Below are 72089 nucleotides of genomic sequence, written 5' to 3' on the forward strand. Positions count from 1 at the left end.
GTCTTCGCGTTCAGAGAAGCAAATTATTACACTTTATATCGTCGGGCACCGTATCTTCGTGTGTGAATTAGATGTTCGAGGGTCAAACCTTTCGAGAACATTACCACCTTCTGTGAGAGACGATCAGCTAAGTAAATACTCCTTCTATCCTGCAATTCCATGAGTAAAACCCGGTATTCCAGGGGTGAAGCCGCCTAACAGTATTGCCAAAAGACACCTTAATTCACGGTTCGATATTAAAGTTGATCGTCAAACCGTTTGATACCATAACCAATTGCAACAAACACAAACATTTTACGGAAGGCCTTACATTCCGAGGACCTGACCCGCTGTGTCGAGCATAACATCACGTCATGTTCAGAGAAAGAAATTAGTATTCATTTCAGTTACGGCACGTTAATTTCATGTGGAATCAGACGATAGATGGTCAAACCGTTCGAGAACGTTTCCGCCTCCTTTGAGAGTCGAGCGGATAAGTCAATAGCTCCACCTATCCTATGATTCCGAGACTCTAACCAGGTAATCCGAGGGTAAATGCGCTGATGAGTATTGGCAATAGATAACTAAATTCGCGGAATGAATATTAAAATATAGCGTCACACCGGGCGGGAACGTAACCAATTGCTATGAAGTCAAACGTTTTACCAAATGCCTTACCTTCCGAGATGGTATCCCGCCATACCGAGGGTATAGCTACGTGATTAGGGAAACGTATTGGTATACAATCAAGTGACGTCACCTTAATTTCATGTATGAATTAAAAGCTCGCGGGTCAAACCGTCTGAAAATGATGCCACCTTCTGTGGGAGACGAGCGGCTATGTCATTTGTTTCACGTATCCTCCGATTTAAAGAGGCATAGCAGACATTCCGGGAGTAAAGCCGTTGAACATTATTCTCAATAGACATAAATTACCGGTATGAATATTAAATTTGAGCGTCAAACCGTTTTTGAACGTTATCAATTGTTATAATGTCAAATGCTTTTCCCAAGGCGGTACCTTCCGCGAAACTCACCTGCTTCATCGAGAGTATATCTTTCTGTTTGAGGCATCATATTAATAAATATTTTAGTGATGTGGAGCTTACTTTCACTATGAATATGAAGATCGAAGGTCAAACCCTTCGAGATAGTTACCACCTTGTTTGAGATTCGAGCGGCTTGTTCAGCAGCTTCACCTATCCAGTGATTCGGAGAGTCAAACCGTTCATTCTTGGTGTATATCCGCAGAACCGTATTGGCAATAGACAGCTTATTTCACGGTATGCATATTAAAGCAGAGCATCAAACCGTTGTAGAGCTTTACCTATTCGTAGAGAGTCTAAACTTTTACCGAATACATTATGCTCCGAGATCCTGACCCATTGCATCGGATGTATAACATCTATTTCAGAGGAACAAATTAATTTACATTTTAGAGGCAGTCACCTTAATTCCATTTATTAATTAGGAAATCGAGTGTAAAAGCTTTCTAGATCGTTAGCACCTTATTTGAGAATGGAACGCCGTAGTTATTAGATACTCCTTTCCTGTGGTTCCGATCAACAAACCTGGCATTCCGAGAGTCAGTAAACGGTACAGTATTAACAATGGACACCTTACCTCACGGTTTGAATATTAAAGTACACAGTGAACCCCTCGGAGAGCATTACCAATTGGTATAAAGTCCTTTTTTCCAGAATAGTTTCCCTACCTAGAACTTAGCACACTGTATAGCGGGTATTACTTCGTTTTCACAGAAACCAATTAGTCTACATTTGAGTGCCGCGCAACTTAGTTTCATGTACGAATAGGGATACCGAGATTCAAACAGCAAGAGAACGTTTTCACCTTCTTTGAGGGTCGAACGGATAAGTCAGCAGCTACACCCATCCTGCCTTTCCCATAGTTAAACAATGGATTCCGTGATTAAATCCGATGGACAGTATTGGCAGAAGACACTTTACATCACGACATGAATATTGAGAATCAGAGTCTAACCGTCAGAGGATATTACGAATTCGTATATTAGTCATTCTTCTACCAAACACTTTACCTTCCGAGAACTAAACACCCTGCAGCGACTGAGCTCCTTATTTTTCTCGTTTTCAAATTAGCAGACATTTCAGCAGACGGATACATTATTTTCATCCATATATAGGAATATATATAAACCGTGCGAGAACGTAACCAGCTCTTATAAGAGTGGCACTGCTACGTCAATACCGCCAACTATCCTGTGATATCGAGAATCAAACCAGTTATTTCGGGACTATATCAGCTGGTTAGTATTGGCAATAGACAAAGTAATTCGCGGAATGAGCATTAAAGAAGAGAGTCATACTGTCGGAGATCATTATCAATTGGTGTAGCGTCACCCTTTTTACCGAAGTCCCTACCTTCCGAGAACATAACCCGCTGTATACATTGTATAACTTCGTGATCAAAGAAAGAAATTAGTATCCATTTCAGTGACGGGCCCATAAATTTCTTGTATCAAATAGAAGGATGGTTGTCAAATGGATAGGGATCGTGTCCTTTCGTTGAGAGTCGATCGGCTCAGTCAGGAGCTCACCTATCCTGATATTCCGGGAGTCGAACTTGGCAGATCAGGATTAAATCCGCTGAAAAGCATTGTAAATAGAAATATTAATTCACGGTTCAAGTATTAAAGTCGCACGTCTAATCTTTGTAGAACGTTATTTATTCGCATAGCGTCAAATTTTTTACCGAAGGCCATACCTTCCGAGAAGCCCAACCCGCCGCAGCAAGTGTCTTGCTCAGTGTTCAAGGTAGCGAATTAGTATCATTTACTCCGGGCATACATGGTTTGACTCTTAGAATATTGGAATACGTCAAGCTATGGACTTTGGCGTTCGTCTCTCCACGAATGTGGTAACTTTCTCGAACGGTTAGACACTCGATCTTCTATTTCATACGTGCAGTTAAGGTGCTCGACACAAACGAATACTAATTTCTTTTTCGGAACACGAAGCTATACCCCCCCCCCCCCATACAGCCGGTTTGCTTTTCGAAGGGTAAGGTCTTCGGCAAAACGATTGACTTTATCGCAATTGATATCGTTCTGGAACGGTTTGACGCTCTATTTTAATGTTCAAACCGTCAGTTACGGTCGTCTACTAACAATACTTTCAGTGTGTTTACTTTACGGTCGTCTACTAACAATACTTTCAGTGTGCTTACTCCTGGCATTCTGGGCTTGACTCTCGGTACCACAATGGTAGGTAAAGCTATTGACTCAAACGTACGATTCTCAAAGAAGTTGGTAACGATCTCGAAGTGTTTGACACACGATCTTCTAATTCATATTTGAAAATATTGTGTGCTTCTGCTATAATAAATACTCGTATGTGTCCTTGAACCGTAAGCATGATACTCGTTATAGCGGGTTAGTTTCTAGGAAGGTCATGTATTCGGTAAAAGAATGACTCTATACCAATTGGTAATGTCCTCCGATGGATTGACGTTCTACTTTATTATTCATATCGTGAATTACGGTGTCTGTCACCAATATTTTCCAGCGGATTGACTTCCGGAATACCTATCCGTGTCACAGGATAGGAGAAGCTATTGTCTTAGCGTTTCGACACTTAAAAGAGGTGGTAACTTTCTCTAATGGTTTGACTCTCGATTTTGATATTTATACATGAAAATGCAGTGTCTGTCTGATTACATGTCAACTAATTTGTATCTGTGAGTATAACGGGACACACGCTACTGCGGGTTAGGTTGTCGGAAGATAAGGTACTCGGTAAAAAGTATGACTGAATATGAATTTTTATTTTTCCACCACGGTTTGACTCTCTACTTTTCTATTTATACTGTCCATTATGATGTCCTTTTTCACTGCTGTGCAGGGCGTTTATTCCCAGAATACTTGGCATGTCCCTCGGAATCACAGGATAGGTGAAGTTATTGACTTCGCCGTTTTACCCACGAAGAGGGTGCTAACGTTCTCTAACGTTTCGATCCTCGATCATCTTATTCATAATGAAATTAAGGTTCCCGTCGCTAAAATGTTTACTAATGTGATTCCCTGAACACAAGGCTTATAGATACGGCGGGATAGCTTCTCCGACGGCAAGGCATTTGGTATAACTTTTGACTCTATTTCATGTGGTAAAGCTTTCAAACGGTTTCATGCTCTACTTCAATATTCAATAGTATTGCCGATAATATACAGCGGATTAACTCCTGATATACCAGGTGATTCTCTTGGATTCACAAGGATAGGTGGAGCTATTGTCTTAGCCGCTCGACTCTCAAAGAAGTTTGAATGCCTCTCGAAATATTTGACGATCGATTTTTCTATTGATACATGAAAATAAGGCATCCGTCTGCTAAAATTTCGACTAATTTTTTCCGCGAGCACTAAGAATTACACTCGCTAAAGCGCGTTATGTTCTGCGACGGTCATGTAATCGGATAAATAAAGACTCTAAACCAATTGTTAATGACTTCCGACGGATTGTCCTTCTACTGTTACATTCGTACAGTTAATTAATGTGTATATTAGCAATACTGTGCAACGGGACACACTCCTGTCATATTAGGCTTGACTCCCGGAATCGCGGGATAGGCGAAGCCTTTTACTTAGGCGGTCGGCTCCCAAAAAAGGGGCGAAACATTGTCGAACGATAAAATACTGGATTTTCTTATTTGTACTTGAATTTATGGTGCCCGTCGCTAAAATTAATACTAATTTCTTTCCCTGAACACGAAGATATACTCCTGATACGGCGGGGTATCTTCTCCAATGGATGGGCTATATGTAAAGTGTTCGACTGTATATCAATACGTAACGTCCTACACCGGTTTCTCGGTCTGCTCTAATATTCAAGCCGCGATTAATGGTGTCTCTTGCCAATACTGCAAATCGGTTTGCCTCCAGGAACACCTGCTCTGATTCTCCGAATCACAGGATACCTGAAGCTACTGACGTAGCCGTTCGTTTCTCACAGAAGGTGCCATCGTTCTCGAACGGAATAACACTCCACCTTCTAATTCATACACGAAGTTAAAGTCACCGTCATTGAAATGAATACTAATTTCTATCTCTGAATTCGATCTTATATTCTCGCTGAAGCTGGTGAGATTCGCGGAAGGTAAGACCTTGATTAAAACGTATCCGAATCACAGGATAGGTGAAGATATTAACGCAGCCGTTCGTGTCTCACAGAAGGTGGCAATGTTCTCGTGCGGTTTGACTCTCAGTCTTTTAATCCATGCATGAAATTAATGTGATCATCACTAAAATGAAGACTAATTTCTGTCCCTAAACACGAAGATAAACTATCGTCACGGAGGTTTAGCTTCGCCGAAAGGATGGACATCGACAAAGTGTCTGACATTATACGAATCGGCAGTGCTCTCAAACGGCTTTACGCTCGACATTAGTATTCAAGGATTGAATTAAGGTGTATATTGGCAATACTGTTCAGCGACTATACTCCAAGAATAACGGGTGTGACTCTGCGACTCACTGGATAGGTGAAGCTATTGACGTAGCGGTCCGTCTCTCACAAAGGGTGACAACGTTCTTGAGCGGTCTGTCGTACGATATTCTAATTTATACATGAATTTAAAGTGCCCGTCACTGAAGTGAATAGTAATTTAACACTCAGAACCCGAAGATACACTCTCGATGAAGCCGGTGAGGTTGTCAAAAGTTAACCCCATCCGTAAACGTCTGACTTTATACCAATCGGTAACGTTCTAAAACCGTTTGACCCTCTATTTTAATATACAAACCGCAAATTAAGGTAATTAGTGCCAAAGCTGTTCAGCGGACATACTCCCTGAGTACCTGGTTTGACTCTACGAACCACTGGATAGGTGAAGCTAGTGACTTAGCATATCGTCTCTCATAGACGGTGGCAACGATCTCGACCGTTTGATCCTCGATCTTCTAATTCGTACATGAAGATAAGGTGCCCGTCCCTCATATGAAGACTTATGCCTTTCTCTGAACACGAAGTAATACACTCGATGAAGCCGGTGAGATTCGCGGAAGATAACGCCTTCGGTAAATGTTTGACTTTATACCAATTGGTATCGCTCTGAGACGGTTTGGCGGTCTTCTTTAATATCAAAACCAAGAATTGCGGTGTTTAATGTCAATAAAGTTCAGCTGAATAACTTCCGCGGTATCTGGTTTGTCATTCGGAATCACAGGAGAGGTGAAGACTACAGATTTCGAGGCTATAGACTTAGCCGTTCAATTTTCAAGGAAGCTGGTAACGTACGCAGCCGGTATGACCCTAGATGTACAACATGATGCATGAAATTATGGTTTGTGATAATAGGACGTATAACAATTTGTCTCTCTGAACATAGAGTTATACATTCAATATAGAATGATAGGGCTTCGGAGTGTATGGTCTTCGATATAACGTTTCATATTATACCAATTGTTAGCGCTATCAAACGGCTTGTCGCGCTACCTTAATATTCAAACCGAGAATTAAGATGTTTACTGCCAATACTGTTCAGCGGATTTGCTCGCGCACTACCCGGTTTTACTCACGGAATCACAGGATGGGAGTAGCAATTGACTTAGCCGTTCGACTCTCAGAGAAGGTGGTAATGTTCTCGATCGGCTTGATTCTCCATTTTGCTACTCATACATGGAAATAGCGTGTCCGTCTGCTATAATGTCGACTAATTTGCGTTTGTGAACATTAAGCAAGGCACCCGATAGAGCTGGTTAGGTTCTCCTAAGGTTAGTATTCGGTAAATGGAATGACCTTATTCGAATTGGTAGTGTACTCCGACAGTTTGATTCCCAACATTTGTATTCAAACCGTGAATTTAGGTGTCAATAGCCAATATTTGTTCGGCGGATTTACTACCTTGTTACAGAATCTAATTCTCGGAATAACAGGATAGCTCAAGCTATTGACCTACGCTTTCGAATATCAAGTAGTGCGGTAACGTTCTCGAAATGCTTGACACGCGATCTCCTAATTCATACATGAAGTCAAGGTTTCCGTACCTGAAATGAATACTATCTTCTTGTTCTGGGGACGAAGTGTACTCCAGACGAAGCCACTGAGGATCGCGGAAGGTAGGGCTATCGGAAAAACGTTTGACTTTATATCAATCGGTAACGCAATCAAAAGGTCTGACGCTCTACTTTAATGTTCAATGCGTTGACTAAGGTGTTTTCTTCCAATACTATTAAGCGGATTTTCACCAGGAATACCTGGTTTCACTCTCGGAATCGCTGGATAGGTGAAGCTATTGGCGTATCCGATTTCCTCTTACAGGAGGTGACAACGTTCTCGAGAGGATTGACCCTCGACCTTCTAATTCATATATGAAATTAAGGTGCGCGTCACTAAAATGTATTGTAATTCCTTTCTCTGCACTCGAAGTTATACTCTCAATGGTGCCGGTGAGATTCGGGGAAGTTAGCACATTCGGTAGGATGTTTGACTTTATACGAATTTGTAGCGGTTTTAATCGGTTTGATGCTCCACTGTAATATCCAAACCGTGAATTATGGCGACCATTGCCTACAATATACGGCTGATATATTCCCGGAATACCTGTTTTGACTCTAGGAATCGCAGGATAGGTAAAGCTATTGACTCAGCAGTTCGAATCTCCAAGAGGATACTAACGATCTTGAACGGTTTGACACCTGACCTTCTAATTCATACATGAACTTAAGGTGCCTGTCACTAAAATATATGCTAATGTGTATCACTGATCACCATGTTATACTCTCGATGCAGCAGGTTATATTCTAGAAGGGAAAGGTCAACGGTAAAACTTTTGACATTATACCAATGCGTAACGTGCAACCACAGTTTGACTGTGTATCTTAATATTTACACCGTGAAATATGGTGCCTAATGACCATGCTAAACAACAGAATTACTCTCCGAATACCTCATTTAGCTCCCTGAATCAGAGCATAGGTGAAGCTGTTGACATAGCCGTTCGATTCTCAATGTAGGTGGTAACGTTCTCCAAATGTTTAGCACTGGATCTGCGAACTCACACATGAAACTTAGGGTGCCGTCACTAAGATATATAATACTATGCTTCCTTGAACACGAAGCTATACTCTCGATACGGCGGGATAGGTTATCGCAAGGTAAGGCTTTGTATAAAAAGTTTGACCGTATTGCAATAAGCGTTCTGCAATGGCTATCTCTGTTCCTTAATATTTTTATTGTGAAGTAGCGGGTCGAATTCCAATACTCTACAGTGGGATAAGTCGCGGAATACGTGGTCTGCCTCTGGGAATCGCAGGATAGGTGAAGCTATAGGCGTATCTGAGCGACTCTCAAAGAAGATGGGTACGTTCTAGAACGGTTTGAACCTCGGTCTTCTACGCCATTCATGAAATTAAAGCGCCCATCTCTAAAATGTATACTAATGTGTTTCTCTAAACAGGAAGTTATACTCTAGATATAGCAGGTTAGCTTATCGGAAGATAAGGCCTTCGTAAAGAGGTTTAGTTCATTCCCATATGTATCGATCTAGAACGGTTTGACACTCTACTTTAATATCCAAACTGTGAATTAAGGTAACAAGTACCAATACTGTTCTACGAATTTACTCCAGGAATACCAGGCTTGACTCTCGGAATCACAACTACATGTAAAGTTACTGACTCAGCCGTTCGACTGTCAAAGTAGGTGGTATCGATCTAGAACGGTTTTACTCTCAACCTTCTAATTCATATTTGAAAATATGGTGTGCTACGGATATAATGTCTACTCATTTGTTTCCGTGAGCACGAAGCATGACACAGGGTACAGCGTGTTAAGTTCTAGGCAGGGTATTTCTTCGGTAATAAGAATGACTCTATACCAATTGGAAATATTCTCCGACGGTTTGACCTTAAACTTTAATATACATAGCGAGAATTAATTGAAATTATCTACTGTTGACAAATATTATTGTGTAGAGTTTGCTGCATTGAAATTTTTGACTAGTATTGTGGTGAGCTAATTTTATTGCATGTATAATATGAAAATTTGTTCTATTGAAATTTTCTACTGCTGACAAATTTTATTGTGTATAATTTGCTCTATTGCTATTATCAACTAGTATTGTGGTGAGTTAATTTTATTGCAAATGTAATATGAAAATTTGTTCGATTGAAATTTTCTACTGTTGACAAATATTACTGTGTCAAATTCGATCTATTGATATTTTCCACTAGTATTGTGGCGAGCTAATTTTATTGAATATTTAATACGAAAATTTGTACCATTGAAATTTCATACTATTGACAAATTTTATTGTGTAAAATTTGCTCTATTGATATCTTCGACTAGTACTGTGGTGGGCTAATTTTATTGCATATATAATATGAAAACGTGTTCCACTGAAAATTTCTACTGTTGACAAATTTTATTAAACTTAATATATAAATAAGCAAATGGTTGAGCTTATAGATTGATAATCTATCGACGTATAATAAAATAATATTTTATATGAAATTTCTTTAACAATTAATTTTATACTATTCAGGTAGTATAAATAATTAATTTTATACTATTATAGTCAAGTAGTATAAATTAATTTATTATAAACAATTAATTTTATACTATTTTCGTAGTATAAATAATTAATTTTGTACTATTTTATTCGAGTAGTAGAAATTAATTTATTATAAACAATTAATTTTATATTATTTTTGTCGAGTAGTATAAATTAATTTATTATAAATAATTAATTAAAATAAAAAAAATCAATAAATTAATTTATTATAAATAATTAATTTTACACTACTTTAATGGTATAAATAATTTTATAGTATTTTAGTCGAGTAGTGTAACTAACTAATTTTATATTATTTTAGTTGAGAAGAAAATAATTATAATTAAATTATAATATTAGTTTATTAAATAACTATAATATGAAATATAATTTATTTACTATTTATATGTTTATTAATTATGTTATAATAATTAATTTTAATCTACAAATATTAAATAATTATTTATTAAACATAGTTTGTTAATTATTTTATTTATTTAAGGATACAATATCTATAAGTAAAAGAAATTTTTTAAATATTAATGGGTTTATTAACTATTTAATTTATTTAGGGATGCAAAACCTATAAATATTAAATTAATATAATTTTAATATTAATGTTAAATTAAATATTAATATTAAATCAATATGACTTGGATATTTATAGGTTTATTAATTATTTAACTTATTTACGAATATAAAATCTATAAATATTACAATTTATTTTAATATTTTATAGTTGTATTAAAATTATTTATAGGTTTATTAATCACTTTATAATAATTTATTTAAGGATATAAGTATTAAAAATTTTTCAACATTAATAGATTTATTAATTATTTAATCTTTTTAGTGATAGAAAACCAATAAATATTAAATGAGTATAGTTTATTAATACTTATAGGTATATTAGTTATTTAATTAAATTAAGAATATAAAATCTGTAAATTATAATTTATTTTAATATTTTATAGTTTTACTAATATTATTCTTTTATAGGTATATTAATTATTTTTTGTTACAATTTATTTCAGGACCTAAATCTTAAAAATTTATTAATACTAGTGGCTATTAAATTATTTATAGTAATTTCTTTATAATTTATAAATATTAATATCTATGACTTATTTAATTATTAATTTAATTTAATCATTATTAATAAAATTTATTATAAGTACAATAATTATGATAAAATTTTAGTTTAAAAATAAAATATTTTTTTACATAAAAAAGAATAAAATGAAATTTATAATTTTGAATAGGCTTTTACTTATAATTTATAATATAAAATTTGCAATTTTAAGTTAAAGTTAAGTTTTAAATTGAAATTTCAATAAATTTTTAAAAAGATATATAAAAATTTCATTATTGTTTTAATAATTAGTTAAACTAATGAATTTTATTTTTAATTTATATTGAATATAAACGTAATATAAAAAAATTTAATATTCAAAATAAAGATCTATTTTAGTATTTAATTTCTATAACAATTTATGAAAATAGGATTTGAAAATTAATTTTGAGAAAGATAAATTTAGAGCCAGCAATAGCGGTTAATCTATTTTTATAAATTAATTAAACCAATTGAAATTGTTTATTTTATATTTGTCAATTAATGAAATAAATAAGTTTAAGATGAAATTATTAAATTATATTTAAAATTAATTTTTAATTAAGTAGATCTTAAAAATTTTATTAAAAGCCTGGATTAGGTACCATTTTACAAAAAATAATTAATTATTTAATAGTTAAATATAAATCATTAAAATTAAATAATATTCCAGTCTCTTTATTTATTTAGGAAAACTTGTTTATCAATTTGATAATCCACGATATGATGTACTTAAATATTTTCTTTATGTATTGTTATTCCTAGATTTATTGTAAATAATAAGTTCTAAATTTATCAAAATTTGATATAATATAAATGCAAATCAGAATATAGGAAATTTAAGACAAAATGAGTTATAATAATATTTAATTTTGAATAATTTAAATGTAATATTAATTTGAAGGAGTATTTTACAGTAAATATAAATAATTATATGTACTGAATATAATAAAAAAGATGTACAAATTGCCCGTGAATTTCATTATAAATGGAATACATCGTAACATAGAAAAAGTACTGGGAAGTGTCTTTAGTTCCTCAAATTTTAAAATTAATAATGATTAATTTTTGTAATTAATATTAATTTTTATAAATTAAATTTTTATAAAATAAATATTTTACATTTAAAATTATTTAATTTACAAATTATTTTTTAATTTATAAATAGATTAATAACAATTAAAATTACCATTAATATTAAATGTTTAAGTATTTATTTAGAATTGATTAGATTTAAATATAAAGTAAGCAAAGGAATTGAAATTTAATTTATATAATATAAAATAAAATTTCTTTTGTACCTTTTGTATCAGGGTTAATTAATTTAATTTAATTATATTTAATTATCACGTAAGTAAATGAGCTAAATATAAATAACTTTTTGTAGAATAAAAATTATAAATTTATATTTAGAAATTAAATGTTATTCGAATTTATTGATATCTAGTTTTTAAAAAATTGAATTTAATTTAGATATAATTTTTTTTTTTAATTATATAATTAATATATGATTAAAATTTTTATTCTACAAATTTTTGGGATAAACTATAAATTTATAAATTATAATTTAAATTTATTATTTTTTATTTTTATTAATTTGAAAATAATTATTATTATAAAATATATAATAATTTAATATTAAAATTATAAAATTTTAATAATTTAATATAGTAATTTCAAAAAAAGATTTTAAATTATTAAAAATATATTATAATGATTAAATTAGTAATTATTCATCGATATAAATTTAATTAATTAATAATATTTATCATTAAGGAGTTACGCAAATTTATATTACTATATTACATTAAATAAATTTATATTATATATATTCACATGTTTATCAAAAACATGTCTATTAGAATTTAATTTAAAATCAAATCTGCTGATTGAATTTTTAAATATATGCAGTATATTGACTGTACCAAGGTAGCATAATCATTTGTCTTTTAATTAAAGAATGGAATAAAAGATTGAATGAAATATATACTGTCTCAATTATAATTGATTAATATATATTTTTAGTTAAAATGCTAAAATTAAATTATGGGACGATAAGACACTATGGAATTTTATACTAATTTAATAATAATTCATAATATATTTAATTAATACTATTAAATTAATGATTAATTGGGAGGATTTGTAAATTTATTAAACTTTATATAATAATATTTATTAATCTTTGATTTATGGAAATATTTAAATTAGATATAATAATACTAATTAATAGTATAACTCGCCTTGTGGTTAACAGCGTAATATCCTTTTATAGAACAAATTAATAAAGATGATTGCGACCTCGATTTTGAATTAAGATAAATTTTAAATGCAGAAATTTAAAAGTTAAGTCTTTTCTACTTTTGAAACCTTACATGATTTGAGTTCAGATCGACGTAAGTCAGATCGCTTTCTATCTATAACAATTTGATTAATTAATTGTACGAAAGGACTTTCATATAATTTTATTGTATATAATAAATATTTAAAAATTAAAATTAATATACACGATGTAGCGAGTGTCACGCTCATTGTTGGAGGAAGCGAAATAGTACACACTTTAGCAGACGAACTCCACATTTTTGTGTATAAATATCAACATCGAGAGTCAAATCGCTCGAGAACGTTACCACCATCATTGAGCGTCGCACAGCTAAGTCAATAGCTTCACATATCCTGTGATTCCGAAAGTCAAGCCAGATATTCCGGGAGTGAATGCGGTGTACAGAATTGGAAATAGACACCTCAGTTCACGGTTTGAATACTAAAGCAGTCCGTCAAGCCGATGTATAACATTACTTATAGCTGTAGGGACAAACTTGTTACAGAATGCCGTTCCCTCTGAAAAAATACACAGCTGTATCGAGAGTAAAATACCGTGTTAAGAGATACGAACTAGTAAACATTTTTGTGTTGCGCACCTTAATTTCATGCAGGAATTAAAAGGTCGAGAGTCAGACTCTCGAGAACGTTAACATTTTCTGCGAGAGACGATCGGCTAAGTCTATAGCTTCACCTGCCTGTGATTCGAAGAGGCAAACCAGGTAACACAGAAGTACATCCTCTGAACGGTACGGGCAGTATGCAACTTAATTCATGGTTTGAATATTAAAGCAGGCAATCAAACCGCTGTAGATTATTACCGATTGGAGTAGAGTCAAACACTTTACCGATGGCCTTACCTACCGAGAAGCTAACCCACTATATTGAGGGTATTACTTCGTTTTCCGTGAAGCAAGGTAGTATACATTTTTGTGACGTACACCATAATTACATGTATATATTAGAAGAATGAAGGCCAAACCCATTGAGAACGTTACCACCTTCTTAGAGAGACGAACGCTAATTCAATAGCTACACCTGTACTGTGATTCCGAGGGTCAGACCAGGTATTCCAAGAGTCAATCCACAGTGCGATATAGTCAATGTACACGATAGTTCACGGTATGCATATTAAAGTAGGGCGTCAAACCTTTGTGGAACGTTACCTATTGATATTGTGTCTAACCTATACCGAAGGCCTTAATTTCCTAAATCCTTGTCCATTGTATAGAGTGTCATGCTTCCGGTTCATGGAAACAAATTAGCAGACCTTAAGCATACGGACACCTTACTTTTATATGTGAATATCAAAATCGAGAGTCAAACCGCTCCAGAACGTAACCGCCTTCTGTGAGATTCGAACGGCCATGTCAATAGCTTTTCCTATCCAGTGGTTCGGAGAGTCAAACCAGGTATTCCTGGAGTAAAATAGTTGATCAATATAAGTAATAAACACCTTCACTCGCGGTTTCAATGTGAAAGCAGTCCGCCGAGCCGCTGCAGGTCGTTACCTATACGTGTACGGTTAAACAATTCACTGAATACCATACCCACCTCAAATCTGACCAGCAGTACTGAGAGAATGACACCGTGATCAGAGGTACGAGCTGCATATATGTGAGAGACGAGCACCTTAATTTCATACTTGAATTGACATATCGAGAGTCAAACCGTTCGAGAATGTTATTACCCTCTTTGAAAATCGAACGGCTAAGTCAATAGCTTCATGCACCCTGTGACTCCAAAAGTTAAACCAGATATTCCGAGAGTAAGTGGGCTGTACAGTATTGGTAAAAAATACCCTAATTCGAAGATTGAATAATAAAATAGAGCGTCATAACTGTGTCAGAACATAACAATTGCTATAAAGTCATTCGTTTTACCGAATGCCATACCGACTGAGATGCTGTCCCGCCGTATCGAGAGTACAGCTTGGAGTTTCGGGAAGCAAATTACTATTCACTTTAGTGGCGATCAACTTAATTTCATCTACCAATAAGAATATCACGAGTCAAGCCGGGGAAAACGTTATATCCTTTCCTGAGTGTCGTGCATCAAATTCAAAAGCTTTACTAATCCAGTGATTCGGAGAGTCAATCTAGTTATCGCGGGAATCAGTCCGCTGGAAACTATTGGCAACAGATGATACATGAATCCGCGGTATGTATAGTAAAATTGAGAATCAATCCCACGGAGAACATTACCAAATGGTGTAAAGTCCTTCGTTTTCCGAATACCTTACCTTCTGTGAACCTAACCCGCTGTATCGAGTGTATATCAGCGTGATCAGAGAAACATATTTGTATAAATTTTAATGACGGGCGCATCATTTACATATATGAATAGAAAAACCAAGAGCAAAGTCTTTCGAGAACGTTACCGCCTTCTTTAAGTGTCGAACGGCTAAGTTAACAGCTCCACGTATCCTGTGATTCCAAGAGTCAAACCAGGTAGTCCGCATCTATACGCGCCGTGCAGTATTGGCATTTGGCACGCAACTTCACGGTTTAAATGATAAAGTACAAAGTCGCAAGTTTCTGCAACGTTACATATTACTATATAGTCAAACTTTTTACTGAAGGCCTTACTTTTCCAGAAGCTACCACGCTGTATCGATAGTATAACTTCGTGTTCCGAGGAAGAAGTTAGTATTAACTTTTACGGCCTGCACCTTAACTTCATGTATGAATTAGAGGATCGAGGGTCAAGCAGTGTGAGAACGTTACCATCTTCTGTGAGAGACGACCGGCTAAGTCAATAGATTCACCTGTCCTGTGATTCCGAGAGCAAATCCAGGATGTCAGGGTGTAAATTTGCTGAAACGTATTGCCGATGGACACATTAATACACGGTATGAATGTTAATGTAGAGCGTCAAACTGTTGAAGAACGTTACCGATTGGTATAAAGTCAAACGTTTTGCCGAAAGCCTTACCGTCCGAGAACCATACCTGCAACATCTAGAGAATAGCTTCGTTATCAGAGGTACAAATTCGTATACAGTTTAGTGACGGGCACCTGTAGGGACTAGGCAGATGGGGAAAGCGAAGGCTTATTGGGTTTTTCCTTTCCGTCGTGACGTCGAGGTCTTCAGGTCAATGGGGACCTGGTTTATGTCTTTACAACCAGGGCCTCATGACCCGCGGACGCGCGGACCACCTCGACGTCGAATTGGGAAGGAAAAGCCAGTAGAGTTCGTTCGCGCCTGCTGACCGGATCGGTTCCTATCCCGCGCACTCAAAATAAAGATCTAACCCAGGAATCACGGCGAGTTTATTCAAACCTCACATTTCCCTCCACCTTCACACCTATACATCATGTCTGAATTAGAAGATCGTGGGTTTAACCTCTCGATAACGTTACCACCTTCTGTGAGAGATGAACGGCTAAGTCAGTAGCTTGACATATCGTGCGATTCCGAGAGTCAAACCAGATTTTCCGGGAAAAATTCCGCTGAACGGTATTGGTAATAGTGCCACTCATGCACGGTTTGTGTATTATAGCAGGCCTTCGAGCACTAGTAGAACGTTACCTACAGGGGTAAAGCCAAACTACATACAGAATGCCTTTTGCGCCGATGAGCTAACTTGCTGCACCGGGAGAATAACAACGTGTTCAGACTTACGAACTAGTATACATTTTCTGACAATCTCCTTAATTTCATGTTTGAATTAGAAGATCGAGTGTCAAACCGGTCGAGAGTGTTTCAACCTTTTGTGGGAGACGAACGGCTAAGTCAATAGCTTCACCTATCCAGCTATTCGGAGAGTCAAACCTGGTATTCCGGGAGTAAATCCGCTGAACAGTATTGGCACTAAACATACTAATTTACGATATGAATATTAAAGTACGGAGTCAAACCAACGGAGAACATTATCAATTCGTATGAAGTCATTCTTCCTACCCAATACCTTACCTTCCTAGAACACAACCCGCTGTTGCGAGTGTCTTACGTAGTGCTCACGGAAACAAATGAGTAGACACATTAGCAGACGCACACTTTAATCGCATGTATCTATAGGAATATGGAGGGTCAGATCATTCGAGATCGTTACCACATCTTTTGACAGTCGCATGGCTATGGCAACAGCGTCACCTTTCCTGTGAATTCGAGGGACAAACTATGTATTCCGGGAGACAATCCGCTGAACAGTATTGGCAATAGACACCTTAACTCGCGGTATGAATATTAGAGAAGAGAGTCAATCCGTCGGAGGACAATGGCAATTCGTATTGTGTCATTCTTTGTACTGTTTACCATACCTTCCGAGAACTTAATGCGCTGTAGCCAATGACTTGCTTATAGCTCAGGGAACAAATTAGTTGTCATACTATCAGAGGGAAACCATACTTTCATTAATGATCATCATAATAGAGAGCCAAACCGTTCGAGAACGTCCTCATTTTCTTTGAATGTCGCACATTTAAGTCACTTGCTTCACCTACCTTGCTATTCCGATAAGCAGACCAGGTATTCCAAGAGTAAATTCGCAGTGGAGCGTTGGCAATAAACTCCTCAATTCACTGTTTGAATATTAAAGTACAGAGCCATTCCGCTGGAGAACGTTACCAATTGGAATAACGTCATACTCCTTACCAGACAACTTACCATCCGAGAAGATAAACCGCTGTATCGAGGTTATACCTTCTGGTTCACTGAATCAATCTACTAGACGCTTTAGCAGACAGTCATTACAGCCTTAATTTCATGTATGAACTAGAAGATCGAATGTCAAATCGTTAGAGATCGTTTCCACCTTCTTTGAGAGTCGAACGGCTGAGTCAAAATCGTCACCTACCCTGTCATTCCGAGAATCAAACCAGGAACTCTGGGATCCTATCCGCTGCAAAGTATTGGTAATGGACGCCTTTACTCACGGTGTGTATATTAAAGTAGAGCTTGAGCCGTTCGTGAACGTTGCCAAGTTTGATAAATTCAAAAGTTTTACTGACAGCGGTAACTTCCGCGAACTTCGCCCGCTTCATCGAGAGTATAACCTCGTGCTTATAGGATCAAATTAGTACACATTCTAGTGACGTGGACCTTAATTTCATTTTGAGTAAGAAGAGTAAGGGTCAAACCATTCGAGAAAGATACCACGATCATTGAGATTGAAACGGTTATGATAGCAGCTTCATACATCCTGTGGTTTAGAAAGTCAAACGAGATGTTCTGGGAGTAAGCTCGCTGCACAGCATTGGCGATAGATACCTTAATTCGAGGAGTGAATATTGATATTGATCGGTACACCATGTGGGAACGTAACAGTTGATACAAAGTCAAACATTTTACCCGATGCCTTACTGTCCTAGAAGACAACCAGCCGTATCGATAGTATAGCTTCATGTTTAAGGACGCCAAATAGTATACAATTTAGTGCAGCACCTTAAATTCATTTAAAAATTAGAATATAGAGATACGAAGCCTTCGAGGATGTAACCACCTTGTGTCAGAGTGGAACAGCTACGTCAATAGCTTCACCCATCCCGTGATTACGAGAGTCTACCAGGTATTCCGGGAGTAAATTCGCTGAAAATTATTTGCAATAGATACCCTAAGTCGCGGTTTGAACGTTGAAGTAGAGCGTCAATTCGTTTCACATCGTTAAGAATTGCTGCAAAGTCAAACGTTTTACCGAAGGCGTTACCCCCGAAAAACTCACCCGATAGATCTAGAGTATAACATCGAGTTCAGTGGGACGAATTAGTATACAATTTATTGACGAGCTCCTTCGCTTCATATACGAATCAGAAGATTCATGGCGAAACCGCTCCAGCACGATGCCGCCTTCTGTAAGAGTTGAACGTCTAAGTCAGTAGCATCACATATCCTCTTATTCCGATAGTTAAACTAGGAATTCCAGCATTAAGACCGCTGAACTGTATTCGCAATAACATTGGCAATGTACAGAGACAAACCGACGTAGAAGGTTACATATTCGCAGAGACTTTATACCGGGGGCCATAGCTTCCGCGAACCTCACCCGCTGTATCGATAGTTTATCTAGATGTTCAGGGAACTAAATTAGTATACATCCTAGTGCCGAGCACTATAACTTCATGAATGATTTAGGAGATCGGGGGTCAAACAGTTTGCGTACGTTATCAACCTCTTTGAGAGTCGAATGAGTGTCTCGCTTGATGCTCATGGAAACAAATTAGTAGACATTTTAGTGGACGGACACCACATTTATGTGTATAAGTATCACCATCGGGAGTCAAATCTTTCGGAAACGTTTCCACCTGCTCTGTGCGACTCACAGGTGAGTCAGTAACTTCACATATCCTGTCCTTCCGAGAGTCATCGCAGGTATGCCCTGAGTAAATCTGCAGAACAGTATTGGCAATAGACACCTTCATACAATGAATGAATACTATTGCAGACCGTCAAACCGTTATAGAACGTTACCTATTGGTATAGAATCCAACGGTGTACGGATAGCCCTACCTTCTGAGAAGCTCACCCGCCGTATCCATAGTATATCATTGTGAACAGAGAAAGAACGTAGACAACATTTCAGTGTCGGGCATCTTATCATCATGCATGAATTAGATGGTCGACGGTCAATCCGTCTGGGAACGTTACCAACCTCTTTGAGAGTCGAACGGCTATGTCAACAGCGTCACTTACACTCTGATTCCGAGAGCCATCCAAGATAATCCTGCAATAAATCCGCTGAACAGTATTAGCAATGGAAACCTTATTTCACGGCTCGAATATTAAAGCAGACCGTCAAATCATTGCCGTACTTTACATATTGGTATAGAGTTAAACACTTTGAAAATAGCCTTACCTTCAGAGAAGCTAACCCGCCGCTTATAGGGTATATTTTCTTGTTCAGAGAAGCAAACTAGTAAACCTTTTAGTGTCGGGCACCTTAATTTCATTGATTAATTGGATGGTCTCGAGGCAAACTCTTCCAGGACGTTACTACCTTCTCTGAGGTTCGCACAGCTAAGCCCACAGCTTCATCTATCCTGTGACTCCAACAGTCAAACCTGGAATTTCAGCAGTAAACCCGTTGTACAGTATCGGCATTAAAAACCCTACTTCCCGGTGTAAATATTAAAGTACAGCGTAACACATATGTACAAAGTTACCTATTGGTATACAGTCTAACTTTTCACTGTCGGCCGTTCCTTCCGAGAAGCTACCCCGCTGTATCGGGTGTATAACTTCGTGGCCAGAGAAGCAAAATAGTACAAATTCTGGCGGCGGGCAACAAAATTTCATGCATGAATCAGCAGATCGAGAGGAAAACAATTCCAAAACGTTAACGCCTTCCTTGAGAGCCGTGCAAGTACGTCAATAGCATCACGTGTTGTGATTGCGAGCGTCAAACCAGGTAATCCGTAAGCAAATCCGCTGAATAATATTGGAAATAGATACCGTAATTCATGGTCTGAATATTACAGTAGAGCGTCAAACCATTTGAGAACGTTACCCATTGTTATGAAGTCAAAAGCTTTACCGAAGGCCATACCCTCCGAAGAAACTGACCCGCTGTATCGGGACTATTACTTCGTGTATGGCGAAGAAAATTCATCTACATTTTAGTGACGGGCCCCCTTATTTCATTTAGGAATTAGAAGATCGAGGGTTGAACCGTTCGGGGTCGTTACCTCATTCTATGTGAGACGAATAGCTAAGTCAATAGCTACACTTGTGATTCCGAGAGTCATATTAGGTAATACGGGAGTAAATGCTCTGAACAATATTGGAAATAGATACCGTAATTCACGGTCTGAATATTACAGTAGAGCGTCAAACCGTTTGAGAGCGTTACCAATTTGTGTAAAGTCAAACACATTACAGACGGCCATTCCCTCGGAGATGCGAACTCGCCGTTTCGAGACTATAACTTTGGGTTCAGAGAAAGACAGTAGTCTTCATTTTAGTAACGGGGACCGCAAATTCATTATGAATAAGAAGATCGTGGGTCAAACCGTTCGAGAAAGTTAGCACCTTGGTTAATATTCGAACGGTTAACACAATCGCTTAAGTAATCCTGTGATTCCGAAAGTTAAACTAGATGTTCCTGAAGTAATTGCGCTGTACCGTATTGGCTATGGACTCCTCAATTCGCGGATGAGTATTAAAATAGAGCGTAACGCCGTGTGAGAACGTTACTAATTGTGATAAAGTCAAACGATTTACCGAATGGCTTACCTTCCGAGAAGCTATCCCGCTGTATGGAGAGCATAACTTCGTGTCCAGAGATAGAAATTAGTCTTCATTTTTGTGACGGGGACCGCAAATTCATTATGAATAAGAAGATCGAGGGTCAAACTGATGGAAAAAGTTAGCACCTTCGTTAAGATTCTAGCGGCTAACACAATCGCTTCACCAATCCTGTGATTCCGAAAGTCAACCGAGATATTCCGGGAGTGAATGCGCTGTACAGTATTGGCAATAGATTCCTAAATTCGCGGAGTGAATACTAAAATATAGCGTCAAACAGCGTGAGAACGTTACTAATTGCTATCAAGTCAATCGTGTTACCGAATGCCTTACCGTCCGAGAAGCTAGCACGCAGTATCGAGGGTATACCTACATGTTTAGGGACACACAATAGTATACGATTTAGTGACGACACCTTGAATTCATGCATGACTGGGAAGTTCGAGTGTCAAACTGTTCAAGAACGATACCACCTTCTATGAGAGTCGAACGGCTAAGCCAATAGCTACACGTAAGCTGTGATTGCAATGTTCAAACCACCTATGCCGGCAGTAAATCCGAAGAAAAGTATTTTCAATTGAAACCTTACTTCACAGTATGAATGCTAAAGCAGATCGTCAAGCCGTTGAATAACGTTACCCACTCGAATAGCAACAAACCAGTTACCGAAAGCTTTCCCTTCCGAGAAGCTAGCCCGCCGTATCGAGAGTATAACGTCGTGTCGAGGGAAACACATGTGTATGCATCATAGTGTAGTGCACCTGACTTTCATGTACGAATTACTGGGTCGAGAGTCAAACCGTTGCAGAACGTTACCACCTTTTTTGCGGGTCGCACAGCTAAGTCAATAGCTTCCCCCAACCTGTGATTGCGAGACTCAAATCAACTCTTCAGGGAGCAAATAGGCTGAACATTATTGGTAATAGACACCTTAATTCGCGGTTTGTATGTTGAAGAAGAGCGCCAAACCGTTTGAGAACGTTACCACCTTCTGTGATAGTCGAACGGATAGGTCAATAGCTTCATCCATCCTGCGATTTCTAGAGCTAAGCTAGGAATTCAGGGAGTTAATCTGCCGAACAGTATTGGCAATAGATACATTAATACGCAGTTTGAATACTATCGCAGACCGTTAAACTGTTATAGAACATCACCAAGTGGTATAGAATCAAGCACTTTACTGATGGCCCTACATTCTGAGGAGCTAACCCGCCGTATTGGGAGTATAACTTCGTGTTCACAGGATGAAATTAGTAAATATTTTAGTACCGTGGACCTTTATTTCGTGAATGAAATAGAAGATCGAAGGTTATAACTTTCGACATCGTTAGTACCTTCATTGGGAGTAGCATAGCTATGGCAATTGCTTCAACAATCCTGTGGTTCCGTGAGTCAAGAAGTCATTACGGGAATAAATCCGCTGCATTGTATAGGCTGCTGTAACCATAATAAGATAAGTCAGTAGCTTCACCTATCCTGTGATTAGGAGAGTCAGACCAGATATACGGGGCTAAAATTCGCTGAATAAAATTGGCAATAGATACCATAAATCACGGTAAGAATATTAAAGCAGGCAGTCTAGCCGTTGCAGATGATTACCCATTCGTGTAGGGTCAAACTTCTTATAGAATGCCTTACCCTCCGAACAACTGACCCGCTGTAACGGGAGTATAACAACGTGTTCAGAGATACGAACTAGTACACGCTTTTGTGATGAGCACGTTAACTTGATGCATAAATAAGAAGGTCGAGGGGCAAACAGTTCGAGAGCTTTACCACGTTCTATGATATTCGACCAGCTATGTCAGTATCTTCACATATCCTGTCACTCCGACAGTTAAACGAGACTAGATGCGCTGTACTGTGTTCGCGTTATACAACCTACCTCCAGGTATAAATATTAAAGTGCAGAATCAGGCCGTTATTGATCATTCCGAATTGGCATAGAGTCAAACCTTTCACCGAAGACATTTCCTTCGAGGACCCATCCCGCTATAGCGATTGCCCTGTGTATTTTTCGCCGGAACAAAATGGTACACATTTTGGCGGACGGATATCACATTTTCATGTATGAATAGGACGATCGAGAGGAAATCCGCGCGAGGTTGTTACCACCATCTTCGATAGAAGATGTGCTGTGTCAATAGCATCAAATATCCAGTGATTTGGAGAGTCAATCCAGGTATAGATGGAGTTCATCCGCTCAACATTATTGCCAATAGACACCTTAGTTCACGGTACGAATATTAAAATAGAGTGTCAAATCGTTTGAGAACGTTACCAATCGCTATAAAGTCAAAGTCTTTACCGACGGCCATACCCTCCGTAAATTTGACCCGCCGTATCGAGAGTTACCTTCGTGTTTAGAGAAAGAAATTAGTATTCATTTCAGTGACTGGCTCGTTAGCTTCATGTATGAATTAGAAGGACGAGGGTCAGTCAAATCGATAACGTTGCAACCTTCTGTTAGAGACGAGCGGCTAAGTCAATAGTTTCAGTTATACTGCGATTTCGAGAGTCAAACCGTATTCCGAGAGTTAGTTCCCAGCGAAGTATCGGTAGGAGACAACACAACTCACGGCATGACTATTAAACTAGAGAGTCAAACCGTCGTAGAATATACCAATTTGTATTAAGTCACATTTTTTACCGAATACCTTTTCTTCCAAAAATATGAAGCCTAGTAGCGCATGTCCTGCTTTGTGCTGACGGGAATAAATTATTAGACATTTTAACAGACGGACACCTTATTTTCATGAACGAATGGAATGATCGAGTGTCAAAAAGCCCTACAACGGTCCCATCTTCCTTGAGGGCCATATTGCTAAGCCAGTTGGTGCTCCAATCCTGTTCCGCTGAGCGACAGACCAGGCACTCCTGGAGTCAATGCACTGCACTCTATCCCCAACGGACACCATAATTCACGGTTTGAATATTAATGTAGAGTGTCAATCGGCTTGATAACATTACCAATTGGTATAAGTTCAAACGTTTTATGGGAGACCTTACCCATCGAAAGCCTAACGCACTGTATCGAGAGTATAACATGGTGTTCAGTGGTTGAAATTAGTATATATTTTAGGAGGTGGACATGGTGTTTTCGTGTAAGAATAGCAAAATCGAGGGTCAAACAGTTCGAGAAAGTCACCACCTTCTTTGAGATTCGAACAGTTATGTCAATAGCTTCATATATCCTGTGATTCCGAAAGTTAAACCTTAATATTCCGGGAGTAAACGCTGTACAGTATTGGCAATGGAGACATTAGTTCACGGTTTGAATATTAAAGTAAAGTGTCAAACCGCGGAAGTACGTAACGTATTCGTCTAGAGTCAAACTCTTTCTAATGCCTAACCATCAGAGATGCTAACCCGCTGTATCGAGCATATAGCACCGTCTTCACTGAAACAAATTACACATAATTCTAACGGCGGGCACCATAACTTTATGTATGAATAAGAAGGTCGAGCGTCAGACCGTTATAGAACGTTATCACCTTCCTTAAATATCACACTTCTATGTCAATAGCTACACCTGCCCCTTGATTCTGAGAGGCAATTCAGCCATTACAGAAGTAAATGCGCTGAATGGCATAGGCTTGACGGTTGGTCTCAAACAGTTTGACTCTCTACTTTATTTTTCAATCCGTGAATTACGGTGTTTATTGCCAGTACTTTTCAGGGGATTTACTACCAGAGTACCTAATTTGACTCTCGTAACCACAGAATACGTGAACCACTTGACTTAACGGCTCGACAATCAAAGAAGGCGGTAACTTTCTCGAAAGGATTGTCTCTTGTTATTGTAATTCATACATGCAACTATGGCGCCCATCACTAAAATGTATACATATGTGTTTCTCTCGACACGCATTTATACTCTCGATACGGCGGGATAGCTTCTCGGAAGAGAAAGCATTCTGTAACAGGCTTGACGCTATGCGAGTAGGTAACATTTTTCAACGGTTTGACGATCAGCTATAGCACTCATATCGAGAATTATGGTGTCTGTTCAAAATGACATTCTGCGAATTTACTGCCGTGACACGTGGTTTGTCGATTGGAATCATAGGTTAGGTGTAGCTATTGACTTAGCCGATACACTCACACATATGGTGGTAATGTTCTCTTAGCGCTTGGCACTCGATCGTCTAATTCACATATCAAAATATGGTATGCCTCTGCTATAATGTCTACTGATTTGGTTCCGGTAGCACTAAGCATGACACTCGCTAAGGCGCGTTATGTTCTAAGAAGATACTGTCTACAGCTAAGAGAATGACACTATACAAATCGATAATGTTCTCCAACGGATTGACCTTCTACATTAATATTCGTATCCTGAATGACGGTGTATATTGCCAATACTAAACAGCGGATTCACTCCCGGAATAGCTGATTTGGCTATGTGAATCACAGGGTAGGTGAAGCTATTGACTTGGCCATTCGACTCCCGAAGATGGTGGGAACGTCCTCGAAGGGTTTAAATCCAGATTATTTTATTCATACATGAAAATAAGATGAAATGATTATAATGTATACTAATGCGATTCTGTGAACACGAAGATATACTCTCGGAACAGTGGGATAGTTTTTCGGAGTATAAGGTCTGCAGTAAAACGACACGATTGACTATATAGTAATTGACACCGATCTCTCACGGGGTGACGTTATCTATTAATACCAAGTCCGCGAATTAAGGTATCTGCTGTAAACACTTCACAGCCGCATTAACCCCCGGATTGCCAAGTATGACCCTCGGAATCACAGGACACGTCAAGCTATTGACTTATCCGTTTGAATCTCAAAGAGCGTGGTAACGTTCCCGATCGGTTTCGCGTTCAATCGACTAATTGATGCAAGACGTTAAGGCGCCATTCACTGAAATGAATACCAATTTCGTTCTCTGACAATGAAGTTATTCTCTCGAAACGGCAGGTTGCCTTCTCCGAAGGTAAGTCTATCCGTAAAGGGGATGACTCTATACCAATAGGTAATGTTCTATAACTGTTTGGCCGTCTGCTTTAATATTGAAACCGTTAATTATGGTGTCTATTTCCAATACCCTTCAGCGGACGCAATCCCGGAATACATGGTTTGATTCCCAGGATCACAGACTAGGTGCTACTGTCATAGCTGTTCGTTTTTCAAAGAAGGCAGTAATGTTATCGATCAGTTTGACCTTCGATTTTCTAATTCATACACGATATTATGTTGCCCGTGACTAAAATGTAAGCTTATGAGTTTTTTCGAACACAACGTTATACTCGCGGTACGGCGGGTTTATTTCGCGGTAGGTGAGGCTTTCTGTATATAGTTTGACACAACACCTGTAGGTGAAGTTATACAAAGGTTTGTAGCCCTACCTTAATATTCATACCGTGAATTAAAGTGTCGGTTGCCAGATGTTTACACCGATTTGACTCCCGGAATACCTTGTTTGACTTTCGAAATAACAGAATAGTTGTAGCTATTGGTACAGAAGTTCGGCTCTCGAAGATGGTGGTAACGTTGAAGATCGATTTGTACGTCGCCCTTCTAATTCATGCATGAAATTATGATCTACGCCACTAAAGTGCCTACTAATTTGCTTCCTTGCACACGTAATTATTATCTCGATAAAGCGCGATAGGTCCTCGGAAGGTATGGTATTCGGTAAAAAGAATGACTTATTTCGAATTGGTACTGTCCTCCAACGGTTTAAGCCTTATAGTGCCGGACGACGATATATCGTCGTTCGTTACACTAGCCAAAATTGCCAACGACGATATATCGTCGTGCGTATAATATCGCCTTATTCCTCGCATTGCGAGACAACTTTATATGTAAGTAAATATAGGAATGATCTAATTTGATTGTAAATTATCACATTTCGTTGCCAAAAAATTTGTAAACCGATTTGGGTCCGACATTTTACACATTCTAATCCGGAGTGTGCTGGGACTCTCTTTACGAAGGAGCGATAGGATGGGCACTCGACGCCAGACACTCTTCTAGCCCCTAAGTCGAGCTGATTATGATAGTTATCTGATTGATCGTATGCCACGCAGTTCATCGAGGCTAAATTCCTTCTTTCAGTCTTTGCTTGACTTTTGTAGAGAGTGTTTCTATCCTGTGTTCTGTGACGTTCTTTTGCGACAAAAACCGGGACGTTTATCAACAGTTTTCTTGAAAAAGCTGTGCCCTTTTCCAAATATGGAGGACGAATAATTAGTTCGGTTTATTAGCGAGTTTGAAATAGATGAGGGAGATTCCGACAGTGATGATCAGTTATGTGTACCGAGACGTCGGAATGTTCGCCAAGTACTTAGCGATAGTGAAACTGACCCAGAAGAGGGGCATATTAGCGATAGTGATAAATCTTTCAGGGATATCACTGAAGTTACTGTTGGACATGATGCGCAATATAACCCACGCCCATTATTTTTGGAAAACTGTGGGTCCGAAACGTATGCCACCGAAGAATTCTTTACCAATTATATATTTCAATTTATTCTTCACCCTTGAATTTCCTGAGATCATGAAAACAGAAGCAAATCGGTACACAAATACATTTTTCGACAGCACGCACGGAATATCAATTGCATCTAGAACAATGGACGTGAAGAATGCCACAGTTCCAGAGATGAAGGCTTTTATAGCCGCCTTACTCGAGGTGGGAATAACCCGTAGACCTACATTGTTTAGTTACTGGTCAACAAACCATAGGTATATTTCCACGGTTTGGGCAAATGTTTGACAGAAATATATTCCAGTTATATTGTAAGTTCTTTCATACTGTGGACGACAGAACCATAGCACCACGGAACAGCCCAGACTACGACACAGCACCGAAATTTGAACCCGTTGTTGCACATGCAAATAGAAAATTCAGGTACTTTTGTTCAACGAATCAACAGCTCAGCACAGACGAATCATTAGTGCGCACAAAGACCAGTTCAACACTAACTCGGTATTTACCGTATAAGATGCACCATAGGTGGAGGATAATATTTTGGATGCTAACCGATGCAATCGCACACTATTCTCTGTCATTTCGTCGCTATCGGGGCGCCAATGACGAACGTGACAATATTGAAGTAAAACAAAAAGTCCTTGCTCATATCGAAGTAGACAAATTACTCAATATGCGAAATTACTTGATGAAGGGATAACATATTAAAGCCGATAATATTTTTATCAGCATGGTGTTAGCAAGACATATATTGCGCAAGCAAACATTTCTCACGGGAACAATCCGAAGTAACAGGAAATGTATTCCACCGCAAGTGAAGCGAAAACTAAAAGTGGGCGAATCTAAATTTTTGCGAAATCGTGAATTACTATTACTAGCCTACAGAGAAAAAAATTGCAAACAAAAAATGTGTTACTATTATCATCACACGGAATAGCCGCAAATACAACCAGATCAAGGCGAAAGTCAAATCAGGAGAGAGAACGAGGAATACCAGCTATCATATCTGATTGCAATAAATATACGGGAGGTATAGATGTCTCAGATATAATGGTTTATGTATATTTAGATGAACGAAGAACAGTGATGTATTGGAAAAAAGTTGTATTTCCCATATTTTCAAGCATGGTTCTGAATACGTATATTTTATATGAACTGAAAACAGAAGGAACCGCTGTGACTCGACTGGAATTCATAACCGATTCCATCGAATCAATAACAGCCGAATGGAAGACGGTAAAGAGTAATGCTGAACGGCAATTGTGAGAAACATCGAGTAATACCACAGGCCCAGGTATTTGCAAACTTCCTCGAAAGCGAGAAAAAGTTTGCGTTCTTTGTTGTAGGAGGGACGGTGGGCCTGTACGAAGATCACGCACAATGTGTATTCATTGCAGTAAAGGGTTACACGGTGTATGTATTAGAAAATATCAATCCTATAATAAGTAAATGATTTGGGTGAGTTATAGAAAGGAAATGTTACATATTTGCAATAGCTAGATAACTAAATAGCAATATTTGTGATAACAAAATTTTGCTTCAGCAATGTTGTAGTACCAACACCAATTGCTTGTCTTGCAGCAGATAAAATCCGTTTACCGCCCGCACTATGCAATAGATCTCTTCCTTTATTTTTGTTTGTGAAATGTCAATTTATTTCACACAATAAATTGGAAATGCAAATTATATGTTGCGTACTAATATGCTTATATAAAATAATATAAAACAATGCCCGTTTCATGTGTAAAAACGATTTGAAAGGCAGATTCTTACAATCTTATATAATTCTTATATTACTTACAATTGTGTTGTTTATACTATTTTCAATCGATATTTGAAAATCATTATCATTGCCTTAGTCTCTATTTCGTCCTGAATACGTGACATTTTTAAGCATGTGAATATCATTTGTAGTTTGATTTTTATAAGCGTTTTTCCACATAGTTGCATATTTGTCAAATTCGGCCGGTTATCTTCGCATCGGCAGTCGTTTTTCGTCCGCCACAAAAGGGTTAATTTTCATACCGTGAATTTCGGTCCACTGCCAATACTGTTCAGCGACTTTACTCCGAAAATTACTCAACTGACTCACGGATTCATATGATGGGTGAAGCTATTGCCTTCGCCATGCCATTGTCAAAATAGGGGGGTAACGTTTTCGAACGACTTGACCCTCCATCTTCCTATTAAGACATGCAACTTAAATGTCCGTCTGCTGAAGTACCTACAAATTTGTATCTATGAACACTAAGCAAGGCACCTGCTGCGGCGGGGTAAGTTCCAGGAGGGTAAGGTATCCGGTAAAAGGTTTGAGCCTATACCAGTAGGTAACGTTCTACGATGGTTCGAATTTCCATATTGCTATTTACACCGTAAATTATGGTGTGCATTGCCAATACTCTTCAGCGGATGTACGCCCGGAATACCTGGTTTGGCACTCGAAAGCACATGATAGCTGAAGCTACTGACTTGCACCTTCGATTCTCACAGAACGTTGTAACGTTCCCGATCCATTGGACGCTCGATCCTCTAATTCATATATCAAAATACGGTATGCCTCTGCTAAAATGTCTACTAATTTGTATCCCTGAGCACTAAGCGTGACACTCGCTATATCGCGTCTTTTTGAAGGAAGGTAACGTATTCGGTAAAAAGAATGACACTGTTCCAATTGGTAATGTTCTCCGAAGGATTGTCCTTCTACTTTAATATTCATACTGTGAATTATTGCGTCGATGCCAATACTGTTCGGCGGAATTACTCGCGCAATACCTGGTGTGACTGTCAGTATCTCAGGATCGGTGAAGTTATTGATTAGCTGTGTGATTCTCAAGTAAGGTGGTAAGATTCTCGAACCGATTGACCCTGGATCTTCTAATTCATGCATGATGTTAAGGTGCCCGCTACTGATATGGTGACAAATTTATTTCTCTGGTCACGAAGTTATACTCTCGATGCAGCGGGTTTGGTTCATGGAGGGTAAGGTCTTCACTAAATCATTTGACATTATACCATTAGGTAATGTTCTATAGGGGATAGACTCTGAATCTTAATACTCGACCGTGAATGATTGCCAATAATATACAGTTTGCTGACTCTCGGAATGCCTGGTTTGACTCTCCGAATCACAGGATAGTTGACGCTATTGATTTAGCCGTTCGTCTCTCACAGACGGTGCAAACGTTTTCGAGCGGTTAACTCTCGATCTTCTAATTCGTACACGAAGTTAAGTTTCCCGTCCCTGAAATGGAGGCTAACTTTTTCTCTGAATAAAAAGTTATAATCCCGACACAGCTGGTTAGCCTTTCCGGCGATAAGGTCTTCTGTAAAACGTTTGACTTCATAGCAATTGGTAACGATGTATACCGGCTTGACGGTCTGCTTTAATATGCAAATCGTGAACTACGATGTCTATTGCCAATACAGTTCAGCGCATTTACTCCAGGAATACTTGTTTTGACGCTCGGAATCACAGGGTAGGTGGAGATATTGACTAATCCTTTCGATTCTCCATGAGTATGGTAACGTTCTCGAACGGATTTACACTCGATCTTCTAATTCATGCATGATATTAAGGTGCTCGTCGCTAGAATTAATACTAAGTTGTTTCACTTAGCACGAAGCAAGGCACTCCCTGCTGCCGGTTATGTTCTCGGAAGGTCAGGTAATCTGTTAAAAGAATGACTTTGTTCAACCTGTAATTTTCACCGTCGGTTTGACTCTCTTCCTTAATATTCACAGCGTGAATTAAGGTGTCTGCTGCCAATACTGTTACACGGATTTACTCCTGGATTACCAGGTGTGACCCTACGGAATCACAGGACAGCAGAAGCTATTGAATAACGGTTTGACCCTCGATCTTCAAATTCATTCATGAAATTAACGAGACCGTCATTGAAATGAATACGAATTTCTTTCACTCAACACTAAGTTATAATCTCGAAAGCGCGAATTTGCTTCACTGTAGGTAAAGCCATCTATAAGGTGTTTGACTTTATACTATATGACAATGTTCTCAAACGGCTTGACGGCCTGGTTTAATATTCAAACCGTGAAGCGAGGTGTCTATTGTCAACACTGTACAGCGCATTTACTCCCGAAATATCTGGTTTAACTTCCGGAATTACAGGATAGCTAAAGCTATTGACTCAGCCGATCGTCACACGCCGACTTTGGAGTCGTCCCTAGAAGGATTTGGCACTCGAACTTCTAATTCATACATGAAGTTGCGGTATTTTTCACTCAAATGATGACTAATTTCAGTCTCTGAACCCGAACTTATACCCCGGATATACAGGGTTCGCGTCTCGGAACGTTAGATGTTCGGTAAAACGTACAACTTTATACAGTTCGGTAACGCTCTGCAACGATATGAAGGTCTGCTTTAATATTCAAACCGTGAATTATGGTGCCAATTTCCAATACTATTCGGTGAATTTACTCCCGGGAAACCTGGTTTGGATCTCGTAATCACAGGATAGGTGAAACATTTGTACTTAGCCGGTCGACTCTAAATGAGGGTGGTAACCTTCTCGAACGGTACGACTCTTTATCTTCCTTATTCATTAGTGAAATGAAGGATCGCGTCACTAAAATGTCTACTAACTCGTTCCACTGGACACCATGTTATACTGCGGAAAGAGCGGGTTAGTTCGTGCGAGGTTATGGTCTACAGTAAGCGTTTGACTTTGTACCAATTGATAAGGCTCTCATATGGGGACGCGCTACTTCAAAATTAAAACCGTTAATTAAGGTATCTAATGCCAATATTGTTCTGCGTACTTACTGCCGGAACATCTGGTTTGACTTTCGGAATAACACTATAGATGAAGCTATTGATCTGGCCGTTTGACTACCAAAGAAGGTGGTAACGTCCTCGAACGCTTTGACCTTCGATATTTTAATTCATGCAACAATTTATCGTGCCGCCACTAAATTCAACATAAATGTGATTCTATAAACAAGAAGCTATACTTTCCATACGGCGGGTTAGCTTTATGGACGTTAAGGCCACAGCTAATGGTTTTGACTTTTTACCAACAAGCAATGCTTTCAAACGGTTTGACGCTTTACTTTTTTATTGAAACGGTGACTTAAGGCATCTGATGCTAGTACTGTGCATGGCATTTAATCCCGGAATATCTCGATTGGCTTCCTGAATCACAGGATGTATGAAGCTATTGACTTAGCTGTTTGAATCTCCAAGAATGTGGTAACTTTTTCGAACGGTTTGACACTTGATATTCCTTATTCGTAACGAAATTGAGGTCCTCGTCTCTAAAATGTTTACTAATTTGATCTTACGAAGACGAAGTTATACTCTTGACGAAGCGGGTGAGTTTCGCTGAAGTTACGGTCTTCGGTGAAACGTTTGACATTATTACAATTGGAAATGTTCACAAAGGGTTTGTCACTCAATCTTCTAATACATACATGAAATTAAGGTGGCAGTCACTAAAATGCGTACTGCTTTGTTTCCATCAACATGAAATTATACTTTCGATACAGTTGGTTCTGTTTCTGGGGGAGGGGGGGTAGGTCTTCGGTAAAAGGTTTGACTTTATACCAATTGGTGAGGGTCTCAAACGGTTTCACGCTCTACTTCAATATTCAAACCGACAATTAAGGTGTCCATTGCTAACAGTGTACAGCTTACTGATTATCGCAATGCATGGTTTGCCTTTCGGAATCACAGGACAGGTGAGGCTAATAACTAAGCCGTTCGATTCTCAACTAAGATGGTAACGTTCTCGAACGGTTCTGCCATCGATCTTCTAATTAATACATGAAATTATGGTGACCGTTACCAAAATGTAAATTCATTTGTTCCTCTGAACACGTAGCTATACTGTCGACACGGCGGGATAGATTCTTGGATGTTATGGCCATCGGTAATGTGTTTGACTTGCTACCAAACTGTAGCTTTGAGTTTTAACTCACGGTATGGATATTAAAGAACAGAGTCAAACCGATCGAGATCATTACCACCAACTTTGAGAGTCAAACGGCAGAGTCAATAGCTTCACCTGTAGATGTGATTTCAAGACACAAGCCATGTATTCTAGAAGTGAATCCGCTGAACTGCGATGGAAATAGACATGTTGCTTTCTGGTTTGAATATTAGAGTAGAGAGTCGGTCCGATGGAGAACATATCGGATTTGTATACAGCCATACTTTTTACCGAATACCATACCTTCCTTGAACCTATCTCGCAGTAGCGAGTATCATGCTTAGTGCGCACGGAATGAAATCAGTAGACAATATAGCAGAAGCACACCTTACTATCATGTGTGAATAGCAAAATCGAGAGTCGAATCCGTGGGGAACGACCCTACCTTCCCTGAGAGCCGAACAGCTGAGACAATAGCTTTACCTATCCAGTTATTCCGATAGTCACACCACGTATTTCAGGAGTCAATCTGCTGCACACTATTGGCAATCGACACCTTAATTCACGGATTGAATATTAAAATAGAGCGTGAAGCCGTTTGAGAACGTTACCAGTTGGAATAATATCAAAAGCTTTACCAATTACCATACCTTCCGAGAACATATCCTGCTGCAGCGATTGCGTTACTTAGTGTAACCGGAAACAAACAAGTATACATTGTAGTGTTTGGCTTCTCAATTTCATGAATTGGTGAGAATATCGAGAGGCAAACCGTTCCAGGACGTTACCACCTTCTTTGAGAATGGCACACCTAGGAAAATAGCTGCACCTATACGAGTGATTCGGAGAGTCACACCAGGTATATCCGGACTAAACCCTCTGTATACTGTTGTCAAAAGACACCACAATTCTCGGTTCGAATATTGAAGCAGGCCGTCAAGCCGTTGCAGAGCACTACCCATTCCTGAAGGGTCATACTTCTTACATAATGCCTTACCCTCCGATCAACTGATCCGCTGTATCGGGAGTATAACAACGAGATGAGGGATACGAACTTGTATACGTTTTATGCACGAGCACCAGAATTTGTTGTATGAATTAGAAGTTATAGTGTCAAGCCACACGAGATCTGTCCCACTTTCCATGATATTCGATGCGCTAGGGCAATATCATCACATATTCTGCGTTTCTGACAACCATACAGGTTTATACGGCGTAAATCCGCTGACAGTATTGGTGATAGACACCTTAATTTAGGGTATGAATATTAATCTACAGATGCATACCGTTGCTGAATGTTACTTATTGCTGTAGAGTCAAAATTTTAAACGAAGTCCCAACCTTACAAGATCCCATCCCGTTGTAGCGATTGGCTTGCATAGTGTTCACCGGAATAAATTAGTAGACACTTTGGTAGAGGGATATCTTACTTTCAAGTACGAGTAGCAGAATCGAATGTCAATTCGTTCGAGAACGTAACCATCTTCTCTGAGAGTGGCACAGCTACATCAACACCTTCAACAGTCCTGTGATACCGAGAGTCAAACCAGTTATTCCGGGAGCATGTCCGCTGGTCAGTGTTGCCAATAGACAACTCAATGTACGATTTGAAAATTAAAGTACAACGTCAGACTGATTTAGTGCCTTGCCAATTTGTATAAATTCGAACCATATACTAGAGACCTTACACGCCGGAAGCATGTATCGGGAGTATAACTACCTGTTGCGAAAATGAAAATAGTATTCATTTCAGTAATGGGCATCTTATCATCGTGTGTGAATTAGAATATCGAGGGACAATACCTTCGAGAACGTTACCACATTCTTGGAGATTCAAACGGCTAACTCAATAGCTTCATACGTCCAGTGATTCAGAAAGTCAATCGAGATATTCCGGGATTAAATCCGCAGAACGTTATTGGTAATAGACACATTGGATCACCGTTTGAATATTACAATAGTGCGTCGCACCGTATGAGGACGGTACTAATTGCGATAAAGTCAAACGCTTTACTGAATGACTTACCATCCGAGCCGCTATCCCGCAGTATGGAAAGTATAGATACGTGATTATGGAAACACATTAGCATACAATTTAGTGTCGACTCCTTATATTCATGTATGAATTAGAAAATCAAGGGTCAAACCGTTCGAGGACGGTGCCACCTTCTGTGAGAGATGAACCGCTAATTCAATGGCTTCACGTATCCAGAGATTCCGAGAGGCAAACTAGCTACTCCGGTAGTAAATGCCCCGACCAGTATTAGTAATAAACACCTTAATTCTCGGAATGAATATTAGTGCAGACCTTCATACCTTTGTACAGCGTTACGTAATTGAATAAACTTATACGTTTTACAGAAGATCTATCCTTCCGGGAAGATAACCCTCTATATCCAGCGCAATGCTTCGTGTTCAAAGAAGCAAATTAGAATACATTTTGGCGACGGACACCTTAATTTCAAGTACGCATTTGAAGATGGTGGGACAAACCGTTCGGCAGCGTTACCACTTTCAATGAGAGACGAACGGTGATGTTAATAGCATCATGATTCGGAGTGTCAATGCAGGTATTTTTGGAGTAAATCCGCTGAACAGTATTGCCAAGAGAGACCTTAATTCTCGATTTGAATAGTAAAGAAGAGTGTCCAACTGGTATAAAGACAAACACATTAGAGATGGGCTTACCTACGGAGAAAAGGACCTACCGTTTCGAGAGTATAACTTCGTGTTCCGAGAAATGAACTCGAATACTATTTAGTGACGAGCACAGTAATTTCATGCATGAATTAGAACATCGTGGGTCAAACCAATCGGGAACGTTGCCTCATTCTCTGAGAGACGAACGTCTAAGACAATAGCTACACTTAACCCGTGTTTCCGAGAGACACACCAGGAATTCCGTGAGTAAATAAGATGAACAGTGTGGCATTTGTCACCTTAATTCATGGTCTGAATACGAAAGTAATGCGTCATTCCGTTTGAGGACATTACGAAGTGGAATGAAATCAAACGTTTTACAGAAATCCGTAACCTCCGAAAGTCTATCGCGACGTATAGCGCGTATGATCTGGAGTGTAGAATATTACTATAAATTTTAGTGACGGCCACCTTAATTTCATGAATGAAATCGAGGACCGATTGTCTAACCCTTCGAGAACGTTACCACCTTTTATGTGATTCGAACGAATAAGCCAGCAGTTTCACCTGCCGTATGATTCCCAAAGGACGAACTAGGCATTCCGAGAGACACACAAATGTACATTATTGGCAATGGACATCTTAATTCACGGTATGAATATTATGGAACACGGTCTATCCCATGTCGATCGTTACCTACTGGTATAATGTCAAAGATATTAGTGAAGACCTTACCGTCCATGAACCTAACCCGCTGAATCCAGAGTATAACCTCGTGTTCAGAGAAGGATATTAGTCTTCGTTTCAGTGACGGGCACCTTAACTTCATGTAAAAAACTAGAAGATGGATGATCAAACAGTACGGGAACATTACAACATTCTTTGAGTGTACGAACAGCGAAGTCAAATGCTTTACGTAACCTGCGATTCTGAGAGTCAGACTAGGTACTCTGGGTGTAAATCCGATGTACAGTATCGGTATTAAAAAACCTACTTCCCGGTATAAATATTAAAGTACAGTGTCACACCGTTGTGCAACGTTCCATATTGGTATAGAGTCAAACATTCTACCGAAGGCATTAGCTTCTGAGCAGCTGACGCGCTGCATCGAGTGCATAACTTCACCTTCACAGAGACAAAGTATTACACATCTTAGTGTCGTACACCTTACATTCATGTATGAGTTACTGGATCGAGTGTCAAGTCGTTCCGGAACGTTGCGACCAACCTAGAGAGAGCGGGCGGCTAATTCAATAGCTTCACCCATCCTGTGATGCTAAAAGTCAAACGCTGTATTCCTCGAGAGCTGTTTTGCAATATACACCTATATTCACGGTGTGAATATTAAAGTAAGGACACAAACCGTCGGAGACATGCACCTATTGGTATAAAGTCAGTACTCGTATCGAATAACTTACCATAAGATAACCTAAATCGCTGTAGCGAGTGCCTTACCTTTGCTGCCGTACAGAACATTTTCATGAATGAATATCTAAATCGAGAGTCAAGCCCATCGGGAACGCTACAACCTTCCTTGAGTATAGAACGGTTAAGTCCATAGCTTCACATATCCTGTGCTTGTCAAAATCATAGCAGGTGTGCCCGCAATAAATTTGCTGAACAGCATTGACAATAGGCACCATAATACACGGTTTGAATAGTATAGCAGACCTTCAAACCGTCATAGAACGTTACCTATTGGTATACAATTAAACACTTTACCGACAGCGCTACCTTCTGAGAAGCTAACCCGCCGTATCGAGAGTATAACTTACTATCCAGATGATCCAATTAGTAAATATTTTAGTGGAGGGAACCTTAATTTTATTGTGAATATAAAGAATAGGGGTCATTCAGCTCGAGAGAATAACCACCTTCTTAGAGTGTCGAGCGGATAAGTCAATATCTCCACCTATCCTGTGCCTCCGAGAGTGAAACCAGGTAATCCGAGGGTAAATCTGCTGAAAGTCAAGGCAAGAATTCCAGGAGTTCATCCGCAGTACAGTATTGGCATCGTGCACCCAATTTCATGGTATAATTATTCATGTTCAGAGTTAAACCTTTGGCGGACGTAACATATTGGTATAGAGTCAAACTTTATAGCGAAGGCTTCACCTTCCGAGAAGCTATCCCGCTGTATCGGGAGAATGACTTCGTGTTAAGAGAAACAAATTGTTATACATTTTAGGGACCGGGGGCCTTAATTTCATGTATGAATGAGAAGATCGAGAGGAGAGCCGTTCCAGAACATTACACCCTCCTTTATGAAATAGCACGCATGATGTATCCAGTGATGATGTATGATGTATCCTCGATCTTCTAACTCAGACATGAAATTAAGGTGGGCGCCTCTAAAATGCCAACGTCTATGTTTCCATGAACACTGAGCAAGGCATTCTCTAGAGCTGGTTGGACTACTCGGGATGTACGGTATTCGGTAAAAGGTTTGACTTTATAGCAATTGGTAACGCCCTCAAACGATATGACGCTCTACTTTAATATTGAAACCGTGAAATAAGTTGTCTATTGCCAAAAACTGTCCAGAGTACTTACGCGCGAAGTACCAGGGTTGTCTCTTCGAATCACAGGATCGTTGAAGATACTGACTTTGCCTTTGATCTCTAGCAGAAGGTGGCAACGTTCTCGAACGGTATGACGCTCGATGTTCTAATTCACACATGAAATTAAGGTGCCCGCCGCTATATTCTATACTCATTTACTTCTCTGGATACGATGGTATACTCACATTACAGCGTTTTTGTGTCTCGGATGGGCAGGCCCTCGGTAAAATGTTTGACACTATAACAATAAGCAACTTTCTACAACGGTTTGACTATGTACGTTAACATTTACATCGCGAAATGGGGTGTCAATTGCCATCACTGTTCTGCGGATTGACTCCTTGAATACCTGGTTTAACATTCGGAATCACAGGATGTGTGAAGCTAGTGACTAAGCCGTTCGTCTCTCACAGATGGTGCTAAAGTTATGAGCGGTTTGAGTTTCGATTTTGTTAGTCATACTTAAAAATAAGGTGTCCGTCTCCTAAAACGTCTACTAATTTGTGTCTATGAACACTAAGCCAGACACTCCCTACAACGCGGTAGGGTTTAGGACGTTAAGGCCTTCGGTTAAAGTATGATACTGTATCCATATATCACGTTCTACTATGGTTTGACGACCAACTTCAATATTCATACCGTAAACTAACGAGTCCATCGGCAATAGTGCACTGTAGATTGAATCCTGGATTATCAGCTTCGACGATCGGAACCACATGGAAGGTGAAGCTATTGACTTAGCCGCTCGACACTCACTGAATTTGCTAACGTCCTCGAATAGTTTGTCCCTCGATCCTCTGGTACATAGATAAAATTAAGCTGCCCGTCACCAAACTGTATACTGTTTTGCTTCTCTGACCACGCAGTGATACCCTCGATACATCGGGCTAGCTTCTCGAAAGGTACGGCCGTCGGTGAAAGGTTAGACACTATACCAATGAGTAACGTTGTACAACTGTGTGAGTCTATACTTTAATATTTATAGCGGAAGGAAGGGTTTTTAATGTCGATAGTGTACAGCGGATTTAATCCCGAAATATCCGGATTGGCACTCGGAATCACAAGACAGGTGAGTCTTATGACTTAGGGGTTTATCTCTCACAGAAGATGGTAGCGTTCCCCAACAGGTTCACACCCGATCTCCTATATCAGACATGAAATTGAGGTTCGCGAGACTAGGACGTATACTAATTTGTTTCTCGGAACGAGAAGTTATCCCGTGGATGCAACGGTTGAGGTTCCCAGTGGGTAACGCCAGCGGTGAAACTTTGGCTCTATACCAATTGGTATCGTTCTACAACGGATGATTCTGTACATTAAAATTGGAGCCGTAAACTGAGGTATCAATTGCCATTACTGTTCAGCGGATTTACTAACCGGAATACCTGGCATGACTCGCGGAATCACACGATAGGTGAAGCTGCTGTCTTAGCCGTTCGATTTTGAGGAATGTAGTAACGTCTTCGAAAGGTTTGACGCTCGATCGTGTAATTCATACATGGCGTCAAACGGCCGCTCATCATTGTCAAGAAAAATAAAGTAATTCTGTTTAACCAATACATTACCTTCCGTGAACCTATCCCGCTGCAGCGAGTGTCTATCTCAGTTCTCATGGAAACAAATGAGTAGACAATTCTACAGACAGACACCTCAGTTTCGCGTTTGAATAGCAAAATAGAGTGCCAGGCTGTTCGAGAACGACACCCCCGTCCTTGAGATTCGAGCGGCAAAGCCAATAACTATACCCACCCTGTGATTCCGAGAGTCATACCACGTATTCCTGGAGTAAATCTGCTGTACATATTGGCGTTGAAAAACCTACATCCCGCTATAAATGTTAATGTACAGAGTCTCACAGTTGATCAACATTACCTATTTATTGGTATAGGGACTAACATTTCACCGAAGGACGTACTTTCTGACAAATTAACCCGCTGTATCGAGAGTACATCATCGTGCTGAGAGAAGCAAAGTGGTATAAAATTTAGCGACAGGCACCATAATTTCATCTATGCAACGGAAGATAAAGGGTCAAACCGTTCAAGAACTTAGCACCTTCTTTGAGTGTCGAACGGCTAAGTCAACAGCTTCACCTATCCTGTGCTGCCGAGAGTCAAACCTGCTATTCCGGGAGTAATTCCGCTGTACATAGTTGACGTCATGCACCCTATTTCGCGGTACAAATATTAAACTCCAGAGTCAAACCATTGTAGAAGGCTACCAATTTGTATTGAGCAAAATTGTTTACAGAAGACCTTACCTGCCGAGAAGCTACCACGCCTTGTGGTCAGTATAACTTCGTTTACAGCGAAGCAAATTAGTATCCATTTGATTGACAAGCACCATAACTTCTTGCATGAATTCGGAGATCGAGTGGCAAACCGTTGGAGATCGTTACCACCTTCCTTGAGAGTCGCACAGCTAAGCCAATATCGTCTCCTATCCTGTTATACCGAGGGTCAGACCAGCTATACCCGGAGTAAATCCGCTGAAAAGTATTGGCAATAGGCACCGCAATTCCTGGTATGAATATCAAAGTACTGAGTCAAACCAACGGCGAATATTACCAATTCGTATTAAGTCATTCCTATTACCGAGTACTTCACTTCATGAGTAACATACCCGCCCTATCGAGAGTATAGCTACGTGTGTAGGGAAACACATTAGTATACATTTTAGTGTCGAGGTTCTTAATTTGATGCACGAACTAAAATGTCGAGATTCAAATCGCTCGAGAACGTTACCACCATCTGTGAGAGACGAACGGTTAAGTCAATACCTTCACCCACCCTGCGATGCCGAGAATCAAAGCAGGTATTCCGGAACTAAATCCGCTGAACACTATTAGCAATAGACAAATTAAAAGCAGATAGTCAAACCGTTGTAGAACGTTACCTACTGGTATAGAGTCAAACATTTTACAGATAGCCCAACCTTCGGAGACGCTAACCTGTCGTATTGAGAGTATTACTTCGTGTTCAGTCGAAGAAATTAGTAAACACTATTTTGACCGGCAAATTAATTTCATTATGAACAAGAATATCGAGTGTCAAGACACTCGAGTACGTTGTCACCTGCTGTGAGAGACGAAAGGTAAAGTGATTAGCTTCACCTACCCAGAGATTCCGAGAATCATAGCAAGTATTCTGGAAGAGAACACGGTGATAATTGCTGGCAGCGGACACCGTAGTTCACGGTTTGAATACCAAAGTAGAGGGGCAAGCAGTCTGGGAACATTTCCAAGTGCTATAAAGTCATACTTTTTATTGGCACGTTATCTTCCGAGCCCATAACCCCTTGTAGCGAGTGTCATGCATAGTGCTCACGGAAACAAATTATTAGACACTTTAGCAGACGGAGACTGTAATTTCATGTCTGAATAGCAAAATCGATAGTCAAACCACGCACGAGTGTTACCACCTTCTTTGGGATTCGAACAGCTAGGTTAATACCTTCACGTATCCTGGGATTCCGAGAGGCAAACTAGGTACTCCGGGTGTAAATTCGCTGAACGGTATTGGCAATAGACACCTTAATTCAAGGCTTAATATTATAGTAGGGAAGCTATCCTCCGGAGAACATTTCCTAGTGTTATATAGTTATACTGTTTACCGAGTATCTTACCTCCCGTGAACCTAACACGCTGTATCGGGAGTATAACTTTTTGTTCAGAGAAGAAAGCCAGTATACATTTTAGTGACGAGCCCCTTAGTCTCATGAATGAATTAGAAGATCAAGTGCCGAAGCTTTCGTGAATGTAACCATCCTCTATGGCAGTCGAAAGGCTACGTTAGTAGCTTCGCACATGCTATGATTCCGAGAGTCAAACCAAGTATGCCGTGAGTAAATCCAATGAACAGTTTTGGTAATAGATGACATAATTCACGGATTCAATCTTAACACGTTGATGCATACGTGGATATTCGGCGTCTGTTCCGTGCGGCGGCGCTTCAACTAGTGGTCCGCTCCATGGTGCGGCGCGGCACCAAATTATACTGTTCAATGCTTGCGCCCTAATGCCCACTAGCACGTTTGGAGGAAACTAATTTCCACTTTGACTCTTCGACGTTTCGTAGATTTATTTGCACTCTTCGACCTTTCGATGACTCCATTTTACCGTTCAAATGGAATATTTTTAATTTCTCCACGATTTTCCATGATGCGTTTTGAAAACCCGTGAGATGGCCAAACAGGGGAAATCTTCCCTTATAGGAGTTTTGGGATCACGGGCGTTCCCTTGATCTTCGCATTTTACATCTTGAGGGAGGATATTTCCTCTCACTCGAGGGGGTGGTGGTGCAATCCCTCTCCTGCAAGGTGAAGCGCCGATACTTCAGGCACGTAATACATATAAATTACATATCACCCAAGCGAGGTGTCCGGAGCATTCTCCGATTGTGTGGCCACTCGATATTTATGACTCCGCGCTGGGGAACGTCCTCGAGTGTAGAGCACGTGGCCCTCCCCCTGGCCCATTGTCAGCCAAGTTCTCCGTGACAGACCACAAGTTCGGTCAATTAGGGGTTTAGCTTCTCTTGTTTCGGACCATGAGAAGTTTAGAACAGAAGTAATAGGACAATTTCAAACGCAACATCTCTCTACAAATACTGCGACCGATTGTCGCACACGACGAAAATAGTTCAAGGACGAAGTGTAAGTTTTATGCGTAAATTATGTTGAGTGCGAGCGGCAATTTCGTCCAATCCCCGACTAACGATTTCCAGGCGCCCTGGCAACTTGTAACATGCAAAGGGTCTCTGGGGCTCCGCACTAGAGTTTTGTCTCCAGGATCGCCAAAGAAAGGTATATTGCAGGGCTATGTGGCCGTGCACCATTGTGCGACTTTCCAGAAAAATTCCCATTCCCTTGGCCGATAGCGGGCCTAGGGGTGAGCTTGAGGTATGCGAACTTTGACCAGCCTCTGGGCATTCGGCGGCTCAATTAGACATTTAGGACCGCCCGCACGTAATAAGGCAAATCAGTGATATCTGAGGGGACGAATACTACCCTGCTGACACTTCGTATACAATATGTGACCTAGTACGTTGGGGTGATCATTGAGAGTTTAGACAGCGACACGTGGTTTACGGAGAATTTAGAGTTTGACGGCAAGTGAAAAAGACTTTAGTTAGTGTGCGTTGAGAGTATTGTGGGTTGTGCGAAGTTTTTATTAGGCGCGAGGTCAGTACAGTTCTGAAAAGTTCCCGAGAACACATTTCTTCCAGTAGGTATAAAGGAAGTATGAAGTTTCCTTCCATCTAAAAAGGCGGTTATCATTATTCATTTGTCATTTTTGTCCACCTAAATATTAGATACAAAGGATATGGAATTCAGTAATTCGTCTGATGAGCCTGTATCTGGAATCATGCGAAAGGGAGGACGAAATAGAATACTTTCATCATCATCATCGAACACGGCAACCGTTAGGAGTACCACGGAGGAAGAGGATTCGGAGTCTGGTGTAGGGGATCAATATGATGATGCGGAATTGCGGATAGTACCAGAAAAATTTGCATCAGACGAAAAGTATTCAGAAGCAGAAGAGCTACTGATCAACTAGACAGACTGCGTCGATCCTGTTGCATTATATAAATTATTTTTCGCGGACGTGATATTTGAGATCATCGTTGAAGGGACGAATTGATACGCTGCTCAGTGAATGGCGAATGCAGCATTTGGCGGGATACAACATCAAGAAGCATGGAACCCCATTACAAAAAGTGAATTGAATACCTTTATTGGTATCGTGCTTGATATGCTTGCAGTGCAGGTTCCCGAAATTGGACTATATTGGTCCAAAAAGGCGATCCATGCGAATGCGCGTATAATAAAAGCAACGAAACGCGATCAATCCATGGCTATATTGAAGTACTTGCACTTTTATGATAATGCTACAGCTAAAACCGAGAATCGGTTGCACGAAATCCGAAATGTAGAGGATAAAATTCTTCGTGCATTCCAAGATGTAGTCAAACCCGGTAAAAGTATAGTAATTGACGAAATGATGGTTCCGTGGAAAGGACGCCTTAATTTTCGTTAAAATATATAAGGTAAGTGGCTCAGGTACGCAATAAAACTGCACAAACTCTGCCTTCCGGACTGATATACATATAATGTGCATATTTATTCCGGAAGAAATGAAATGTGAATTGTAGAAACACATTGCCACGATGTAGTCATGATATTGATACGGGATCCATTATTCAAGGACCGGATTTTATTTACCGACCGTTTTTATAAATGTATTCCTTTAGTCGAAGATCTCACCAAAAGCATATATATTTGCAATACTGTCAAAATAAATGGAAAGTTTCTACTTCCACAGGCAAAGCAGAAACAGAAACGGGGCGACATTATATCTCTTGAAAATCGGAGCGGCGTGAAATTTTTAAAGTGGACCCGCAGAAGTCCCATATGTATGTTAACCACTTCGAGATATCACAATTGCGCCATTATTCGTGGCAAAGATGATAAATTAAAACCAGACACGGTTTTTTCTTACAATAGTGCGAAGAAGATAGTTGATATACCAGATGAAATGTGATCCTATTGTAAATGTTAACGGAAAGCGGTAGAATGGTATAGAAAAGTTATTATGGAGCTAATGTGCGGGACCTCTTTAGTAATTGCATGGTACGTCCACAACCAGTGGGGAACCAAGCGTTACCAAATCTAATATTTAGAGAGAAAATTATTGATTATCTATTGAAGAGTGTTGAGAATCCCTCTAGTGAAGAGCAAATAGGAAGTAGACGGAAAAAACATTTCATAAGTTCATTCCAAGGTCCTGCGAGGAAGATGAGGAAAAGATGTAAAGATTGTTGCAAACGCTTAAAAAAATTAAAGGGTACACAGTACGCCACAAGCAAAAAAAGTAATGACCTTTTATAGCAGTTTTCCGGATAAGCCGGCACTTTGTTTGAAATGTTTTTAAAAATTGCAGCGGTAAAATAAGTACTTATATTTTATTATATTTAATGTATTATTTAAATTGTACATTACGTATTTTGTGTCAGATGTTTGATTATAAGGTAGAAATGATAATGTATAATGTTAAATTAATGAAATAACAGTTTGTACTACGCATTTATTGATTAACAAACGTGGCCCATCGACGATGCATGCCGCCCCACGGAACGATTTAGTATGGGCCACCGGCGGTTCACGCCACCGCAGGGAACATACAAGGATGGGCCACCGATGAGTCAGGCCAGAGTCAACGTGTTAAATTACAGTATCTATAAATATATGGACGACTGGGAAGAAACGCATACGATACATTATCATGGAAGGAGAAATTAACGAATATAATAAAGTAGTGTCGCTCCGATCAACCGAACGTAACATGAAGACCACTGTAGCCCTGTCGCTGCGGAAGCTTAGGTACGTATACAGACAGTCAGGTAAAATATCAATAAGTTTAACAAAATAATATCATATACGTAAACTCAGATAACTCCAAAGACACTTTCATTCGGAAATACTGTTTTTCAATCTAAAAGTTGATAATTATGTAGAAAATGCAAAATAACACAGCAGGAAATAACATTGTGTATAAATAGATGGAAGCCTGGGAAGAAATGCATGCGGTACAATGTCAAGGTTTGGAGAATTAACGAAAATCTTCCAGTCGTGGCACACGGAGCTGCCGTACGCAACTACAAGACCTCGCCAGTCATATCGCACCGGCAGCGTATGTACGTGTACAAGCATTCACATAGAATAACAACAAACTTAACACAGTGTTGTCTTAAACGTACAATCAACTAGTTAGAGAGACACGTTTTCCAATAAACACAAATTTTGAAATCTACAAAAATATCGAAAATATCATGACTGTAAATTACAGTATGCATAAGTAAATACAAAACTGCGAACGAATTCATGAAATACAATATCAAGTTTAAAGAAATTAACGATACTGTACAGTAGTGCGTCCCCGATCTACGGTACATAGCTACAAACCCACACCAGCCGTGTCACTCTTGGCAGCGTAGGTGCGTATACAACCAATCATGTAAATTAAAAATAAGCTTAACAAAATAATGTCATACACGTGCGCTCATCTAATTCTAGAGACACCTTTACTAGGAAATACAATTTTTGACATAAAAAATTGGAAATTATGAAAATCGAAAAGATTATAACTGTAACTTGCAGTGTGCAGAAATGAATGGAAGACTGCGGAAAAATGCATACGGTACAATATCATGGTTAGAGAATATAACGATATTCATTCACTAGCTTCGCTCCGTCGTACCGAACGCAGCAACAAACAACTCCAACCGTGTCCCTCCGGAGTCGTAGGTACATACGCATACAATCGCAGAAAATAACAGTAAGTTTAGCAAAATAACGTACAAAACGTCCAATCAAACTATACCAAAGACAGTCTTGCAACGGAATACGAATTTTTATACCGAAAATCGAAAATTTTGATAAAAACTGAAAATATCATAATAGTAAATAAAAGTATGAATAAATATATTGAAGACTGGGAGAAAATACACACAGCACAATATGAAGGCTATAGAAATTAACATTGACCACCCAGCAGCGTCGTTTCGATCTACCCATCGTAACTACAAGACCAATAAAACCATGTCGCTCCGCAAGCGTAAGTACGAATATTAGCCAATCACACAAAATAACAAAAAGCGTGGCAAAATATTGTCATAAACGTAAACTCAACCAATTCAAACAACACTTTTACTGGGAAAAAAAATTTTTATAAATAAAAATTAAAAGTTTTGAGAAAAATCGAAAATATCATACCATTGAATTACTGCATGTATAAATAAATGGGGAAAAATGCATGCGGTGCAATATAAAGGATAATGAAATTAACGATGAACGCGTAGTAATGCCACGCCTGTCTGCCGTACGCTATTATAAATCCCGCCAGTTGTGTGGCACAAACAGCGAAGATACGCATACAGACAGTCATACAAAATAATAATGAGCTTAACAAAATAACGCCATAAACGTGCACTCATCTAATTCCAAAGATACTTTTACTATGAAACACAATCTTTTAAACTACAAGTTGACAATCGTGAAAAAAGTGTAATATATCATGACAGTAAATTACATCATATGCAAATTAATGGAAAACTGGGAAAGAATGCATACCTTACAAAATCAAGATTAAAGACAATATCAAAAAGCATCCAGCAGTGCCGCTCTATTCTGCAGTACGCAAATACAAAACCACGCCAGTCGTGTCGCTACGGCAGCTATAGTGTGAATACAGAGAGTCATGCAAAATAACAGCAAGCATAACAAAATATTGTCATAAATGTACACTCATCAAATTCCAATCTCCCTTTCACAGTGTAATAAAATTTTTTCACATAAAAACTGGAAATTTTGAATGAAATGGAAAATATCTTACCATTAAATTACACTTTGTATTAATAAATTGAAAACAGGGGAAAACTGCATACGGTACCTAATCAAGGTGAAAGAAATTAGCGAAGGTCATACAGTAGTGGCGCCCGATCTACCATACTTATCTGCAAGCTCACTCCAGTCATGTGGCCCCGGTTGCGTAGCCCGAGTACAGACAATCCTATAATACAACAACAAATTCAGCAAAATATAGTCACAAACATTCACTCAACAAATTCCAAAGGCACATTTACTAAGAAATACCATTTTTCTTACGGAACATTGAATATTCTGAAACTAGTGGAAAACATTACTGTTAATTATAGTATGTATATATAAATAGAAAACTTGGAGAAAATGCACACGGGCAAAATCAAGGTCACAGAAATTAACGATGACCATCCAGTTTGCCGCACCGATCTGCCGTACGCACCTACAAGTCCAGTTCAGCCGTGTCACCCCGGCAACGTAAGGACATTTACAGACTATCATATAAAATAACAAAAAATTTATCATAACATTTTCGTAAACGTGCACTCAACTATTTCCAAGAACACTTTTCCTACAAAATACAATTTTTGTAGTTAAAAATTTGAAATTTTGACAACAATCGATAATATGATAACAGTAAGTTACAGTATATCGAAATAGATAGGAAACTGCAAAAGGGTGCATACGAATTAATATCAAGGCTAGTGGAATTAACCAAGACCATATAGTATTCTCGCTCCGCTCCACCGTACGAAACTACTTGCCCGCTCCTGGTTTGTCGCTCCGTAACTGTAGGTATGTATACAGACAATCATATAAAATAACAATGCGTCTATCAAGATCGTGTCACAAACGTACACGCAACTATCTCCAAAGACACTTTCACTAAGAAATACAATTCTTTCAACAAAAAATAGAAGACTCTGAAAAAAATCGAATATATCATAAGAATAAATGACAGTATGTATAAATAATTTGCCGTATGGTAAAAAATGGATACGGTACAATATCTAGATTACCGAAATTAAAGAAGAGCATTCAGTAGTGTCGCTCCGACATACCGAACGCAACTACAGGACGACTCCTGTTGTGTCGCTCCGGCAGTGGGGGTATGTGTACAAACAAACGTATAAAATAAAAATAATTAATTTAAAAATAATGAATATTTTGAAAAAAAAAAATCGAACATATCATGACAGCATACTACAGTACATATAAATAATTGGAAAACTGGGAAGAAATGCATACGGTACAAGATCAAAGTCAAAGGATTTATCGTAGACCATCCAATATACCACTCCGATCTGCCGTACGCAACTACAAGGCCGCTCCAGCCTTGTCTCTCCGAAAGCGAAGGTATGCATACAGCCAGTCATATAAAATAGCAGTTAGTTTAACAAAATAATGTCATAAGCGTACACTCATTTAACTCCAAACACACTTCTTCTGCGGAATACAATTTATTAACCAAATGATTAAAAATTTTGAAAAAAGTCGAAAATACCCTAATAGAAATATTCAGTATGTATACATAAATAGAAAACTGCGAGTGGATGCATACGGTTCAGTCTTATGGTTGAAGAAATTAACGAAGACCATCCAGTAGAGCCACATCGATCTGCAGTACGCAGCTGCAAGCCCACGCAGGTCGTGTCGCTCGCGAAGCGTAGGTGCGTACACAGACAACCACAGATGTCGATAACGAGTTTAACAAAGTACTGTCTTCAGTGGAATCCCATCCAATTCAAAGGAAACCGTTACATAGGTATACAAGTATATAAATTAAAAATTGAAAATTTTGAATGAAATAGAAGATATAACACAAAATTAGAATGTCTTTAAATAAATATGAAACACGGGGAGAAATGCATACGGGTCAAAATCAAGGTTGAAGGAATAAAGGATGATCATCCAGTCGTGCCGCACCGACATTCCGTACGCAAAAGCATGACATCTCCAGCCGCGTTGCACCCGGAGCGTAGGTAAGTGTATAGAGAATCATATAAAATATCAATATGTTTAACAAAATTTTGTCATAAACGTAAACTCAACTGATTCCAAAGGCACATCCTATAAGGAATGCAATTTTTTAAACTAAAAATTGGAAATATTGAAGAAATCGGACATATCATAACAGTAAATTGGAGTATGCATGATTAAATGGAAAATTGGGCGAAAATTCCTGCGGTTCAAAGTCATGGTTAAACCGATATACGATGACCACACTCTATGGTCGCTCCGATCGACCGTGCGAAGCAGTAGGACGACTGCAGCTGTGTCGGTGCGGAAGCGTAGATACATATACGGACAATCGTATAAAATAACAGTAAGTTAACGAAATATTGTCAAACACGTACATACGAATAATTGTAAAGACACTCTTACTAAGTAATTCAATGTTTTGTAATGAAAATTGAAAATGTCATAACTTTAAATTACAGCATGTAAACGCAAATGGAAAACTGCGAAATAATGCATACGGTACAACATCAGGGTTAAAGAAATGAACAAAGACTATATGTCAGTGTTGGTGCGACTAGCAATCGCATCTACAGGACGACTCCTGTTGTGTCGCTCCTGCAGCGTAGGTACGAGTACAGGCAATCATATAAAATAAAAATATGTTGATCGAAATATCATCACATTCGTTCACTCCACTAATTACAAGGGCACTTTTACTACGAAATACAATTTCTGAAGTTACAAATTTGTAACTTTGATGCAAATCTAGCATATCATCACAGTATATTGCAGTATGTAGAAACAAATGGCAGACTGCGAACGAATGCATACGGTACGAAATCAAGATTGAAGGTAATATCGAAGACCAATCAGTAGTGCCGCTCCGATCTGGCGTACGCAAATAACAGACCTCGCCGGTCGTGTCGCTCCGGCAGCGTAGGTACGTATACAATCAATCATATAAAATAACAATGAATTTATCGTAATATTATCATAAATGTACATACAAATCATTTCAAAGGCACTTCTATTAAGGAATACAATTTTTTAATATAAAAATGAAACATCTTAAGGAAAATCGAATATATCATAACAGTCAATTACAGAATGTAAAAGCAAATCGATAGCTGGGAAAGATGAATACTGTACAAAATCAAGGTTAAAGAAATTACCGAAGGCCATCCGGTATACCGCTTCGATCTGCCGTACGCAAGTGCAAGACATTGCCAATAGTGTCGCTCAACCAGCGTCGATGCGTATACTGACAATCACATAAAATAGCAATCAGTATAAGAAGATAAAGATATAAACGTACACTTAACTACTTTCAAGGACACATTTACTAAGAAATACAATTTTTAAACCAAAACTTAAAAATTTTGAAAAAAAATCTGTGGTACCATATCAGAAAACTACAGAATGAATAAATAAGTGGAGGACTGGGAGAGAACGCTACGGTACAATATCACGGTTAGAGAAGTTAACGAGGATCATACAGTATTGTCCTTCCGTTCTGGCGATCGCAAATGCAAGAGCACTCCAGCCGTGTCACGCCGGAATCGTAGGTGCGCATACAGGCAATTATATAAGATAGTAATTAGTTTACAGTATAAGGTCATGAGTGTGCACTCAACTAATTCCAGAGACACTCTTACTGAGAAATGCAATCATTTAAACAACGAATTGAAAATTATGAATAAAATACGATTTATCGTACCTCTAAATTACATTATGTACAAAGAACTGAACAACTGGGAAGTAGTGTGTACGGTACAATATTATGGTTGAAGGAATTATACTAGATCATCAAGTATTCTGTACCGATCTGCTGTAAGTAACAACAAGACGACTCCAGCCGTGTCGCTCCGCAACCGTAGGCACGTATACAGTCTATCATATATAACAACAAAGAAGTTAATATTATATTGTCGTAAACGTACAAACAAATAATTCCGAAGACACTTATACAAAGAAATTCGATTTTTAATTGTAAAAATTGAAAATTTGGAAAATGATCGAAATCATCATAACAGTAAATAACACCATTTGTAGATAAATAGAAAATTAGAAAGTATGCACATGGTAAAAAATTATGGTTTAGGAAATTAACGACGGGCAAACAGTATGCCTCTCCGATCTGCCGCACGCAACTACAAGACCATTCCAATCGTGTCGATACGAAGCTAAGGTACATATACAGACAAGCATATAAGGTAATAACAAGCTTAACAATGTATTGTCATAAGCGGAAACTCAACCCATTCAGAAGGGAACGATACTGAGAAATACAGCTTTTTAAATTAAAAATTGAAAATTTTGAAAGAATATCGAAAATATAACAGTAAATTTGAGTAAGTGTAAATAAATAGAAAATATGTGGAGAAGCGGTTGCGGGTTAAAATCAAGGTTAAAGAAATTAAGGTATATTATCCAGTTGTACTTCTCCAATCTTCCGTATACAACTAAAACATCAATCCATCCGTGCAGATCCGTAGCGCTGATAGGCATACGGTGACGAGCAGGGTTGCATCACAACGATCTACCATACTTAACTGCATGTTCACTTCCAGTCGTGTGGTTCCATTATCTTAAGCACGTGTTCAGAAAATCATATAGTACAACATCAAATTCAACTTTATATTGCTACAAACGTACGCCCAACTAATTCCAAATGCACTTTTACTAAGAAATAAAATTTCTAAAATATATAATTTGCATGTTGCGAAGAAAATGGAAAGTATCATAACAGTAAATTACATTATTTGTGAATAAATTGAAAACTGAGAAAGTATGCATACGGTACCGTATTATGGTTAAAGAAATAATTGAAGACCATACAGAAGTGTCCCTCCCACCTAGTGAATGCAACTACAAGATCACGACAGTCGTGTCGCTCTGGCAGCGTAGGTACGTGTACAGGCAATCACAAAAACTTACAATAAGTTAACCAAAATAATGTCATAAACGTAATCTCACCTAATACAAAAGTCACTTTTCGTAAGAGATACAATTTTCGTAATAGAAATCTGATAATTTTGATGCGAATGGAGTATATCGTAACAGTAAGTTATAGAATATAGAAATAAGTAGAAAACTGCGAAAGAATACTTACGATACAATATTGACGTTAATGAAATTTACAAAGACCATATACCAGTTTCGCTCCGATCTGGCGAACGCAAATACAAGAACATTCCAGTCTTGTCCGTATACAGACAATCACATAAAACAAAAATAAGTTTAGCATTTTATCGCAATAAGCGTACACTGAACCAATTCCTAAGACACTTCCTCTAGAAAGTACAATTTTTCAGTATAAAAATTGAAAGTTTTGAAAAAAGACAATTATCATAACAGTAAACTACAGAGTATATAAATAAGTGGAAAACTGCGATACAATGCATACGGTAAAATATCACGTTTTGTGGAAATATCGAAGATCATACAGTATTGTCGTTCCGATATACCGAACGCAATTTCAGGACAACGCCAGTTGTGTCGCTCCAGAAGCGTAGGTACGTGTGCTGTCAGTCATGCAAAACAACCATGAATTCATCAAAATATTGTCATAAACGTACACTCAACTAATTCCACAGACACATTTCCTAAGAAATACAATTTTTTAAAACAAAAATAGGAAATTTTGAAAAAAATGAAGATACCATAACAGCAAAATACAGTACGTACACATAAACAGAAAGAGTGCATACGGTACAAAATCAAGGTTATTGATATTAACGAAGACCATGCAGTAGCGTCGCTTCGTTCTACCGAACGTAACTGCGAGGCCACTCCAGTCGTATCGCATAGGAAGCGTTGGTACGTATGCAGACAATCGTATACGACAACTGTACGTTTAGCAATATGATGCCATAAACGTGCACTCAACTAATTCCAAAGACACATTTAATAGTATATAATTTTTTATAGCAAAAAATTAAAATTATGAAAAAAATGAAGAACATCATAACAGGAAACTAAAGTATGGATAAATAGATAGCAAACGGGGGAAATATTCATACTGTACAAAATCAAGGTATTACAAAATAACAGAGATCTCACAGTAATGCGGCTCCCATCTGACGAACGGAACTGCTAGCAAACTCGGGCCGTGTCGCTCCGGGAGCGAAGGTTCGTGTGCCGGCAATTATATAATGCAACAACAAATTCAAAAAAATATTGGCATAGACATACACTCAACTCATTTCAAAGGTACTTTTACTGGGAAATACATCTTTCTAAACAAAATATGAAAATTTTGAAAAGAAGACCATAATATCACAATAGTAAATTGGAGTGTGAATAAATATATTGACGACTGGGAAAAGATGCTTTCTGTACAAGATCAAGGTTCAAGAAATTAACGATGGCCATCCATTAGGGTCGTTCCGATAAACAGAACGCAACTACAAGACTTCGCCAGTTATGTTGCTCAAGCAGGGTAGGTACGTATACAGGCCATCATATACAGTAACAATTAGTTTAAGAAAATGATGCTATATGCGAACACTTAACTAATTGAAAGAACACTTTTACTAAGGAAAATTGAAAGTTTCGAAGAAAATCGATAATATCGTAATAGTAAATTTCAGAATTTATTAATAGATAGGAAACTGTGACAGAATACATGCGGTATAAAATTATCGTCAATGAAATTAACGTGGACCATCCAGTAGTGCCGCTTCGTTCCGCCGTTCGCTACTACAGGACGTCGCCAGTCGTGTTGCTCCTGCAGTGAAGGTACGTATAGGGACAATCATATGAAGTAACAATAAGTTTAACGAATTATCGTCACAAAAGTACTCAATTAATTCCAAAGGCTGTTTCACTATGTGAGACAATTTTCATAAATATAGACTGAAAATTAAAAAAAAAAAATCGTAAATATAGGAAAAGCAAATTACAGAATGTATAAATAAATGGAAAGCTTGGTGAAAATGCATACGGTCCAAAATCAGGTATAATAAGAATATCAAAGGCCACTCAGTAGTGCCGCTCCGACCTAACGAAAGAAAGTAGGAGATCACTACAGTCGTGTCGCTCCCAGAGCGTAGGTACGTGTACCGACAATCATACGAAATACCAATAAACTTAACTAAATAATGTCATGAACGCATACTCACATAATTCCGAAGTCTACTTTACTCAGAAATACAATTTTTTAAATTAGGAATTGAAAATATGGAAAAAATTGAAAATATGAGTACAGTAAGTTACAGCATGTGTTAATAAATAGAAGACTGGGAAAAATGCATACGGCACAATATCAATGCCAAACAAAATAGCGATGGCCATCCTGTAGTTCCACTCTCATCTGCCGCACGCAGCTACAAGACATCGTCAGTCGTGTCGCACCGACTGCGGAGGTACGCATACAGACAATCATATGAAATGACAATAGGTGTAACTTAATATCGTCATAAACGTACGCTCAACTAATTCTAATGACCCTTTCCCCAATTAATGCAATATCTGCATTTAAAAATTGGAAATTTTGAAAGAAATCGAAAATATCGTAAGTGTAAATTATAGTTCAGACACATAAATAGAAAACATTGGATAATGCATACTGTTCAAAATCAAGGTATCAGGAATTAGCGAAGATCCAACAGTAGCGCGGCTTCGATCTACCGAACGCAACTACACGACCACTCCAGTTGCGTCGCTAATGACGCGTAGTTATGTATATAGACAATCATATAAAATACCTAGCAGTTTGTCGAAGTGATGTCACAAACGTAGACTCAACTAATTGCATTGACACTTTTATTAAGAAATAAAATTTCATAGAATGAGAAATGAAAACTTCGTAAGAAATCGAAGATATCATAAAAGCAAATTAAAATATTTGTAAATAAACAGAAAATTGCGAAAGAATGCATACGGTACGATATCGTGGTTAAACAAATTTACGAATCCCGTACAGTCTGCCGCTCCTATATGGCATACGCAACTGCAAAAACAACTCCAGCTGTGTCGCTCCGGACCCATAGGGACGCATTCAGGCAATCACATAAAAGAACAATAATAATAAAACAGTGTCGTATGCGTGTACTCATCTTATTCCGAAGACACGTTTACTAAGTAATACAATTTTTTAAACTAAAAAATAAAAATTTTGAAATGAATCGAAACCATCCAAACAGTGAATTACAGTGTATGTATGTAAATCAAAATCTGGGGAAAGTGCATTCGATACAATATTCATGTTAATGAAATTAACAAAAACCATACTGTGGTGTCGCTCCGATCTCCCGAAAATAACTACAAGACCACTCCAGTCCTGTCGTATCGGTATCGATGGTACATATGGCGGTAATCTTATAATATAACAAGGAATATAACAAGATATTGTTCCAAGCGTATGCTCATCTAATTCTAAAGGTACTTTTCATATACGACACAGTTTCTGAAATTAAAAACTTGAAATTTTGAAGAAAATAGGATATATCATAACAGTAAATTACAGTATGCATAAATAAATGGAATACTGGGAAAAATGCATTAAGGAAATTAACAACGTCAATATAGTACGCTTGCTCCGATCTGCCGAACACAACAACAAGACCACGCCAGACGTGCCTCTCCGGGTGCGTGGGTTCGTATAAAGGCTGTTATATAATATAACAATGTGTTTACGAAGATACAGTCATAAACATACACTCAAATACTTCCAACGGCACTTTTCCAAAAAATTCAATTTTCCAAATTAAAAATTGGAAATTATGAGAAATATCGAGAATGCCATGCAGTAAATCGCAGAATGTATAAATAAATGGAAAGTTGCGAAAGAATGCATACGGTTTAATGTCTATGGTAAAGAATTTAGCGGAGATCATGCAGTAGCGTCGCTGAGATCGACTGAATGCAGCAACAAGCGACTCCAACCACGTACGACCGGATGCGTAGCTACGTATACAAACAATGGTATAAAATAGCAATAATATTAACAAAATGATGCCATAAACGTACGCTCAACTTGTTCCAAAGGCACTTTGACTGAGAAATAACATTTTTTTAAATAAAAATTGAAAATTTTGATGAAAATCGAAAATATCATAACAGTAAGTCAGAATACATGTAAATAAATAGAAAACTGCGAAAAAATGCATACGGCTCAAAACCAAGGTTATAGAAATTATCAAAGACCATTGAGTAGCGCCGCTCCGTTCTATCAAACGCAACTGCGAGACCAATCCAATCGTGTCGCACAGGAAGCGTAAGTACGTATATAGACAATCATATAAAATAAATATAAGTTTAACAAAATATTGTACTAATCGTACACTCAACTAATTCCAAAGGCACTTCTACCACGAGAAACAGTTTCTTACACTAAAAATTGCAAATTTTCTTAAAAATCTAAAATATCATACAGTAAATTACAGCAATTATAAATAAATACAAAGCTGTGGAAGAATTTATACGGTACAATATTGTGATTAATGTAATGAAAGACGAACTTCCAGTTTCGATCTGCAGTACACACCTGCCAGGCCACACCAGTCCTGTCGCTCTGACAGCGTAGGTACGTATACTGACAAACACATAAACTATCAGGGAATTTAACATAATATTGACATAAACGTTCACACAAATATTTCCAACGACACATTTATTAGGAAATACAATTTTTTAATCTAAAAATTGAAAATTATGAAAAAGAATAGAAAACATCATAACAGTAAAGATCATAATGCATAAATGAATGGAAAATTTGGGAGAAAATGCATACTGTGTAAAATCATTTCCGTACGCGCCGACAAGTCCAGTCCAGCCGTGTTCCTATGGCAACGTAAGTACATATAGAGAATATCATATAAAGCATCACTAAGTGCTACAAAATAATGTCCTGAACGTACAGTCGACGAATTATAAAGACACTATTACAAGAAGGTTAAATTTCTGTCACCATAAATTGTAAATTACGGAAAAACTGTAAATATCATAATAGCAAAGTTTAGTGTGTAGAAATAAATAGAAAACTGCGCAAGAATGCATATGGAACAATATTGTGATTAGTGAAATAATCAGGGAGCACATAGCAGTGTCGCCCCGATCTAACGAACGCTACTACATTTGCACTGCAGCTGTGTCGCTCCGGAAGCGTATCCTTCTCCTATCCTGTGATTTCCAGGGTCAGACCGTGTGTTCCGGGAGAAAAAAATCTGATGAAGAGTATTAGCAATAGACAACCTTAATTTGCGGTATGAATATGAAAGTAGAGCGGCAAACCGTAGGAGAAATTTACCAATTGGTATGACGACAAACAACTTCACGGACACCTCACTTTCCGCGATTCAAACCCGGAGTATCGAGGGTATGACTGCGTGCTTATAGAAGAATATTTGTATTGATTTTCGAGATGGATACCTTAACCTCGTGGATGAATATGGAGATCGCGAGTCAAACCGATCGAGAACGATATCACCACCTGAACAGTATTGGCAAAAGACGCCTTAGTTCACGGTTTGAATATGGAATCAGCCAGTCAATCCGTTGCAGAGCGTTAAATATTGCTATAGAGTCAAACATCTTACAGATAGCCCAACCGTCCGAGACGGTACCATGCCGAACCGAGAGTATAACGTCGTGTTCAGAGGATGAAATTAGAGAACATTTTTGAGGCGGGGACCATAATTTCACTATGAATATACAGATCGATCGTCAAACTGTTCGAGAAAGTTACCACATTCTTTGGGATTTTAACGGCTAAGTCTATAGCTTCATACATCCAGTGATTCCGACAGTCAAAGTAGTTATTTCGTGAATAAATGCACTGTACAGTATTCGCAGTAGATACCTTAATTCGCGGATTGTATATTAATACAGTACGTCACACCGTTGTATGACGTTACATATTGGTATACTGCCAAACATTTTACCGAAGGCCTTACCTTCGGAGAACATATCCCGTTGTACCGAGAGTATTAGTTCGAGAGAGTATCCTCGTGTTCAGAAATACAGATTAGTACACATTGTAGTGCGGGGCACCGTACTTTCATGTATGAATAAGATGATCGAGGGGCAAACCTTTCTTGAGGGCCGCGCAAGCATGTCTATAGCTTCACCTATCCTATGATAGCGAGAGTGTACCTGGTATGCCGTGATTAAATACACTGAACAGAATTGGCAATAGACAACTTAATTCACTGCATGAATATTCAGGACGATATCCAAACCGGCGGACAACATTACCAAATGGTATAAAGTCATTCTTTATGACCAATACCTTGCCGTCCGAGCAACAAACCCGTTGCAGTGTGTGTCTTGTTTACTGTCCGCGCACAAACAAATCAGTAGACATTTTGGAATAGGGACACATTATTTTCATGCCTGAGTAACAAAATCGAGAGACAAACCGTTGGAGAACATTACCACCTTTCTTTAAAGTGGCACAGCTATGCCAATAGCTTCACTTATCCTGTTATACCAAAAGTAAAAGCAGGTATTCCGGGATACAATACGCAGTACAGTGTTGGCAATAGGCATCGACGTTCACGATATAAATATTAACGCACATAGTCTGACCGTTATAGAATGTCACTTATTGGTATAGTGACAAACATTTTACCGAAGGCCTCACCATCCGAGACCCAAAAACGCTGTATCGAGAAGATAAAATTTTGTACAGAGAAACACATTAGTATACGTTTTAATGATGGGCACCATAATTTCAGGTATTATTTATAAGATCGGGTATCAAGCCGTTCGGGAACGCTACCGCCTTCTTTGAGAGACGAACGGCTAAGTCCATAGCTTGTCGTATTCCAATATTCGAAGAGGCTGTCCATGTATTCCCGGAGTAAATGTTACTAATTTGCTATCTTGAACAATAGGCATAATTTAATAAAGCAAGACACTTGCTTCAGCAGGTGCGCTTCTCGGAAGATATGGCCATCGGTAAGAAGTTTGACTCTAAACGAAAATATGAAGCTCAAAAGCCGTCTTACGCTCTACCCTCATATTCGTAACGTGAAATAAGCTGTCTATTGCAAATATTGTCCAGCGGATGTGCTCCGGGAATACCTGGTTTGGCTTTCGGAATCACAGGATAAGTGAAGCTATTGTCTTGGCTGTTCGACTCTTACAGAAGGTAGAGACGTTCTCGAGAGGTTTGGCACTCGTTCTACTAAGTCATATTTGAAATTAAGTTACACGTCACTAAAAGTTAGACAATTTTGCTTCTCTGACCACGAAGTTATACTCTCGACGCAGCGGGATACGTTCTCGAAAGATAATGCCTTCGGTAAAAAGTTTGCCACTATATCAACAGGTTAGGATCTACGACGGCATGAAACTTTACTTTAACGTTTATACCGTAAATTGGGTGTGTATTGCAAATATTGTTCAGCGGACTTTCTGCCGGAATACATAGTTTGACTCTCGGAATCACTGGCGAGGTGGAGCTATTCACTTAGCGACAGTCAAAAGTGGTCGACACGTTCCGAAAGATTTGACTCTCAATCTCGAAATTCATACATAAGGTGTCCGTCTGCTAAAATGTCCTCTCGTTTGCATCCGTGAACACTAGGCAAGGAAATTCGCACAGCGGATTAGGTTCTCGGAAGATAATGTATTCGGCTAAAAGAATGACATTATAGCAATTGGAAATGTTCTCTGACGATCTATCTCCCTACTTTAATACCCGTGGTTATTATGGTCTCTATTGCCAATACTATTCAGGGGATTTACGCCAGGAATACCTTGTCTGGCTCTAGAAGTCACATGATAGGTGAAGCTATTGGCTTAGCTGTGCTACTTTTAAAAAAGGTGGTAATTTTCACAAGCGATTTGACAGTCCATCCTCCTACTCATACATGAAAATAAGATGTCCTCTTGCTAAAATGCCTACTAATTGCATGCTGCAAAAACTAGGAAAGACAATCGCGGGTTTTCAGAAGGAAAGGTGTTGGGTAAGATTAATGAATTTATACTAATAGGGAATGCTCTCTTACGGTTTGACTCTCTACTTTAATTTCGTACCGTGAATTAACGTGTGTATTGCCAATACTGTTCAGCGCATTCACTCCTGGAATACCTGGATTGTCTCGCGGAATAATAGGTGCTGGTTATTTAGCTTGTGTCTCTCAAAGGACGGGGTAACGTTCTGGAAGGGTTTGACCATCGATTTTGTAATGCATACGTGAAACTATGGTGCCAATTACTAGAATGTATACCAATATGCTTCTCTGAACATGAAGTTGTACTCTCGGTACAGCGGGATACGTTCTCGGAAGGTTACATATTCTGTGAAAAGAATGACATTTTAACAATTGGAAATGTTGTCCAACGGTTTGACTCATTACTTTAATACTCATGCCGCCAATTTAGGTGTCACTTGCCAATGCTGTACAGCGGATGTACTCCTAGTATTCCTGGTTTGATGGACTCCTGCGATACCAGGCATTGCTCTCGGACTTGCAGGATAGGTGAAGCTATGGGTATACATGTGCGACTCACTAAGAAGTTGGCAAAATTCTGGATGGGTTAGCATCGAGATCCTCTCACTCATACATGAAATATATGGTCCCGGCAATAATATGAATTCGAACTTGTTTCTATGAACACGAAGTAACACACACACTGCTGCCAGTTATATTCTCGGAAAGGTAAGGTCATCTGTAAAAGGAACTACTTTATACCTACCTGTAATGTTCACCAGCGGTTTGACTCTCTACTTTAATATTCTTGTTGTGAATTAATGTTTCTATTACCAATACCGCTCAGCTGATTAACTACAGGAATAGCTGGTTTGAATCTCGAAATGCGAGGATAGGTGAGGCTGTTGACTTAGCTGTGCGAATCTAACAGAAAGTTGTAACGATCTGGAACAGCATGAATATCGATTTTCTTATTCATACACGAAAAGAAGGTGCCCGTCACGAAGCAGAATAATGGGTTGTTTGCTTTATCACGAATTCAGACTATAGATACAGCAGGTTAGGGTATAGGAAGGTAAGGTCTTCGTTAAAACGTTTGACTCTATGCCAATTCGTTATTTTCGACAAAGGTTTCACTCTGTACTTTAACATTTATACCTGGAGGTGGGGCGCATAAAGCCAATATTGTACAGCGGATTTAGTCTCTGAATACCTGGTTCGACTCTCTCAATCGGAGGATGCCTGAAAATATTGACTTACCCGATCGTCCCATTCAGTAGGTGGCAGCGATCACGAGCGGTTCGACCCTCGATCATTCAATTCATGCATGAAATTAAGGTGCTCGCCACTAAAGTGTATGCTTGTTCGTACGTCTGAATACGGATATATGCTCTCGATACAGTGGTAAATTTTTGGGAGGGTATAGCCTTCGGGAAATCGTTTTACTTAATAGCAAATTGTAACGTTCTGAAACAGTTTGACGCTCTACTCTAATATACAAACTGTGAATTAAGGTATCGATTGCCAATACTAGTCAGCGGACTTACTCCCAGATTACCAGAGTTGACTCTCGGAATCACAGGATATATGGAGTTTTTTACTTACCCGTTCGACTCTCAAAGACGGTGCTAAAGTTCACAAAAGGTTTCACCACTGATTTTGTAAGTCATGCATGAACATAAGGTGCCCGTCACTGAAATGATTACTAATTTCTTTCTCTGAATACGAGGTTATACTTTCGATGCAGCGGGTTAATTTTTGGAGGGTCAGGGCTTCGGCAATGTGTTTCATTTTATTCCAATTGGCAATGCTCTAAAACGATTCGTCGCTGCACTTTGATATTCAGACCGTGAATTATGGAGTCTATTGCCAATACTGTGCAGCGGATAGATACCCGGAAATCCTGGCCTGACCCTCGGAACCGCATGATAGTTGTACCTACTGACTAAGCCACTCGTCTCTAAAAGAGGGTGATAACGTTCAGAAAGGATTGACACTCGATTTTCCAATTCATACATTCATACAGGAAATTAAGGTCCCCGTCATTAAAATGTACACTAATTTGTTTCTCCGAGCACGTAGTTATACTCTCTACACATCTGGTTAAGTTCGCGGAAAGTAAGGTGTCCTGTTAGAAGTTTAGCTTCATACCTATTGGTAAAGTTCCCCTACGATTTTTATCTCCACTTTAATATTCATAGCGCGAATTAAGGTGTATATTGCCAATACTGTTCAGCGGATTTTCTCCCGGACTGCATGGTTTGTCTCTCGAAATCACAGGAAAGGTGACGCTATTGCCTTATCCATGCGACTGTCAAAAGGTGTAGTATCGTTCTCGAAAGATTTGACCCTCCATCTTCTAATTGATACATGCAATTAAAGTGTCCGCCTGCTACAGTGTCTACTAATTTGTTCCCTTGAACACTAAGCACGTCACTTGCTGCAGAGCGATAGATTCTCGGAGGGTAAGGTAACCGATAAAGGCTTTGACTCTATAACAGTAGGTAACGTTCTACGATGGTTCGAATCTCATTGTTACTATTTATACCGTAAATTAAGATGTCGGTAGCCAATACTGTACTGCGGATTTACACCCGTAATACCTGATCTGAATCTCGGAATAACAGAGTAGGTGAAGCTATTGACTTAGCAGTACGTCTCTAAAGAATTATGCTAACGTTCTCGAACGTTTGACTCACAATTTTGCTATTCATACGTGAAACTGACGTCCCAACGCCAAAATGCATACTCACTTGCTTCGCTGAAGACCAAGTTATACTCTCGATGCGGCGGCTTAGCTTAGCGGAAAGGGAGGCATTCGGTTAAATGTTTGACACTATGCCAGGAGGTAACGTTCTTTAACGGATAGACGATCTGTTTCAGCAGTAATGTGAACTAATGTGTTCATTGCCAATACTATTCAGCGAATTTATTACCGGAATACTTTGTTCGACTCTCGGAATCGCAGGATAGGAAAAGATATTGACGTAGCCGTTTGTCTCTCACAGAATGTCGCCATGTTCTCGCGCGGGTTGACCCTCGATCTTCTGACTCGTACATGAAGATGAGGTGGCCGTCACTGAATTGTATACTAATGTGTTGCCCTAAACACGCAGCTATAGTTACGATGCGGCGGGTTAGCTTCTCGGACGTTAAAGCCATCGGTAAAGTGTTTGACATTATAGCAATAGGCAATGCAATCAAATGGTTTGATGCATTACCTCTCCGAACCACTGGATATGTGAAGCTGTTAACTAAGGCGTAAGCCTCTCAGAGAAGGCGCCTACGCTCTCGAACGGGTTGACTCTCAATCTTCTAATTCATGAACGAATTTAAGGTGCCGTTACTAAATTGTGTACCAGAATTATCGTCTGAACACGATGTTACAATCTCGATGAAGAGGATGAGGATCGCGGATGGTACGGCCTTCGGTAAATCGTTTGAATTTACAACAGTTGATTACGTTCACTAACGGATTGAGGCGCAATTCTAATATTTGGACCGTGAATTATGGTGTGTATTGCCAAAACTGTTCAGCGGATTTACTCTCGGAATAACTGGTTTGACTCTCCGCATCTCAGGATGCGTGGGACTATTGGCTTAGCGAATCGTCTCTGACAGAATGTGGCAAAGTCTTCGGACGGTTCGTCCATCTGTCTTCAAACTCATAAATCAAAATAAGGTGCCCGACATAAAATGTACCCTAACTTGATTCTCGGAACACACAGCTATACTCCCGGTATAGCGGGTTATCTCCACGTCATGTTAGATCTTCTGTAAATAGGTTGACTCTAGGCCAGTAGGTAACGTTCTGCAACGGTTTGGATGGCTGCTTTTATATTAAAACCGCGAATGAAGGAGTCCATTGCCAAGTCTATTCAGCGGACTTACTGCAGAGATGCCTGGCTCGACTCTCGGAATCACAGGATAGGTGAAGCTATTGACATAGCCGTTCGAATCTCATAGCAGGAACTAACGGTCTAGAAATGTTTGACCCCCGATCTTCAACTCAAACATGAAGTTGATGTTCATGTCGCTAAAACTTATACTAATTCGTTCCACTGAACTCGACGTTATACTCTCGATACAGCGGGTTAGGCTTTCGGTGGATCAGGCCATTAGTAAGACGTCTGACTATATGCTAATCGGTAAGGTTCTCACAACTTCTGACCCTCTACTTTAAATTCAAACAGTGAATTAAGTTGTACATTGCCAGTACTGTATATTGCATTTAATCCCGTAGTACCTGATTCGGCTCTCGAACTCATATGATATACTAAGCTATTGGCTTAGCCTTTCTGTATACAAAGGAGGTGGTAACGTTCCTGAACTGTTTGACGTTCAAACTTCCAAGTCATATGCGATGTTATGGTGCCTATCACTAAAATGTATACTAATGTATTTCTGCAACCACGAAGTCATACACTCGATACTGCTGGTTATATTCTCGCAATATAAGACCTTTGGTAAACGGTTTGACTCTATTCGAATAGGTAACGTTCTATAACAGTTTGACGGTCTGCATTAATATTCAAACCGTGAACTAAGGTGTTTATTGTGAAATCTGTTCAGCACATTTAGTATCCGAATACCTGGTTTAACTTTAGGAATCACAGGACAGCAGATGCCATTTTGTTAGCCGTTGGTCTCTCAGCGAACGTGCTGAATGTCTGGAACGGTATTACCCTCCATCTTCTGATTCATGCACGAAATTATGGTAGCCGTCTCTAAAATGCATGCTAAATTCCTTCTGTGATCGCGAAGTTATGCTTCCGATACAGAGGTTTAACTTCGGGGAAGGTAAGGCCTTAGGTAGAACGTTTGGCATTAAAGCGATTGGTTACGTTCTCGAACGGTGTGACGCTCTATTTTAATATTCAAACCGTGAGTTACGGCGTCAATTGCCAATTCTCTGCAGCGAACTTACTGTCGGCTTCTCTAGGTTGCCTCTCGGAAACATGGGAGAGGTGAAGCTATTGACTTAGACATACGTCCTTCACAGAAGGTGGTAACTTCCTCGATCGGTTTGACACCAGATCTTCTGTCTCATATATGAAGTGAAGGTGCCCCTCCATGACATGAACACGAATTGCATTTTCTGAAAACGAAGTTATACTCTCGATACAGCGGGATAATTTTCCGGAGGGAAAGGTCTTCAGTATTATGTTTGACTTTATACAAATTGGTAGCGTTCACAAACGGATTGACGCTCTACTTTAATATTCATGCCGTGAGTTAAGGTCTCTATTGGCAATAATTATCAGCGAATTTTCTCCCGGAATATCCAGTTTGAATCTCGTAATCATATGATGGGTGAAACTACTGACTTAGCCGATCAACAATCAAAAAAGTTGGCAATGTTCTCGAACGAAATGCCCCTAGATATTCTAATTCTTGCATGAAGTTATGGTGCCTATCACTAAAATGGATACTAATGTATCCATTCCTTCTCTAACCGCGAAGTCATTCACTCGATACTGCAGGTTATGTTCTCGCAACGTAAGACTTTCGGTAAAAGGTTTGACTCTATACGAATAGGTTACAGTCTATAAAGGTTTGATGATCTGCCTTAATATTCAAAACGTGAATTAAGGTGTTTATTGCCAATGGTGCTCAGCGGACATACTCCTGGATCATCTGATTTGACTCTCATAACCACAGGTTAGGTGAAGCAATATACTTAGCCGTCTGAATCTCAAAGAGGGCGGTAATGTTCGGTGAAGTTTTGACCCTCGATGTGCAAATTCGTACAAGTAGTTAAGGTGCCCGTTACTGAAATGAAGACTAACATCTTTCCCAGATCCCAACGTTACACTCTCGATGAAGAAGGTGAGGTTCGCGGAAGGTAAAGCCTTTGGTAAGGGATTGAATTTATACCAGTTGGTAACGTTCTAAAATGGTTTGACGCTATACTTTAATATTCAAACCGTCAAATAAGATGTGTATTACTAATCCTGTTCAACGTACTTACTCCAGGTATACCTGGCTTGACTCCCCGAATGACAAGATAGGTGAAAATATGTACATAGCAGTTCGTCTCTCACAGATGGTGGTAATGTCCTCCGAGGGTTTGTCTGTGTATCCCGTAATTCATACATGGAATTATGTGCCGTCACTAAAATGTATACACGTTTCCTTGCCTGAACGTGAAGTTATGCTCTCGACACAGAGGGTAAAGTTCACGGGAGGTATGCCCGTCGGTAAAATGTTTGACTCCATACCAATTGGTAAACTTCTACAACGGTTTGATGCACCACTTTAATAATCGGGCAATGAAATAACGTGCCTATTGCCAATCCTGACCAACGGATGTACTCCTGGATTACCTCGCTTTCGCCTTGGAATCACAGGAAAGGCGAAGCTGTTAATTTAGCCGTTCAAATATCAAAGTGGATGGTTACGTTCTGGAACTGGTTGACCATCGGTCATCGAAACCATACATGAAATTATGGTGCCGCCCTAAGATATATATTAATATATGTCCCTAAACACTATGATATACTCTCAATACAGCGGGATAGCTTCTCTGAAGGTAAAACGAATGACTTCATCCCAATTGATAATGTTCTCAGAAGGTTTGAATCTCTACTTTAATATTCATACCGTGAATTAATGTGTCCATTGCCAATGTTGTTCACCGGATTTAATTCCTGTGTATCTGGCTTGTGGCTCGGAATCAAAGGATAGGGGAAGCCATTGACTTAGCCGCTGGAATGACAATGAACGTGATATCGTACTCGAACTGTTTGACCCACGTCTGTCTAATCCAAACATGAAATTGTGCTGCTCGTCACGCAAATGTATATAAATTGCTTTGCCTTATCACGAAGTTATTCTCTCGATTCAGCGGGATTCTTTCTCGGAAGGTAACGTATTCTTCAAAAGGAATGACATTATAACAAATGGGAATGTTTTCCTACGATTTGGCTCCCTGCTTTAAAGCTTATGCCTAGACCATATGTGTCTATTGCCAGTACTGTTCAGCGGATTTACTCCCGGCACACCTGGCTTGACTCTTGGAACCACGGGATAGGTAAAGCTATTGACTCAACCGTTCGACTCTAAAAGGAGGTGGTAACGTTCTCGAACGGATTGTCTTTCGATTTTGATGTTTATTCATAAGAATGTGGTGTCTGTCTGCTGGTGTGTCGACAAATTTGATTCCGTGAGTAATAACACAACACAGCAGATTAGGTTCTCGGAAGGTAATGTTTTCGGTAAAAAGAATGATATTAGTACGAATTGGTCATGCTCGCCGACGGTTTATCTAACTACTTTAGTATTCATTTCATGAATTAATGTTTCTATTGCAAATACTGTTCAGCAGATTCAATCCTGGAATACCAGGCTTGACTCACGTAATCACAGAACAGGAAAAGCTATTGACTTTGCCGTTCGGCCAACAGAGAAGGTGGTACCGCTCTCAAACGGTTTAACCCTCGATCTTCTAATTCACAAGTTATATCCAGGTGTCCGTCACTAAAATGTATACTAATCTGTTTCTCTGAACACGAAGTTATACTCTCGAAATGGCGGGTTCGCTTTGGCGAAGGTACGGTCATCGGTAATGTGCTTGACTTTATACCAATTGGAAAAGCTCTAATTCGGTTTGACGCTCTACTTTGATATTCAAATCGTGAATTAAGGCGTTTATTGCCAATACTGTTCAGCAGATTCACTCCAGAAATGCCTGCTTGTGCTCTTGGAATCACTGGATTAATGTAGTGATTATCATATGTGTTTGTCTCTCAAGGAGGGTGGTAACGTTCTGGAATAGTTTGCGGCACGCTATTCTGAATCATAGATAAAATTATGTTGCCGTCACTAAAATTTATAGTATTTTGCTTCTGTGGCCACGAAGTTATACTGTCAGTACAGCGGGATAGCTTCTCGGAAGGTAAGGTCTTCTGAGAAATGTTAGACTCTATACCAATAAGTAACGTAGCACATCTGTCTAGCACTGTACTTTAATATGTACACCGGGAAGTGGGTATTTTAGTGCCAATTATGTTCAGCGGATTTACACTCAGAATCCCTGATTTGACTCTCGGAACCACAGGATAGGTGATGCCATTGACATAACCGTTCGACTCTCAAAGAGCGTGGTCACGTTCCCGATCGGTTTGACACTCGTCCTTCTAATTCATACATGAAGTTATGGTGTCCGTCCCTGAAATGCCTACATATATGGTTCCATGAACACTAAGCAATGCACCCCCTACAGAGGGCTGTTCCTCTCGGAAGGTAAGACCTTCGGTAAAAAGTTTGATTCTATGCGAACAGGTAAAAATCTAGAACGGTTTGACGCTCTACTTTAATATTCAAACCGTGAACTAATGTGTCTAGTGTCAATACTGTTCATCGGATTTACTCCAGGAATACGTGGGTTGACTTTCGGAATCACTGGATATGTGAAGCTATTGACGTAGCAGATCGTCTCTCACAGAAGGTGGTAACGTTCTCGAAGGCTTTGACTCTCGATGTTGATATTTAAACACAAATATGTGGTGTTTTTCATTTGAAAGGTCTACTAATTTGATCCCGTGCAAATTCAGCAGTGCTCGCGCTATAGCGGGCTAGGTACTTGGTAGGTATGGTATTCGGTAAGAGGAATTACTTTATGGTCATAGGTAATTTGCTCCGTCGCTATGACGCTCTACATTAATATTCATACTGTCAGCTAAGCGGGCCGATGCCAGCAACCATCAGAGGATTACTCCCGGATTACCTGATTTGTCTCTCGGAATCACGGGATACGTGAATTTTTACTTAACTGTCAGTATCTCACAGAAGGTGTTAATGATATCGATTGGTTTGACTATCGATCTTCCATTTCATTCATGAAATTAATTGTGCCCGACAATACCATCTACACAGATTTATTCCTCTAAACACCTTGTTTTACTCTCGACACAGCGGGTTAGGTTCTCGAATGGTAAGGCCTTCGGTAAAAAGTTTGTCGTGATACAAATCGGTAACGTTGTAGATCGGTTTCTCTCTGTAGCTTAATATTTATACCGTGGAACAGGGTGTCTATTGCCAATATTCAACAGCCGAATTACTACAGGAATACGTTGCTTGATACTCGGAATCATAAAATATGTGAAGCTATTGACTTTGCCGTTCAATCCTCAAAGAAGGGGATAATGTTCGCAAAGGGTTTGACGCTCGATCGTCTAAATCATACTTGAAATTAAGGTGCTCGTCATTAAGATGTATACCAATTAGATCATCTGAACTCGATGATATACTCTCGGTACAGCGCGTATGGCTTTCGGAGGATAAGTTCTTCTGTGAAGCGCTCGACACTGTACGAATTGGAATCGTTCTCCAACTGTTTGACGCTCGAACTTCTCATTCGGGCATGATATTATGTTGCGCCCCACTATAGTGTATAGTTATTTCTATCTCTGAACACGAAGTTATACTCGCGATACTTTGGGATAGTATCTGGTATGGTAAGGTCTTCAGTAAAATATATGACGTTGTAGGAACTGGTATCGTTCTGAAACGATTAGGCTCCCTACACTTAATATTCATACTTTGATATAATGCTTCTATTGCCAATACTGTTCAGCGGATTTACACCTGGAATACATGGTTTGTTTCTCAGAATCACAGGAATGGTCAAGCTATTTCGTTATACTTGTGACTGTCAAAAGATGCGGGAGCAATTCTCGGATTATTTGATTCGCCATCTTCCTATTGATACATGCAATTAGCTTGTCGGCCTGCTAAAGTGTCTACTAATTTGTTTCCTTGAACACTAAGCAAGACTCTTGCTGCAGCGAGATATGTTCTCGGAGAGCAGGGTATCCGGTAAAATGTTCGACCCTATACCAGTAAGTTACGTACTACGATGGTTCGCATCTCTATATTACTATTTATACAGCAAATTAAGGTGTCTATTACCAATAATTTATTGCGGATAGACTCTCGGAACTCCTGGTTCAACTCTCGGAATCTCAGGATAGGTGAAGCTATTGACGTAGCCGTTCGTCTCTCACAGAAGGAGGCAACGTTCACGAGGGGTTTGACCCTCGGTCTTCCAACTCATACATGAAGTTAAGGTGCCCACCACTGAAATGGGTACTAATTTCGTTCTCAGAATAGCAAGTTACACTCTTCATGAAGCTGGTGAGGTACGCGGATGGTTAGGTCTCCAGTAAAGCGCTTGACATTTTAGCCATTAGTAACGCTCTCAAATGGTGTGACGCTATATTTCAGTATCCAAACGTGGAATGAAGGTGTCTACTGTCAATACAGATTAGCGGACATATTCCAGGGATGCCTGCTATGACTGTCGTAGACACCGGATATGTGAAGCCATTGACTTAGCCGGTCGAATCTCATAGACGGTAGTAACGGTCTGGTAGGTTTTGACACTCAATCTTCTATTTAATGCATGAATTTAAGGTTCCATCACTAAATTGTATACTAATGTGTTCCGCTAAACACGTAGCTGTACTCTCGATACGGCGGGATAGCTTCTCTGATGTAAGGCATTCGGTAAAACGATGGACCCTATATCAATTGGTAACGTTCTCAATCGGTTTGGCGCACTACTGCTATAGTCAAACCGCCAATTAAAGTGTCCATTGCCAAAATTTTTCAGCGGACTTCCACTTGGAATACCCGGTTTGACTCTCAGAAGCACAGGATAGGTGAAACTATTGACTTAGCCGGTCGTCTCTAACCGAACATGGTGGTATTATCGACGGGATTGATAATCGATCTTCTAATTCATGCCAGAAATGAATGTGCAGATGCACAAAACTCTATGCTAGTTCGTACCTCTGAACACCTTGATATGCTCCCGATTCAGCGAGATAATTTTTCGAAGGGTATGGCATTCTGTAACCAGATTGACCCTACACCTGCAGGTAATGCTCTACAACGGCTTGACCACTTGCTTTAATATTCAAACCGCGAATTATGGTGTCAGATGCCAATTTAGTTGAGCGAGTTTACTTGCGGCATACCTGGTTTGCTTCTCCGAATCACAGGATATGTAAAGCTGTTGACTTAGCCGCTCGAATCCATATGGGGATGCTCACGATCCTGAACGGTTTGACACCTGATCTTTTAATTCATACGTGAAATTAAGGTGCCTGCCACTAAAATATATACTAATGTGTATCTCTTATCGCCACGTTATACTCTCGATGCAGCAGGTTATGTTCTTGAAGGGTAAGGTCTACGGTA

This window comes from Lasioglossum baleicum, unplaced genomic scaffold, assembly GCF_051020765.1.
Source record: "Lasioglossum baleicum unplaced genomic scaffold, iyLasBale1 scaffold0108, whole genome shotgun sequence".
Taxonomy (NCBI): Eukaryota; Metazoa; Arthropoda; class Insecta; order Hymenoptera; family Halictidae; genus Lasioglossum; species Lasioglossum baleicum.